We start from the raw sequence: 72,089 nt of genomic DNA, 5'->3' as shown, positions 1-72,089 counted from the left end.
AGCCTCACACTTTATTATCTTGGATTCTCCAGCATCTGCAGTTCCCATTATCACTGCCATCCTCACCTAGTCTGGCCTACATGTAACTCTAGACACACAGCAATGTGGTTGACATGTAACTGCTTTCTGGGCAATTCAGGATGGGCAATAAATACTAGGCTAGCTAGCAATGCCTCATCCTGTGAACAGGATCTTTCTATCGGAAAGATGTGTAAGCGCTGGAAAAGGTGCAGAGGAAATTTACCAGAATGTTGCCTGGAATGGAGGGAAGGTCTTACGAGGAAAGGTTGAGAGAGTTCGGGCTTTTCTCTTTAGACCGACAAAGGGTGAGGGGTGTCTTGATAGAGGTGTACAAAATGATCAGAGGTATAGATAGACAGCCAGACACTTTTTTCTCGGGTGGAGGTAGCTGTTACGAGGGGGCATAGTTTTAAAGTGAGTCGAGGTAGATGTAGGGGAGACGTTAAAGATAGGTTCTTTACTCAGACAGTGGTAGGGGCATGGAATGCATTGCTGGAGAGGGTAGTGGAGTCAGCCTCATTAGGGGCATTTAAGCAGCTATTAGATAGGCATATGACTCATAGTATAAGGTAAGGGTGGAGGTTGGATAGATCTTAGGTTTAGGGTTAAATTTCGGCACAACATCATGGGCCAAAGCGCCTGTAATGTGCTGCACTGTTGTATGTTCTATGTTCTAAATGGAAAAAATATAAAACTCAACTTTTTACCTCAGGGATTTGACAGTCAAAATCTTCAAGCAGTTGTCAGCCTGGTGATTGGACGCATATCGGCAAAACAGCTGCAGACTTTATCTGTAGAAAGTAGGTTTTGTCAATTGAAGTAAATCGTCTAGCAGTTTCCTTTTGTCCCGTAAGTAAATAAATAAATATAACTTTTTCTTCCTGCATAATGATAAATATGAGCTGAGTTCAACTAATCACGAACGGTTCTAATTTTGTACTTAAGTAATTATGCAACACTAAATTGGAAAATTAAAAATTGCAATCAGTGGTTCACTATTACATCCTTGGTACAAAATTCAGATGTACAGTATACATGTTAATGACACTGAGAGTGACACTAGATGCTGAAAATAATGTCTGGATACAAACACTAACTGCTGCTGTGCCTTCGCGTATTGGCGAGAGAGTCCGATTGAATAAGGCACTGTATAAAAAGTACACAAGGTAGGAGTTAACTGTTTTGGTGATAATATATGAGAATGGTTAGAGGATTAGCTAACTAAGATAAAAGCATCATTTTCAGGTCAGCAAATTATAACTAGTGAGTACTAAAGACATCAACACCATAGACTCAATTATTTTCTTGTAATGACTTGGATACAGGAATTGAATGTGTTGTAGCTAAATTTATGCTTGGTGCAAAGGCAGGTAGCAGAGCAATTTGTGAGGAAGATGTAAAGGATTGGATTTTTCGGATCTTGCTGGGGACAAATAGAAAAGATTGAATGGGAGGCTGGATGTGGTGCTCCATTTCGGCTCTCAGTCATTTTCTTTCGAGTGTAGGAGGGAACATGTCCCAGAGACAAGAGATAGTATCTGTACTCAATAATAGCCCACACCACGTAATATTTATCATAATCATGGAGGCAGCCAGACTTTGTAGTTATCCAGTTTTAAACTAGCAGCACTGTGTAACGGGTTAGAGATGGGAAGAGTTGAAAAAGCAAGTTAAAATTGTCTTGCCTCCTTTATAAAAACCAAAAGAACTGAAAATGCTAAAAATCAGAAACAAAAATTGAAACTGCTGGAAAAGCCCTGCAGTTCTAGCAACATTAGCGGAAAGAAATCAGAGTTAATGGTTTCAGACCAATGACCCTTCCGGGTGGTAATAGACATGCTGAGCCTTTCTATCAGTTTCTATGTTTGCCTCCCTTTTTGTTCATCATTAAATGCTGTAGCATGTGTTGCATTTACGTCTCAATGGGATGAGTGATGACAATGCTACGATTGGAAGATGTAACTTCCTTTTAAATGATGCATTAGGAAAATTCTTGCTCCTACCAACTGGCAAACTGTCAAACAAAAATAAACAACATTAGAAACGTTTAAAACTTTTCCAATGAGTTTAAAATGTTCATCGAAAGGATGGGGAGCTGGAGTACATTTCACACTATTGAAGAAGTGTCCTATTATGCAAATATGTGTAAATTTTAAATCTTTTCCCATGTACGTTATATTTGATTTGATTTATTACAGTCACATGTACCATGATGCATTGAAAAGTATTGTTTTGCTTGCTATCCAGACAAATTATGCCTCACATAAGCACATCAAGGTAAAAGAACAGAATGCATAATACAGCTACAGAGAAGAAACAGAGAAAGAACAACTCTAATGTATGTGAGGCCTGTTCATAAACCTGATAAAAGAGGGGAAGAAATTGTTCTTAAATCTGTTGGTACATATTTTCAAACTTTTGTATCTTCTGCCCGATGGAAGATGGCTGAAGAGATTATAACTGGGTGGGAGGGGTGTTTGATTATGTTGACTGCTTTCCCGGTACAGCAGAAAGTGTAGATAAAATATATTCAGTCTAGTGATCTATTGAGGCAGCAGTTCTGCTTGTTTATTTAATTGGAAAGCTTTATAAGCTCTTCTCTGCAATCCAATTGTCGAATCATGTTTGTTCCAAACATTTAATGAATGGTTGAAGAGTCTGTTGGTTCCCTCAGCAAGTTTCCAGGTTTTGGCAAATTCGAGAAATGTCTTCACACTTACTCTTCTTCCTGAGACCTACAAAGATCATTTTCCTTCCAGTAGTATGTTTCTTTGGGTTGTCCACATAAAAACTGAATGTGGTATTGAAAATCATTCCAGTGTTTTAATTGGATTTATAAGTTCTGGCCATTAAGTAGATTAAGAGTAAGACATTAAGAAGGTGTGGGTGAAAAATATGAGACGATAATATTGAAGGCATGAAGTAGAACACAAAACAATGAGAAAGCTCAACTGCAACTTGTTAAGTTATTGATTGCAAAGAAAACATCAAACTGAGGCTATTTTTGGGAACAGAGGTTGGCTTTTTAACCTGCCTGCTCTGGACTCAGCTCCCTCCTTCATTTCTGCCATGAGTAGCTGCCAGCAGGCCCACGTCGAGGCCAGTTAGGACCTAGACCACTTTCAGCATTCACAAAATGAAGTTGGAATTAGTGACAGTGAGATTAGACTTACTTCCATAGTCCCACCTGCAACGTGAAACTCTGTCCTACTGATTTTGGCAGGAACACAACAAGTGAGAAAAAATTTGGTTGAGTGGGAAAGTGTGATGTTGCCTACTTGTGGTAGGAAGAAGAGTAAATCAAAATATTATTTCAAAGGAGAGAGACTTCAGAATTCTGCAGTTCGAGTGGCTTTGTGCTATCTCCCACATAAACCACAAAATGTTAGCATGCTGGCACAGCAGATAATTCAAAAGGCCAAATGAATGTTGGTTTGTACTGGAAGAGGGTTGGAGTGTCAAAGTAGGATATTTACGCTACAACTACACAGGGCATCGATGAGATTGCATCTTAAGTTCTGTGCACATTTTTGGCGCCCTAATATAAGGAAAAATCTTATTTGGTGCCTTTATTTAAGTATCCACATTGGAGTTCTATTTAGAGAACTTGCACAAATAACATATAATCTCCACATTTAAGTTATTGAGAAAGACTGTAACAGATATTCAAACACACATCCTGCCATTCCAAAAAGGATCCATTTCATCTTACTCTATCATTGGCCTGTTAACCATGCCTCAATCCATGCCATTCTGTCATATTCAATCTACTTGCGCATTACTAAATGCATGATTAAGTCAAAATAGACCACATTCACTAATTCCTCTTTCTCAACATTGCAACTGAAACACTTATGGAAAAAACAGCCAGTTTTACAAACATGATTTCCCTATCATAAAACAACATTGACACTGTTGAATCATATTTGGATTTTCTAAGTATCCCCTTCTCACTTTGAAGCAATTGAGTACAGCTCTTTATGATCTCCTGTTTTAATTGTGGCTGCAAGTATTGTGCATTAGGCTAAATAAAACATTAAACCAGATGCAGTAATTTCTTGTTTTATGAACATGCAAATGATAAGCATATTGTACTGAGTCAGCTCTTTGGGTCCTCAACCTAAGTGTGAGAGTTTTTTGGCTCACATCAGGACAATTTTCCTTTCCCTGCCTTCTGTCACACACTGCCTGTTGCTACTGTTAGGCACATTACCCAACAGACACCCTCACTCCGGCATTAAGGGTTGCGACAACCATCCTTAATATAATTTACAAAATAAAAAAATTGTTCATGGGTCAGAGGAGGTGATAGGCTAACAGTATTATCACTGGACTGTTGATCCAAAGACACAGGTGATGTAAAGATCTGTGAGCTAACACTCTAATAGAGATATAGAGTCACAGAGTTGTAGGATAAAGGAGAAGAAAGGAAGGTAAACGTGAAGGACAAATGGCAATGAAAGGAATAAAGAAGAAGGGAGACAAAAGTGAGTGGGAAGGGGGCTGGAAACAATATGAGCCAATGTAGTTTAGCTTTAACTGGTGCTAGCCTCCAATCATTTAGGCAGCCTTCAGTTGAGAAAAATAGAAATCTTCTTGATTAATGGGCAGCAGAAACATAACATTTTTTCTGCCTAACACTGAAAGTTACAAGCTTGAGTTCACCCTTGTGCCTATTTGGGAATGATCAAATGTTTTCCCCTTAAGAAATCTGTCATCAGATTTCAAAACAAAATATTTTCTTTTGTTCTGTAGATTTTCTGTTCGACAATATTTATTTTACCAATGACTGCTAACGACATCTTCAAGAGGCTGACTCGCTGGAGTTGTTGAGTCTGGCAGTCTAATGATGATTATTCAAAGTGCTATTGAAATTGTAAAGATTGCTGAAGCACTGAGAGGGAATGATTGTATTTGTGATGTTATTAATTTCAATGACACAAATGGTTAGGGCTCAGTAACTTCTCTAAACCAACCATTCATTGATATCAACACACTTGCTGTGTAAGCAAAAATGCTCCTCTTATTTGTTTTAAAGGTGCTGCCCTCATGAGAATATGCTAATCAAAAATAACACTCGTCTAGCTGGAAAAATCAGGAAACTTTTTTTCAATCCATTTATTTATAGGAACAATTTGAAAGGGTGAATTTTAATCTGTAACATTTTCAGCACTTAGTTTTAGACACTGGTGCTCAGATCAGAAGTTTCGGTATTTCAAACTCCTCTTTCAAGCACCTCCACATTTCACATTCACTCATCTTGTCTGATGAAAACTCCACAGTCTGCCCCCCTGAGTTCCCCGATACACATTTAATTAGTGAAATTCTGCAGTGAAATTTGCTTTGTGACATTACCTTGTAATTTATGTCAATGTGATACATATAATGTGAAGAAAGATGAAAATATTCCTCTGGCCCAATTTTTAAATAGTCCATTGTTTTGTTGAACCATTCTTTACAACTTCCTGGCCCTCATGTCTATTTTTAATAAAGAAATTATTCAAAAGATTCCTCTTTGTTACTCTCTATTTCCATTCTTAGCAGAACAATTTCACTGCAATCTGCTTTTCAGCTATCCCCCTATCTTTGTGATCTCTCCCTATTCCTCAACCACGGTTGAGATGTCAGTCTCCCTCTCTCTGTCAATGTGTCTCTTACCGATGCTACTCTGAATTTCCTGCATTGATTTATTTTCCAATCTTCATCTTTTTCTGCCTTGCAGTCTACTTGTCCTTTCAATCTGCTGATATTCTTGTCAATCATACCCTTTGATCCTCTCTGAGAATTCCTCTGATGTCAATTTGACCACAGACAGCTAAGTTTGCTTCTGGTCATAGTCTGACTATTAGAATGCCAATCTGATGTCTAGAGTGACAATTAGACCACTGTCGTTCCAATCTGGCCAAGTTATGCCAAGCTGACTATGGCGTTGCAAATCTGACAATAGCAATGCTAATCTAATGCTGCTGTACCAACGTGACCACTGGCAGAGATGCCTGACCATTAGCAATGACGATCTGACCGCTATCGGTGATAATTTAACCCGTTGGCAGAGACAAGCTGGCCACCGGCAGGGACAATTTGATGACTGGCAGTGACAATCTGTCAACTTGCATTGATAATTTCTTCCCCACTCTGATCGGATTTTTGAATGGATCGCTCATATATTAGGGTTGATTTTTCTCTGCACCTTCTCTGTAGCTCTAACATCACATTATGCATCTGTTCTATTGCTCTGATGTACTTATGTTAGATATGATTTATCCACATAGCACATACTTTTCACTATTTCATAGTACATGACAATAATAAATCAAATTTTTTAAAATCCCAGCTATAACAATCTGATGACTGGCAGTGAAAATCTGACCATAGGCATTGATAATTTGATTGGTGCCTTGAAAAAGTTTCCTCTGATTGGTGTTGAATTTCTACTGCAGCTTCTGTGTTAATTTCCTAGGTCAGCGGTCAGCGTTCAACTTCTGAGTCCCAATTGGTACATAAATCCCATAGTGGCCCTGTGCCTCCATCTCAATCAAGTCTCCGTAGAAGCCTTCTGGTCTACTTGGAAATGTGATCCATTAGTTAAAATTATTTTCCAGAAATAAAATGAATATAGCCGTAAAAATAGATGAGACAACAGTTCAAGCAAAAGACAAAGGGAAAAGTAATAAACAATTAAAGTAAGTGGTGGGTAATGTTTTTTGAGATCATGTGATATGAGAGTACACAGCGGCCTTTCTATTCAAATGTTTCTGGTTCACTGCCCATGATTGTCCAATAAATCTACCATTGTACACAAGGACCCCTGGCTGGCCAAGTTCACAGAATGTTTAGCTGATTTAATTTATCAAAGCAAAGCTAAATTATCACTCTCAAAATATTCAGTCATGTTTGTCATGCAAAAAGCCAGCACAAAATTCTGATCTGATTCTGATAGTAAGCATATATAATTTGGCTAGAATTTGTGCATGACCTACTTCTGTTCCACTGCAGTTACAACATTGACATCGACCTGGCAATGTGGAAATATCTCCAGGTACGTCTTGTGAACAAAGAGCAAGACAAATCCAATTATTGGTCTATCAATCCACTCTCAATCAACAGCAAATGGGTGTCAATAATCATTTAAAGTGACACATGAAAAGGAATAATCTGCTCAGTTTTACTCCTGCCAGGCCCATTTGGCTCATGCCCTCTTTACAGCCTTGGATCAAACATGGCAAAGGCACTGATTTCCAGAGGTGAGGTGTAAGTGATTGCCCTTGACATCAAGGCTGCATTCAGCTGAGCTTGGCACTAAGGAACCCGAGGAAAATTGAAGCCAACAGTATTCAGGGCAAAATCTCTGCTGGTGGGAGTCATACCGAGCATAAAGAAAGATGATTGTGATTGTTGGTGGTCAGTTAGCTCCGCCTAAAGACATTGCCTCGGGAGTTCATCAACGTAGTGTCTTAGGGCCAGCCATCTTCAGCTACTTTTTGACAAATTCATTAATAGAATGTGGGCTAGGCCAGCATTTATTGCCCACACCCTTAATTGGGAGTCAACCACATTGCAGTGGGTAACAAAGTGTGGAGCTGGATGAACACAGCAGGTCAAGCAGCATCTCAGGAGCACAAAAACTGACGTTTCGGGCCTCGACCCTTCATCAGAGAGGGGGATGGGGAGAGGGTTCTGGAATAAATAGGGAGAAAGAGGGAGGCGGACCGAAGATGAAGAGAAAACAAGATAGATAGAGAGGAGAGTATGAGTGAGGAGGTAGGGAGGGGATAGGTCAGTCCAGGGAAGGTGGACAGGTCAAGGAGGAGGGATGAGATGGTAGGTAGGAAATGGAGACATTTTCACATTGCAGTGGGTCTTGGGTCACATGTAGGCCGGACCAGGTAAGGAAGGCAGTTTCCTTCCCTATAGGACGTTAGAAAGCTGAAAAGGTTTTTCCCAACTCTTAACTCCAGATTTTGTAAAATTGTATTCAAATTCCACTGTATGCAATGGCAGTATTCCAACTCAGGTCAACTGTGTCTCTGGACTAATAGGCTAGTAATAATAACACTAGGCCATCAATTGATCATCCTTCAATCATAAAATAAGAAGTGGGCATGGTTGCTGATGATGGCTCAATGTTCAGCACCATTTGAGACTCATTAGATACTGAATCAGGTAGTGTTCATATGCAACGCAACATAGACAGCACCCAGCCTTGGGCTGATATAGGGCAAGTAATAATTGTGCCACACAAGTACTGGGCAACGAATAACTCTAGCAAAGGAGAATCTAACCATCACACCTTTATATTCAATGTTGTTGCCATTGAATCCTGCACAATCAACATTCTGAGTTACCATTGACCAGCAACTGATTAGGATCAGCCATATAAACACTGTGACTACAAGAGCAGGACAGTGGCTAGGAATTATATGGCAAATATCTCACTTCCTTGTCTCTAAATTACTGTCCACCATTTACAAGGCACAAGTCAGGGGTAGGATGGAAAGCGCTCCACCAGCCTGGAAGGGTGAAGCTCCAACAACATTTATCAAACTTGACAACTGCAGATCAATAAAAAAAATTGATTGACATTCCACTAATCACCTTGAATTGCTATCCCCTTCACCACTAGCAAACAGTTGCAGTGTGTATAGTCTGCAAGCTGTACTGCACCAACTGAATACTCTGGATCTTTACCATCTAGGAAGAAAACAGCAGTAGATGCATAGGAATGCCACCGCTTGCAAGTTCCCTTTCAATTCGCAACCATTCTGACTTGGGCTATATAGCCATTACTTCATTGTCACTGAATTAAAATCCTGGAACTTTCTGATGCCTTTGAGGGTGTTCCTACATGCTAAAGACTATAACGGGTCTACAAATTAGCTCACCACTATTTTCCTCAGAGCAATTAAAGATGGGCAATAATGCTGGCCTTGCTAGTGATGGCCACATTTCTTGAATGAATAAAGAAAATAAAAGCAGATATAAGTGAGATTGTTAACTTTTCATGGAATGTGGGTTTTGATGAAGATTATGCAGACAATGTGGATGAGTTGTTGCGAACTAACAATGAAATATTAGCAAATGCAGGGCTAATGAAATTAGACAATAAATCAAAGTTGTAGGAGAAAATTGATGACGATGATGATAACAATAAAGAAACAGAAATAACTCACCAAATTACAATGAAAAATATAATTTGTTTAGTTTAGCTGCTGTGAAGCATTCTATCATTTCAGATACAGTAAATTGCAACTCTTATCATGCTGCAAAGTGACCTTCCAGGAAAAGCTAAAGTTTGTTAACCAAACAAGGATGAGTAAATATTTCCAGAAAAGTCACCTTCCAGCACCATTAATTCTTCATCATCTCTCCTAGCTTCAACTTCTCTTACTGCTACTGAATCAGATGCTGATGATCCTCCTGCAAATTCACTCAGTTCATCTTCAAATACCACTAAACATTAAAATGCTAGTTTTACAAGGGTGCTCCCGTTTTATAAGTGAGTTGCAAAATCATTTTCATAATGTTTTTGTTTCTATTCATCTGATCCTGTGCTTAATTAGTATATAAAATAGGATTCCAATCAAAAAAATTACTTGTCAGCAATGTAACCTAGATGATCTTTTATTCTTAGGAAATGTCCTTCAAGCACATATTCCTTTCACATGTTGCTTTACAGCAATACATTAGGCATGTTAAATGAACGATAGCTAAATGCTCATACGTAAGTTATATCACAGAATATGATTGTTTAGCATCATCATGACAAAATTAAATGTTCGCCATTGCATTGATTGCTGTTAAAAAGATAATTCTATTGTGGGAAGTGGGCAGATTGAACTATTACATGATTTTCAGAAGGTTTGAGGTTAAAAGGTAAAGAGGTGTCCCTCTTTTTTCTAAATTATTCATTAGGGGTATTGACTTTGCTGGCTGGGCAATCATTTATTGTCCGTCCTTAATTGCCCTCGAGAAGGTGATGATGAGCCACCTCCATGAACTGCTGTATTCCATTTGGTGGCTACACCCATAAAGTTGTTGTGGTGAAGTTCCTGTAACACTGAAGGAACAATGATACACTTGCAAGTGAAGATACTAACTAGCCTCAAAATGAACTTACAGGTTCTGGTGTTCCCACATAAGTGGCTCCCTTATCCTTCTGGATGCTGGTGGTCAGGGCTTGGAAGACACTGTCTAAAGTTCCTTGGTGTATTCCTACAGAGCATCTTGTAAATGGTATGCACACTACTGCTACACTGTAATGCACAAAGGCATATGTTGGGCCTCACAGCAATTTCTTCTCCAACAAATTAATTGGGTTAATGGGGCCCATGCCCTGGAGAATAGCAATAGCCTACTGCAGCAAAAAAAAACCCCGCTGTTGTCTTTCAGGAATGAAAGCATTTGAACTTCATCCCTGACACTCTCATCGCACGTTTTCCTTTCAGGCAGCCTGCATAAACTCCTTCCAGCGACACTGACGTGGCACAGTCTGTAGCTGAGCACTTCCAACCCAGAGCAATTCAATAGCTTCCTGCAAGGCCACCTGCAGTGTCCCTACAGAACATTAACATTTGACCATCAGCTATGTTGTGACCACTGGTGAAGTCTTGTGGAGGAGCACTTGGCCGGGCACAAGCATCTGAAAGATGGCTACCAAGTGAATGCACAAAACTGAGCACCTCAATTTTGAGTGTATTACTGGAAATACTTTTTGATGCAAAATTATTGCAGAATGGTTTACTTACTACTGGCTTTTATTTCACAACTGTGGCAAAGATGGATTACAGGGTAGGGATTTAGAAAATGATGATCAGGCCACATTTGGCAAATTCAGTGCAGTTCTGATCACCACAATATAAGAAGGATGTGATTGCATGAGAGAGGGTGCAGAGGAGATTTCCCAGGAAGTGACCTGAGCAGGAACATCTGAACTATGAGGTAAGATTAGAGCCAAGGCCCCTTTCCAAGCAGCAGCAAAATTTGAGAGGGTATCTGATAGAGGAATATAAGATTATGAAGGGCATAGACAGGATGGATAGGAAAGCCCTTTTGTTTTGCATTAGCAGGGAAATCAATAACCAGATGATGAATTGAAGGTAAGAGGTTAAAGGTAAAGAGGAGATTTGAGGCATTTTTTTCACTCGGTAGGTGGTGGGTATCTTGAATTTAGTACCTGAAAGGTTGGTTGAGTCAGAAACGCTTATAACATTTAAGCTGTATTCAGCTATTCACTTGCATTGCTAGACCTTCTATGAATATGCGTCAAAAGTTGTAAAATGAGTGAAATCAGACCTTGTTGACATAATGAGCTGAATGTACACCTTCTGTCCTGTAAATATCTACAAGTCCATGAGTGAGTTTCCCTTTTCTGCTGCTTATTATGCCGCATCAGCCCAGGAAGGACTGTTTCTGGAGGTCCCACCACTGAAACCATGAATCTCCTGTCTGGCATACCCAACTTCTCTAACGTTTTGCCAAAGTCTAGCAGTAGCCAACTGAAAATCCCAGAAGTTTTGCAAAACTTCTCCAAAAAGCACACAACACAGTACTTTCACTGACTGGACCAGCACCATTACAAGTAGGGGTCATAGTCTGAGAATTGCAACCAGACTTTGTATGTGGGAAATCGTGGCTCATAAATTTGAGTTAGTTTTTCTAAGGAATGACAAAGAAGATTGATGAAGGCAGAGCAATAAACATTGACAAAATGTACAATAGAGACAGGCAGAACTAGCCCTTTGGATACAAAATTGGATTGAAGGCAGAAGACGGAGGAAACTGGTGGAGGTTTGCTATTCAGACAGGAGGCCTGTGATCAATGGTGTGCCACAAGGATTGGTGCTGGGTCCAATGCTTTTTGTGCCATTTATGTAAATGATTTGGGTGTGAATACAGGAGGTATGGTTAGTAAGTTGCAAATGATGGTGCTGTGGGCCATGAAGAAGATTCCCTCAGAGTAGAGTGGGACTTTGATCTGGTGGGTCAATGAGCTGAGGAGTGACAGATGGAGTTTAATTTAGATAGACCTAAGGCCTGCATTTTGGAAAGGCAAATCAGGGCAGGACTTGTATACTTAATGGTAGGGCCCTGGGGAGTGTTGCCAAACAAAGAGACCTTGGGGTACAGCTTCATAATTCCTTGAATGTGGAGTCACAGTGACAAAGTAGTGAGGAAATCATTTGATACACTTATCTTTATTGGCCAGTGCATTGAGTATAGGAGTTGGGAGGTCATGTTGTGGCTTTCAGGGCATTGGTTAGGCCACATTTGGAATTCCATATGCAATCCTGGTCTCCCTGCTATTGAACTTGAAAGGATGCAGAAAAGATTTACAAGGATATTGCCAGAATTGGAGGGTTTGAGCTATAGGGAGAGGCTGAAGAGGCTGGGGTTACTTTCCTTTGGATATCAGAAGTTGAGGGGTGCCCTTATTGATGTTTATAAAATCATGAGGGGCTTGGATGGGGTGAATAACCTAGATCTTAACCACAGGGTATGGGAGTCAAAAACTAGAGGGGCATAGGTTTGAGGTGAGAGGGGAAAGATTTAAAAGGGACCTAAGGGGCAACATTTTCACACAGAGGGTGGTCCATATATTGAAAAAGTGGCTAAATGAATTAGTGGAGGTTGGTAAATTACAACATTTTATAGTCAACTAAATGGGTATATGGATAGGAAGGGTTTAAAGGACAATGGGCCAAATGCTGGCAAATGGGATGAGATTAATTTAGGATACCCGGTTGGCATGGACGAGTTGGACTGAAGGGTCTGTTTCCTTCCTGTATATCTCTATGACCCTGTCACCTTTAAGGAGACATTTTTAGAAACACTTCCAAATACAAGATTGACTGATGTTTGGAACTACCTTCCACAAATGGCAGCTGAGATCAGATCGGTCATTAATTTTAAATCTGAGATACATATTTTTAAAGCAAAGACCAAAGTCAGGTATACAGATTTCATCCACAGATCAGCCATGAGCTCATTGAATGGTGGAGCAGGCTCCAGGGGCTGAATGACCTAGTCATCTTCCTGTGCTTCTAAAAGTAAGTTGAAACCACCTCACCTGGAGGTAATACTATTGCTGTTGGGTGCAGGTGGGTCCCTTATGGAACAGAGTGCATTTGCTGAACCAACATAGCCTAAAAGGGCAGGTCTTGTCTAAAATCAGCTTTACAGGCTGTTAGATGGCAAAAGTTGCTCACATGCTTTCAGCGCATATGAGGAGATGCCAGCATTAGACTGGGGTGGACACCTACACACATACACACACACACACACACACACACACACACACACACACACACACACACACGCACACACGCACACACACACACACACACACACACACACACACACATTTCTCTCTCTCTTTCTCTGCCCCCCTCTGTCTCTCACACAGACACACATGCACACAAATCTATGGGGTCAATATATATTTGCAGACACATTCTATTTTGTTCAAAAAGCACACAATGTATAGACAGTCAGTCAATGCAGCATTTTATAAATTCCTACTTTAGAAATAAAGCCAGTCTCACTCCAAACCAAGACACAAACATTCTAAACAAGGCCTCATATCTAACATGTATTATCTGACGTAAAATGTCACCTCTTCCTTACACTGATAAAATCTTGATTTCTCTCGGGACAGTGACTTGAAATAAATTTGGATTTACATATGCATAGTAATCAATTAAAATATTAGCAGCACCTTGGGTTTCTTTAATACATCCTCATCAGTTGTGTGGCCCTCTGGTCATTTACTTATAAATTCTGTGTTCTGTGCATTTCTTTCTCACTTTGCCTGACAAAGGGGCTACGATCTGAAAGCTTGTGCTTTCAAATAAACCTGTTAGACTATAACCTGGTTAATAAAATGTGAGGCTGGATGAAGACAGCAGGCCAAGCAGCATCTCAGGAGCACAAAAGCTGACGTTTCGGGCCTAGACCCTTCATCAGAGAGGGGGATGGGGAGAGGGAACTGGAATAAATAGGGAGAGAGGGGGAGGCGGACCGAAGATGGAGAGAAAAGAAGATAGGTGGAGAGAGTATAGGTGGGGAGGTAGGGAGGGGATAGGTCAGTCCAGGGAAGACGGACAGGTCAAGGAGGTGGGATGAGGTTAGTAGGTAGATGGGGGTGCGGCTTGGGGTGGGAGGAAGGGATGGGTGAGAGGAAGAACCGGTTAGGGAGGCAGAGACAGGTTGGACTGGTTTTGGGATGCAGTGGGTGGGGGGGAAGAGCTGGGCTGGTTGCGTGGTGCAGTGGGGGGAGGGGACGAACTGGGCTGGTTTAGGGATGCAGTAGGGGAAGGGGAGATTTTGAAACTGGTGAAGTCCACATTGATACCATATGGCTGCAGGGTTCCCAGGCGGAATATGAGTTGCTGTTCCTGCAACCTTCGGGTGGCATCATTGTGGCAGTGCAGGAGGCCCATGATGGACATGTCATCTGGAGAATGGGAGGGGGAGTGGAAATGGTTTGCGTCTGGGAGGTGCAGTTGTTTGTTGCAAACTGAGCGGAGGTGTTCTGCAAAGCGGTCCCCAAGCCTCCGCTTGGTTTCCCCAATGTAGAGGACGCCGCACCGGGTACAGTGGATGCAGTATACCACATTGGCAGATGTGCAGGTGAACCTCTGCTAAATGTGGAATGTCATCTTGGGGCCTGGGATAGGGGTGAGGGAGGAGGTGTGGGGGCAAGTGTAGCATTTCCTGCGGTTGCAGGGGAAGGTGCCGGGTGTGGTGGGGTTGGAGGGCAGTGTGGAGCGAACAAGGGAGTCACGGAGAGAGTGGTCTCTCCGGAAAGCAGACAGGGGTGGGGATGGAAAAATGTCTTGGGTGGTGGGGTCGGATTGTAAATGGCGGAAGTGTCGGAGGATGATGCGTTGTATCCGGAGGTTGGTGGGGTGGTGTGTGAGAACGAGGGGGATCCTCTTAGGGCAGTTGTGGCGGGGGCGGGGTGTGAGGGATGTGTTGCGGGAAATTCGGGAGACGCGGTCAAGGGCGTTCTCGATCACTGTGGGGGGAAAGTTGCGGTCCTTAAAGAACTTGGACATCTGGGATGTGCGGGAGTGGAATGTCTTATCGTGGGAGCAGATGCGGTGGAGGCGGAGGAATTGGGAATAGGGGATGGAATTTTTGCAGGAGGGTGGGTGGGAGGAGGTGTATTCTAGGTAGCTGTGGGAGTCGGTGGGCTTGAAATGGACATCAGTTACAAGCTGGTTGTCTGAGATGGAGACTGAGAAGTCCAGGAAGTTGAGGGATGTGCTGGAGATGGCCCAGGTGAACTTGAGGTTGGGGTGGAAGGTGTTGGTGAAGTGGATGAACTGTTCGAGCTCCTCTGGGGAGCAAGAGGCGGCACCGATACAGTCATCAATGTACCGGAGGAAGAGGTGGGGTTTGGGGCCTGTGTAGGTGCGGAAGAGGGACTGTTCCACGTAACCTACAGAGAGGCAGGCATCGCTGGGGCCCATGCGGGTGCCCATGGCCACCCCCTTAGCCTGTAGGAAGTGGGAGGAGTCAAAAGAGAAGTTGTTGAGTGTGAGGACGAGTTCAGCTAGGCGGATGAGAGTGTCGGTGGAGGGGGACTGATCGGGCCTGCGGGACAGGAAGAAGCGGAGGGCCTTGAGGCCATCTGCATGCGGAATGCAGGTGTACAGGGACTGGACGTCCATGGTGAATATGAGGTGTTGGGGGCCAGGGAATTGGAAGTCCTGGAGGAGGTGGAGGGCGTGGGTGGTGTCACGGACCACTTCCACGTCCAGGTACAACACCCCACACACCACCCTCACCGCAGCTGCTGCCGCCCACCCCGATCCTCCAACGGCCGACGGAACCCCGCCCATGGCCGACGCCGGCGAAACCCCGCCCACGGCTGACGGAACCCGCCCATGGCCGACGACCTCATCGCTCCGCCCACAACCTCCACAGCCAGCAACCCTAGAGAAGACAGCCACACTGAGCCCTGCCGCATCTTCACCATCCCCCCAGACCTCCCACTGACTGAGGACGAACGGTCAGTCCTTAGTAAGGGGCTCACCTTTGTCCCCCTACAACCACACATCAACGAATACCAGTCACGGTTGGACATAGAGCAGTTTTTCTGCCGTCTTCGCCTCCATGCCTACTTCTTCAACCGGGAACCTAACCCTCCTTCCACTGACCCCTTCACCCGCTTCCAACACAAGTCCTCCTCCTGGACACCACCCCCAGGCCTCCTACCCTCCCTCAACCTCTTCATCTCCAACTGCCGTCGAGACATTAACCGCCTCAACCTCTCCAACCCTCTCACCCACTCCAACCTCTCCCCCGCAGAACGGGCAGCCCTCCGCTCCCTCCGCTCCAACCCCAACCTCACCATCAAACCCGCAGACAAGGGTGGCGCAGTGGTAGTATGGCACACTGACCTCTACATCGCCGAGGCCAGACGCCAACTCTCCGACACCACCTCCTACCTCCCCCTCGATCATGACCCCACACCCGAGCACCAAACCATCATCTCCAACACCATTCACGTCCTCATCACCTCAGGGGACCTCCCACCCACAGCCTCCAACCTCATTGTTCCCCAACCCCGCAGGGCCCGTTTCTATCTCCTTCCCAAAATCCACAAACCTGCCTGCCCTGGTCGACCCATCGTTTCAGCCTGCGCCTGCCCCACCGAACTCACCTCCACCTATCTGGACTCCATTTTCTCCCCTTTGGTCCAGGAACTCCCCACCTACGTCCGTGACACCACCCACGCCCTCCACCTCCTCCAGGACTTCCAATTCCCTGGCCCCCAACACCTCATATTCACCATGGACGTCCAGTCCCTGTACACCTGCATTCCGCATGGAGATGGCCTCAAGGCCCTCCGCTTCGTCCTGTCCCGCAGGCCCAACCAGTCCCCCTCCACCGACACTCTCATCCGCCTAGCTGAACTCGTCCTCACACTCAACAACTTCTCTTTTGACTCCTCCCACTTCCTACAGACTGAGGGGATGGCCATGGGCACCCGCATGGGCCCCAGCGATGCCTGCCTCTTTGTAGGTTACGTGGAACAGTCCCTCTTCCGCACCTACACAGGCACCAAACCCCACCTCTTCCTCCGGTACATTGATGACTGTATCGGCGCCGCCTCTTGCTCCCCAGAGGAGCTCCAACAGTTCATCCACTTCACCGACACCTTCCACCCCAACCTTCAGTTCACCTGGGCCATCTCCAGCACATCCCTCACATTCCTGGACCTCTCAGTCTCCATCTCAGGTAACCAGCTTGTAACTGATGTCCATTTCAAGCCCACCGACTCCCACAGCTTCCTAGAATACACCTCCTCCCACCCACCCTCCTGCAAAAATTCCATCCCCTATTCCCAATTCCTCCGCCTCCACCGCATCTGCTCCCACGATAAGACATTCCACTCCCGCACATTCCAGATGTCCAAGTTCTTTAAGGACCGCAACTTTCCCCCCACAGTGATCGAGAACGCCCTTGACCGCGTCTCCCGTATTTCCCGCAACACATCCCTCACACCCCGCCCCCGCCACAACCGCCCTAAGAGGATCCCCCTCGTTCTCACACACCACCCCACCAACCTTCGGATACAACGCATCATCCTCCGACACTTCCGCCATCTACAATCCGACCCCACCACCCAAGACATTTTTCCATCCCCACCCCTGTCTGCTTTCCGGAGAGACCACTCTCTCCGTGACTCCCTTGTTCGTTCCACACTGCCCTCCAACCCCACCACACATGGCACCTTCCCCTGCAACCGCAGGAAATGCTACACTTGCCCCCACACCTCCTCCCTCACCCCTACCCCAGGCCCCAAGATGACATTCCACATTAAGCAGAGGTTCACCTGCACATCTGCCAATGTGGTATACTGCATCCACTGTACCCGGTGCGGCTTCCTCTACATTGGGGAAACCAAGCGGAGGCTTGGGGACCGCTTTGCAGAACACCTCCGCTCAGTTCGCAACAAACAACTGCACCTCCCAGTCGCAAACCATTTCCACTCCCCCTCCCATTCTCTTGATGACATGTCCATCATGGGCCTCCTGCACTGCCACAATGATGCCACCCGAAGGTTGCAGGAACAGCAACTCATATTCCACCTGGGAACCCTGCAGCCATATGGTATCAATGTTGACTTCACCAGTTTCAAAATCTCCCCTTCCCCTACTGCATCCCTAAACCAGCCCAGTTCGTCCCCTCCCCCCACTGCACCACACAACCAGCCCAGATCTTCCCCCCCACCCACTGCATTCCAAAACCAGTCCAACCTGTCTCTGCCTCCCTAACCTGTTCTTCCTCTCACCCATCCCTTCCTCCCACCCCAAGCCGCACCCCCATCTACCTACTAACCTCATCCCACCTCCTTGACCTGTCCGTCTTCCCTGGACTGACCTATCCCCTCCCTACCTCCCCACCTATACTCTCTCCACCTATCTTCTTTACTCTCCATCTTCGGTCCGCCTCCCCCTCTCTCCCTATTTATTCCAGTTCCCTCTCCCAATCCCCCTCTCTGATGAAGGGTCTAGGCCCGAAACGCCAGCTTTTGTGCTCCTGAGATGCTGCTTGGGCTGCTGTGTTCATCCAGCCTCACATTTTATTATCTCAGGTTCCCCAGCATCTGCAGTTCCCATTATCTCTGAGACTATAACCTGGTGTTGTGTGATTTCAGACCTTGTTCAGCCCATATTCATGACATCAATTTTGGTACCCGGCCAGTGAGCCCTGGACGTACGCAAAAACCTTCTGCTCTTTGTTATTTCACTTCACAGCTTTTGTAGCGTCAGCACCAGCAATGCTATGGAGCCCAGTTTGATGGCCAAGAGAATGCAATGGCTTCTTTAAATCTAAGCCTCTCATGTTCCTACTCACATTTTGATATCCAATAGCAATTTAAATATTTTCAATATATTTTGTTACTCATCCTGATAAAATATTGCTAACATTTCTAAATTTGTCAGGAGAAAGAAACAATCTTCCTGATATCTCTTTTCAGTGTTTTTCTCTATCATATTCATTCCTCACCCTTGATCTCACTTTTCTAGTTGATTTTAGCCATACCATTTAATATTTATGTACTTTTGATGAGATTTCCACTTCATTCGAGTTTTCAAGATAAACTGTAGAGTCCTGAACATGTGAGGTTTTCTGCCAATACAGAGTCACGCTTGGAGTGAGTGTAGTTATTGAAATCAACCATGCAGGGTCATGGCTTGATCTGTAATCTGTTGCATTTTGCAGGAAAGAGAAATCCAAGGATTCTCCCAGCTGATCAGCAGAAACCTTGTTATATAAACAAATTTCATTTAAATGGATCTTGTACTGGATCTTGCAGCTTACCCAACCCTTTTCCGTTTATAGCGCTGCTCACCCAACGGAAACATTTACAGTAATGTATAGATGACCTCATCTCTACAAGTAGTACTTTTTAGGATGTCTATCATCTTTTAGCCTGCGGTTAAAAAAAAGTTTGCCTTTGTTTTGCTTACGATCCTAATAACCATTTTAGTTGACAATTTAAATCTGTCTTGCCATTATTTTTAGGACCTCCTGTCCAACTCAATTATTTCATTGTTTTTCTCTCTAAATGTCATTTCATCCATTGTGACTGGGCAGGAACTCCTTCAGGAGTTTTAATGAGGCTCCTGGGCTTGCAGGAAGAAGCAAAGTTCCTATAGGCTTTGAGAAAGACAGATACAGTTGTGTGATTCAATCTATGCAAATGCCCATCATTTCCCAAAGCAGCTATGTGCCACCCCATTCTTGAACATCTCAGAGCAGGCATATAACGTCCCTTCACCTTCACCATCTCTTGGAGATCTACAGGGACAGATTTTCTCATAAGTGTGAATGTCACTCTTTCAGTAACCTTTTGTACCATAGCCATGACTCGATCCTCTATTGGTAACGTGGAAAACCAGTCAGCTGACTTACAGTTGCATCAAGTAAGTGACAGAAACCTTCAGTGGTCAACCACATACTTCTAGCACAGGTCACATGTTGAGCAGGAAACCAGAGTTAGAGCCTGAATTTCTTTCAAATACAATCATAACTCCTCAGACTTGGAGCAGATCTGCTGTTCCCCTTTGTAACCTGTGCAATGTAGGACTGTAACTTTTATGGTACTGTGTCTCGAAAGATCACAATGCTTCGGGGAAGCAAAATGGGCTTTATGTGTTTGAGATAGTACAGGTGTACCAAAGTGTAACAAATTTGTGTGTTAGCATTCATGGAAAAATTGTTAACTTCTGCCCGTGCTCCTAAATTACTGCTGGGAGTAAGCAAATACAATGCATACACTGCACTAATAGTGTTTCTGTTTCCAAAGAAGCAATTAAAGCATTTCTCCCTGGATTCCTAAAGGCTTGGCTTCTAACAGAAAAAGACATATTGATGCCTGTTCAGAGTTGGCATTACACACTGAAAATGATTTGAACCTGACAGAGTCAGCATGTGGGACAGTGGGGAAGCTGAAGTAAAAGCATGGAGTGGCAAGCAGAGAGGTGAAAATCACAGACTGCTCTGAAGGGAAAGAGCCCACATGCTGCAAACACTCCATGTGGGTGTCTAGGGCATATGTTATCACTGAAGCAAATGTCATCAATTATGTTACAGCTGAGCACTGTTTGAGGAGCAGCGCTGAAGGTTTCTCTTGAAATGAGAACTTTGCACTGTGGATAACGATAACCATGAACGGGAACAGCTGGGTCAAGATCTTTGCTTCATCTGGCCCACTTTCCAAAGTATTCTTTTACTGCACTTCTAATAACCAAGAATGGAATTTTATCGATATGAACCTTTCTATTTTTTATCTTGAAATTCCTTGATGTTTTCTGTTGCACCATTCGTTCTGTTACTCTGTTGAACAAACTTTTCGGCACTTTAATGAAATGTTCCTCAATTTCCCATTTTCAAGTTGCTTTCTCTCTCACACTGTTTTCAAACACATTCTCAACAGTGCTTAATGTTTTAGACTTAAAATTCAATAGATCATCTGCTCCCTTTGCCTGATAGATAAAAGTTACATTTGTTGTTTTCCAATCGTATGAAGATCATCTGGGTCTGTTGAATTCTGAAATATGCCGGTAGGTAGAGTACTATGATTGAAGCCAGGTCTTTCACTGTCATGAGGTGTTATAGCCAAGCACCTCAATTACTTTTAGCTTCAACAAACTTCACCATGCCCTGCTTAGTGAGCATAACAATGTCAGCCAGCTGGACTTCAAACAATGAATTCCCTGATTGGGATGATTAAACCGATCCAATCAGGGAGCCTTGGCTGACATAAAAAGATGAATTTCAGGGATATTGAGGCCTGGGAATGACATCGTGAGAGGCAGTGCAATTGTCAAATACTACACATTTGTAAATAAAGGGGATTGCTGATGGGATACTCGTCTCCGAAGAGTTATTCCACCCTGGTGATTTTAGATTAGGACATGCAGGATTAGTAGCTTATTTTAGTAACATGCCTATGAACATTTAGAATATATGTAGTCATTTTATCTATTAGGCGTGCATGGTTAAATTTAGCTTTCACATAAAGTATTTTAAGGAGTGTTTCTTTTTTATTTTACCCATATTTGGATTGTGGACTAAAATTGGGAAAGGACTGCTTTAAACCAAGATATGTGGAAGGAATTGTTGGGTATTTAAAAAGAAGTTACTGTGGCTTATTGCGAGTGGTGTTTACATTGTTGCTTTGTTCCAATAGCGAAGGGAGAAGTTTAAGATGCCATAACAGCATTGGCATGTATTCTGAGCAAACTTTGCCCTGATAATAAAATGTGAGGCTGGATGAACACAGCAGCATCTCAGGAGCACAAAAGCTGACGTTTCGGGCCTAGACCCTTCATTAGAGAGGGGGATGGGGAGAGGGAACTGGAATAAATAGGGAGAGAGGGGGAGGCAGACCGAAGATGGAGAGAAAAGAAGATAGGTGGAGAGGAGAGTATAGGTGGGGAGGTAGGGAGGGGATAGGTCAGTCCAGGGGAGACACACATGTCAAGGAGGTGGGACGAGATTAGTAGGTAGGAGATGGGGGTGCGGCTTGGGGTGGGAGGAAGGGATGGGTGAGAGGAAGAACCGGTTAGGGAGGCAGAGACAGGTTGGACTGGTTTTGGGATGCAGTGGGTGGGGGGGAAGAGCTGGGCTGGTTGTGTGGTGCAGTGGGGGGAGGGGACGAACTGGGCTGGTTTAGGGATGCAGTAGGGGAAGGGGAGATTTTGAAACTGGTGAAGTCCACATTGATACCATTAGGCTGCAGGGTTCCCAGGCGGAATATATAGTTTACTGATTGGTTTTTGTAGATTGTAGATTGTAGAACATTACAGCACAGTACAGGCCCTTCGGCCCTCGATGTGGTGCCGACCTGTCATACCGAACTCAAGCCCATCTAACCTACACTATTCCATGTACGTCCATATGCTTATCCAATGACGACTTAAATGTACCTAAAGTTTGTGCAGTCAAGACTGGTAATGTAAGGCATCAGCATGACAACTGTTTTCTCTGCGGCCCCAGGCAGGTGGACAGTTTGTATATGAACAATACAGAGGCAGAAGCAAGAGATATCAGCCTCTCTCTCCCTGTCACATAGATGATAGTAAAATATAGGATACATGTGGTAGTTTGATCGTAGAGTAGGATAATAGGCCAGTACAACATCATGGGCCAAAGGGCCTGTACTGTGCTGTACTGTTCTATGTTCTATATCACTGAAAGATAGCCTCCTATTCTCTCCCAGCATTTGCTGTAAGCCATTGACTGTAAACAGTGGCTGAAAACTGAACACTTCTTATATCAACTGCCTTATGCCTTCAGCAAAGAACTGAGAGAATGGAGAAGTAAGAAGTCAAAGATTGGAAAGGCTTGGAGCATACTGGATTGTTAAGGGTCTTGGCAAGGCAAAGGCTGAGAGGATGTTTCCCCTCGTGGAAGAGTCCAGGATTTGAGATCATTGTCCCAGCATATAGGGTCACCAATTTAAGATTGAGATGAGGATGACTTTGTTCTCTCAGAGGATTGTGAGTCTGTGGAACTCCTTGCCACTGAGAGCTAAGGGGGCAGAGCCCTTGCGTATCTTTAAAGCTGAGATAGACAGATACTTGATCAGCCAGGGAATTAAAGGATGTGGGGGACAAGCAGGATTGCATACGTGAGGAATGTCAGATCAGCCGTGATCTTATTGAACGGCAGAGTAGGCTCAAGGGACCAAATGGCTTACTTTTGTTTGTATTTCCTCTATTGGAAGAAACAAACCTGAAAATTGGTGCTAATGAACCGTGTTTCCCTAGAACTTGTCACTCCATTTATAGAATTTTTGTTTATTTGTTTATCTGTGTCAGTCTGCATGTATGTATACACATTTACGAATGGGATAGAGCTTAGGCCAACAGAGATAGAAGATGATCATTCATATTCTGTTGTCCTGTTATTAGAAATGACTAATTTGCAATAAATTGTATTTTCTTGTTATGTACGAAAATCTGGTTAGACTTCTCTGTTAATCTGAGTCTGTCAAATAGGTATATTGGGGAGCTTTGAATAATTCAATTAAATCTTTAATTCTTGTGATGTACCTGGAAGTTGTGGGGCTTGAATATCTGTGCATATTCCTTCCCAAGTGGGCCACGACAGTATAAAGATTCAAATTGGCCATCCATACAGGGTTCTTGACGTTACAGGTTGAAATATCACCAAAATTGCTTCTGAACTAAGAACAGATTGCGGTTACCACTTCTGCTAGCTTAGATGTACTAAACTGTTTCACTATTTTTCTACTGATAGTAACAAACAGTACACCACTTACAAATTCCGTGTCAATGCATTCAGGTTTATAAGCTTTTGTGATACCAAACATTGTAAATGCACTAACGATCCCTCAATATTTGTTTAAAAAATTGAGTATTTATTGCACAGAAGGAAATCACTCTGCTCATTATATCTGTGTTTTTGTGAAACAAAAGACTAATCTCACTTTTCAGCTCACAGCCCTGTAGATTGCAGCACCACAAACGTATATTAAAGATTTTTCCCTTAAATGTGATGAGTGTTTCTGCCCTTTCAGACAGCAAATTCTGCATGCTGACTACCATCTGGGTGATAAGAATTCTCCTCAACTCTCCTCTGACAGTATTTATTTTTAGTGGGAGATTTGAACACCTGGGTGGCTCAAAGATCATGATATGAGGATTCTGTATTCTACTTGCATCAGACCTTTACAAACATGAAGGGAAATTAAGATTAAACTAGGAAACCAGAGTAATTACATGAAGTTAAGCTTGTACTTTACATCTGGTTGAGTAAATCCTTTTGTTTCCTAGGAGGTAACAAGAACTGCAGATACTGGAAGTCGGAGTCGATACAGTGTGGAGCTGGATGAACACAGCAGGTCAGGCAGCATCAGAGGAGCAAGAAAGTTGGCATCTCAGGTTCAAAACATCGACTTTCCTGTTCGTCTGATGCTGCCTGACCTACCGTTCTTCTGCATCCACAGACTATCGGCTCCTTACTTTTCTGTTGCTTCCATTCTTCTAAGACTTTTTCTGACCAAAAGAGACAAAGAAGGTCATCTCAACGACTTGAGTTTCCCTCCTTTGTGACTTTTCCTACTGTTTCCATCAGCTGTTGTAAACTCCATACTTTAAATCTATGCCCTCTGCTTACTAACCGCTCTACCAAGGGAAATGTACCCTTCCGATCTGCTCTATCTGGGTGACACATGATGTTATGCACTTTAATTAAATTTCTGTGTAGCACCCTATGTTCTAAAGAAAATACTTCCAGGCTATCCAATCTTTGTATATAGCCAATATGATCAGTTTCTGGAAAAATCTTCATAACTCACCTTTCTGTGCTTTCTTTAGTTTGAAGACATCCTTCTGATAATGCAAAGACGAAAACTGAATACAGTTCCGAAGCTGTGACCTAATGAGTATTTTATACATCTCATAGGATAACTGCACTGTTCCTTTATTCAATGCCCTGATCAGAATATAGCACATAAGTCTTCCTAACATTGTATCTGACATTAGCATGCAGATTTCTATAGATATATGCTCCAAGAGCCAGCTTCTCAGTTTCCCAGCATTTGTTGTGTAATGCCTTCCCTTGTTTATCTTCTCCAAAATGTGTTAGTTCACACTTCTTTGGATTTAATTCTATTTTCCACTTTCCTGATCAACAACCAAGATGATATCATCCTGTAGCCTCATCACAATTTCATGACCAATATTCGTATCATCTGAAAAAAAGATAAATTTTCTGCGTACCACTCTCCCAGACAGCATATTCCCAATTTCCAACATCTCCTAGGAGAAGAGAAAATTTCCACAAAGCCCCTGTAAACCTCCTGCCCTTCATCTTAAAAAAATGTCACCTTTGTTACCCACTGTTGATGACCTTTATCATCTCATACATTTCAATCAGGTCACACTTCAGCCTTCTGTGCTCTGAAAAAACAGCCCAAATCTGTCCTGCTCCACTTCATAGCTGAACAGCTCGATCCCAGGCAGCAACCCGATGAGTCTCCTTTGTTCCCTTCCAGTGCAATCACATGCTTCCAATAGCATGCTGGCTGGAACTGCACACAGTACTCCTGCTGGAGCCTAACCAAAATCCTGTAGAGTTCAAACAAAACCTTCCTGCTCATGTACCTTCTAGACTACCCTCTAAACCTATACTGCCAGCCTCAAGGATATGTGAACAAACACACCAAGATCTCTCTGCTCCTGTGATCTTCCTCATGTTCTATTCTTCATTGAGTACTCCCCTCGTTACTTCTTTCAAAGTGCATCACCTTGCATGATCAGGGTTAATTTCTATCTGCCACTGATCTGCTCATCCAACCAATCTGTTTAGGTTCTTCTGTAATCACTGAATTTAGCGAGTTTTGAGAATATTTGTATTATATTCTATTATAAATAGAAAGTGGGACATAACACCAGCGCTTCATCGGAGGCTCACTGATGATGTTACCTAGAATGGTGACGAAACGTCTGAAAACTAACCTTCCAGCTCAGCAAACAAACTCACATCCAGAATCACTGAATTTCTTATTCACCGTCAACCACTCCATTAATCTTTGTGCCTTCTGCAAACTTACTAATCATTTCCTCCACATTCTCATCTACATTGTTTGTGTATAGTCATGGACAATAAGTGACTCAGCACTGATCCTTGTGGTGCACCACTGTACACTGTAACACAATCATACAAATCGCCTTCCATCACCACTCTGCCAGTGTTCTACCACTAGGCCAATTGTGGATCTATCTTGGCAAGTTACCCTGGATCCCATGTGCTCTCTTATCAGTCTCCCACATGGGACCTTGTCAGAGGTTTTGCTGAAATCCAATTAAAGTACATCAACTGTGCTGCCCTCATTGACACATCTGATCATTGTTCCTGCAAAAGACAACAAGGAGCTGATAGATTTGGAGCAAAAGGACAACTTGACCAACATTTTGATAGGGTCCCATAGTTCCTTTCGTTCAGGGTTGGCCCTGTCAGGGTATACTGTCTCTGGTGCACTGTCAGTCGTGTTGGAGGGGTAGGGGATTGATGCAGTAAATGACAATGAGTTGGAAGGACATTGAAGGCAACAATGAGATGGTAAGTGAATGAGTCTTGGAGGAAGGTAGGTGTAGCAGCAGAGACAGAGTGAATGTGAAGGAGCAGAAAGAAGATGGTGGTCTGGTTTTATGGCTTTCTTTGGCAGAAAAAAAAGGTGGTCTTTCCCTGCACCAACCTCCAGGACCCCAAGGCTGAAAAACAGGACACTGATTTCCCTTTGCCTGCCATGTTTGGGGTAATTGTCAAAAAACCATGCAGGCTGGCTCTAGGCTGCCAACACTTTATCAGGAACTACCTGGGGACTTTTCCAGAAATCGAGAGTTAACAATGTTTTAAATAAAGTCAGTTCTGCTATAACGTGTGTTCTGGCAACACAAATTGTCTGTAACATGACTGACAAATAGGGGAACGCTATTTCTGAAACGCTAATTTGTGTTGGCTAGGACACAATTCCATGGACGAGTGTGCAATAACAGCTTTTAAAGATTGTTATTTAAGGTGGAAATTTAAGAGGCTGATTGCAGCCATGGAGGGGGATAAGGACAGTGTCCTTCAATTCTGGAAGAGCTTTAACGTCAAGAATGCAATTGATATCATTGTTGGGGCCTACAGTAACATCAGTAAGGTCTGCTTTACACAGTTTGGCAGAAGCTTATCACAGAATGTTTCCAAGACTTTAAAGGCTTCGATCTTTCGGAGGAGCTCCCAAGAATCAAAGAACATAGTGTTGATCTTGCAAAGAAAGTTCAATTTGAAGATGTGGAGAGTGATGATGTTGAAGAGCTGCTTGAGCCCCACTGTGAAAACCTCTCTAACCGCTGATCTACAAGAACTTGTTACTGAGGGAGAAGTAGAAGCTGGAGGTGAAGAAGATGAAGTTCAGAATGCAGGACCATAATAGCCTTCCATTTCTGTTTTGTCTTCTATCTAGAGGGAAATTGCAGTATCAGCTCTTAGAGGACAATGATTACAATGCAAAACGCAGCAGGTTATCAGTTTGAGGGATAAGATCTTATTTGGCACCCTATGAACGACTTCTTCATAATAGACGAAAAAATGGTAAATAAGCAAAAGCTGGATGTCATTTTTAAGCCAACTCCCAAGAAGCAGTCAGAAGACAATGATCCACAGCCATCCATTTCTGGATGAACTATTTTTCACCCTGACCCTGCAACCACAACTGCACCTGAAAGTAATGATGATGATGATGACCCTCAGCCCCTCCAATAACAGCAGAGCAACCTCAAAACCTCCTCCCTCATCAAGTCATCTCAACGTTTTCTCAAGGTAAAGTGTTAAATTTACTTTTAATATTAGATGCGAGTTAAACATTTATTCAATCTGTGTGATCATTTGTGTTCAACTTTTGAGTGATTTTTGAGCGATTTTGTGTGATATCTTTTGGTGGCCTGCTGCAACCCCAATATTCCCACAGGCTCTGTTATTTCTCCGGCACGATTTTCTATAATGAGATGTTGCATAGGAACACAACTGTTGCATTATAACAGAACTGACTGTATGGGGCTGGCACTGGGGCAGGAGGGGATCTCAGGAGATTCTGACAGTGGTGAGCACTCTGCTTGCAGCAAGTGAGAGAATCAGGCTAGTATCAGATGTGCAAGGCATCATGAGACGTAGCACATAGTTAATGAGGTGAGCTTGGGATAATATCCTTTGTGAAAGTAGCTGAAAATGACAATTCATTGACATCAGGTAAGGTTCAGCCCAATGTCCTGATTCGATCAAACCAGTGACATCTTTGTGAACAACCTCCAGTGAAGTGAACGGCGAACATCACTCCTTGCTGCTGATTGCAAAATGTGCATCTTTACATCAGTGGCAGGGATATAAACAGGTTCCTATTGGGAGCCCATTCACAAGTTGGAACACAATGCAGGGCAATGTAAAAGAGCTGTTCATTAGTGCAGGAAACATTTGCTTGTTGGACCTTCAAAATTATACCCCTGTACAAGATCACACTCATTTCTACAAACATTTGTAAGTCAAACGTTCATAAATGGGGGACCTCCTGCAGATTGGGAACCAACATATTTTTGATTGATTTCACTGCAGAAAATGTGCGCCAATGATTAAAGGTAAGTAGCTGTTGAAGACTGTAATTTCCTTTGTGTCTTTGATACATTGCTTCAGTAAAGTATTCACTTCCTGCTCCACAGAAATGAGGTTTATGCCTGAGTTGAGCTTTGTAGCCACCTTTTCGCAAAATGGACTCATCATCAAGGTGAAGTCATAGTCCAGCCGGACCTCTCATGAGAGACAAACAAACCGGGTGTTGGTTTAACCTGAGGGACACCATGCCACAGGCAAGTGGAGAGGTTGAGAAGGGCAGTCCTTCATGGTAACTTCAGCCAGTGTGGGAGTTGAACCTACAATGTTGGCATCACTCTGTGTCTCAAACCAGCTCTCTAAGCTAACCAGCCCACAGTCACTAACAATGGGAAAGAGAATCGTCTCTAGTTATTAAATTGTTTAATGTACTTTATTATCTCCCTTTTGATTGGGTGACTTATCTTACAGTAAGCGACAAATTCTCATGAGAAAATTCAGAAAGTCATTTAGTTTGTTTGGTTAAAAGCTATATTTAATGCAATACATTTACTACACAAGTAGACATAATAACAGGCTGACATGATGTTGTTCACGATATCAATTTTTCAGGTTTTTAAAGTTTTTTTATATCAATGAAAGCATTGTTTCATTTGTATTATGTACGTGTATATTTCAGATATCACTACAGTTCAGATCACAGGGTTGTTGCCAGATAAGTTTAGGTTCTAGGCTGGTTATGATGCTTCGTATGGTAGAATAACTTAGTTGGCACTCGCTGTGTTGGTTAACATGAAGAAAAGTGTTGTCTATGGATGTTGTTAGAAGATGGTGGCATCCAGACAGCCATTCATGGGGAGCAGTTGTATTCTCATCTTTGCCATGAAAGGCGTGGGTTCAAGTTCCACCGGAAGATACAGGAGCAGAATGAGCCAATCAGCCCACTGGTTCCCCTGCAGTAACTTGTGCACAAAATCTAGGTTAATAACCCAGTGCAGCACAAGTTCCAGAGGTTGGAGATGTTGACTTTTTGTTAAGGTGTTAAGACTAGGTTCTGCTCATTCAAGTAGATAAAAGCTGATGTGCGTATCGCCTCCAGCGGGGTATCTGTACCTGATGCGGCAATGCTTATTTTATCTCCTGCAACATAAGGAGTAGATGTAGTTAGTTTTGAAGAATCCAACCAAGTGATTTTGCAGGTCAATGTTGTATACAAACATTGTATTCAGTTAGGTTGCATTAGGTTACAAAGAGCAATAAAGGCAGTTGCCAATTTATGAACGTTCAACACATGAATGCTTTTGGATTTGATTTATTGTTGTCACTTTTACCTAAGTAGAATGAAAAGTTTTGTTTTGAAAGCAGTACTGGCAGATTATAGCATACAGATCAAAAGATGATTGAACAGAAGGAGGCATACAAGGTTACAGCTGCACAGAAGGTGCACAAAAGCATGACCAACATGAAATTTGACTTAGGTTTTAAAATGTGGAACAGTTGTAAGAAATGTGAGAGTAAGATCTGCTTCAGAGAGCTCACAAAGAGTTATCCAGTATCAGCGCCATCTTGAATCTTACTTAACATTCATAATCTCATAACGGGGGTGGGGGGTAATTTTAAAGACCTGACATATGAACATTTCTTATTGTTATGAAGGCTCCTTTACATCATCTTACATCATGCTCCAACTTGTACACAAATCGATTTGCAACCAGAATCCACAACAGAACTAGTTAACAGCTCGGCAGCTGCCTGTGAGGTGCTGAATAATTGCTTGATAGTGGCAGGATCATTGTGCAAAGTAAATTAATGGGTCACATGTATTTCCAAAGAGAGAAATAATGTTACGTTTGTGTTGTCAATAATAAAGGTTCCCTGGTCCTGTACTGCACCCCACATCCACAACTCCCCCTCTTTCCTAGATAACAAAGTGTGGGGCTGGATGAACACAGCAGGCCAAGCAGCATCTTAGGAGCACAAAAGCTGACGTTTTAGGCCTAGACCCTTCATCTGAAAAGAAGGGTCAAGGCCCAAAACGTCAGCTTTTGTGCTCCTCTGATGCTGCTTGGCCTGCTGAGTTCATCCAGCTCTACACTTTGTTATCTCAGATTGTCCAGCATCTGCAGTTCCCATTATCTCTGGCAATGTGTTGCGTCTTCTTTTAGCAGCCTCAGCTTTCTTCGGTCTCAGGCAAAACGTATTGGTGTTTTGTTTCGTCTTACCTGGACACTGATTTTGCCCCATTCCCCTAACTCCATCCCAGCTCTCACAACCAAGCAGAGCAGCTGGAGCTCAGCACTGGAAGGTCAGTGCTGTTCTTTGGAAAATTATGTGTTGCATTTGCAATTTCTTGCTACATGCTCCTGGTGTACAGTAAAAGCACTGAAATGGAAAATCTCTGTCCGTAGCTGGACACAATGTTGGATGGATTGCCAAGTTAGGTTTAATAATTTTAAAAGGGTTAAGTTGCAGTTGAATGTCTTATCCATTTTCAAATTGGTTTGGTTCATAAGTTTGAAAATTCCTTGCTCCTGTGATATTGGTGCTCAAACATAGCTTACTCTAGGTGACGTGTAATGTGCAGAATTGAAATCATTCCGCTGAGTGTCATGCGTTCTCATTTTATAACAATATTCATAACTACTTCATGCAAATTTCTGGTTTCACTTTTTTTTTGGATTTTATCCATTCATGAGATGTGAATGTTGCTTTATTGCAATCCCCAGTTGCCTAGGCGATGGTGAGCTGTCCTGTTGAACTGCTGCAGTCCATGTGATGTAAGTAGACCCACAATGCCATCAAGGGAGGGAATTCCAGCATTTTAGCCCAGTGACACTGAAGGGGCAGCGATATATTTCCAACTCAGGATGGGTGAGTGGCTTGGAGGGAAATTGCAGGGGGTGGTGTTCCCATACATCTGCTGCCCTTGTCCTTCTAGACTTTGGATATTCTACCTGACAGCTTTAGTAAGACTTTCAGTATGATACAAGCTTTTTTAGTATGTTTTCAATGTTGTTTTGATATCCTGCTCTGGTTCAGCAGCCTCTTTAATTGCTTCCTGCTGCTCTTACTATAACTGACTAGTTCTGTGTGCTTTAATTAGCTGAATATTTCAAGATACACTCACAATTCTCTGACTAGGTTTTATCATTCTTCTCTTTGGATGACAGTGGATTTTGTAGAACTGATATTTTTTCCTCAGTGGATGATCATTGCTGACATATTATGAAACACAATTGCTCATCTCCAACAACCATGGTAATTTTGATGAAATCCAGACTCGCAGCATGGTATATTTTGTGCTTATGTCCAGCAGGGACATTTGAGATGCTTTGGGTAGGTTCACTGCTGCCAATCCTTCTTATTGGCATCAATCTAAGTCACTGAGAGCAACTGGAGAAGGATGCCTGCATAAAGTCTTCGACAGAAGGTAACTTTAGCTTTACTACACAGAATGAGTCTACTCCATGCAGGTACTTCCCAGGGTTACAAACTCATTCTGTACAAGAGTCCATTCACAAATTGACTTGTATGCAAGTTGGAACAAAATGCAGGACAATGCAGAGCAGTCATTTTTAAGTGCAGGAGCTGTTAGTACGTCGGATCTTTAAAACTACATCACTTATGGGATCATGATCGTATGCATGAAGTTCATGCGTCAGACAATTGTAAATGCTGTATTACCTAACTAGTTACAATACATCTGAGTTAAACAAAAATCACTACACAGATATATTAAGTTGGACTTGGGAGTAGGTACACATTACTGTTAGCTACATCAAAATTAGCACAAGAACAACAATTGTTATTACACAATTCTGACAAAACGTTAACTCTGATTTAGCTCCACAGGTGCTGCCAGATCTGCTGAGCTTCTTCAGCAGCTTCTGTTTTTTTTCTGATTTCCAGCATCCTCACTTATTTCAGTTTTTAACTGGTAATGCACAAACTGGTTAACTCTACCCACAGATAACAAAGTGTGGGGCTGGATGAGGTCAAGCAGCATCTCAGGAGCACAAAAGCTGAAGTTTTGGGCCTAGACCCCTCATCAGAGAGGGGGATGGGGAGAGGATTTTACCCACAAACAGTTCTTTATAATCAGATGGGTGGAGTTTATCTCATGATACCATTTAACCCTTTAAGATACAGCACCTTAAAGGGCCAGATGCACCCCAAAGACTGATCGAGTATTGCAGTAGTGACAATGCTATCACTTTATAAAAAGTTATTTTCTCCCTTTTTTTGAAGACAGGTTGGAAGGCAGAGATGAAAAATTTGCTATTTAAAAATCGCTTGATAAATGGTTTGGAAGGTCTTGTTTTTTTCTTAATCATCTAAATGGGTGTGGCTAGCTCTCACAGATTCAAATTTCTGGGTTTTGGTCTTGTTTTCAGGAACGTCAGAACATATTAGAATCTCAAAAGAATTGGAAGCTTCAGTAAATTTCTCTTGGCTGCTAGTGTCTCTGAACTTTCTCTTGATGTATTTCCTCCTAGATTAGAGAACTCCATGTGAGAGTCGTTTTGCCAAGGGGTGTGTTTATGGGATGTTACTATCTTGGAATAGCTAATTATTAATAATTACTTTATCTATTATTCCATTAAGTTTCCAATCTGTTGTTATTCTAAATTCCACCTTCTTTGGTTGTATTTTAACTGCAGTGTTTAAGTAAATTGTGCCTTGCTTAACATCGAGCATTGTGACTCTATATTACATCTGAAACACATTGCAATTGCTTTTAAAATAAGAAAAAGTTAGGGTCTAGTTTACCTTCTCAAAATAATTTTGAGGAGATCTGATTTGTTCCAAGACGTGGTAAAGGGCTCTTCAAGACAAGTCTTTCGCAGGTCACTGCATGGGATTAAGTCAATGTTTAGATCGTTATACTAAGGAGCATAGGAACAGAAGAAGGTCATTCAGCCCATCAAGCCAGATTGCTATAGTGAGATCATGTTTTATCTATGTCCAGGCTCTAAACGCCTGAATTTAACCCATATCCTTTAAGACCTTTACTTATCAAAAGTTCATCTATCTTAGATTTAAAATTATCAACTGATCCAGCTTCCACTGTCATTTGAGAAAGAGAGTTCCAAACATCTACAACCCGTTGTGTGTAGAAGTGTCCCCTAACGTCTCTCCTGGATGGTCTGGCATTAATTCTCAGACTATGACGCCTAGTTCTAGATTCCCCAACCAATGGGAATAGTTTATCTTTATCTACCCTGTCTTTTCCTGCTAATATCTTGAGTACTTTAATCAGGCCATCTCTCAACCTTCTAAATTCTCAAGAAAACAGGCCTAAATTTGTGTAACCTCTCCTCATAAATTGACCTCTAGTGCCTGGGTATCGTTAAGACTACATTGTACTCCCTTCAAGGCCAACGGATTGGCCACACTAAATTGCCCAGTGTTCAGGGCTGTGTAGACTAGACAGGTTATGGGGGATGGGTCTGGGTGGGATGCTGTGAGAGTTGGTGTTGACTTGCTGGGCCAAAGGTCCTGTTTTCACACTGTAGGAAGCCTAGGCCTAAGAGTCTAAGTCTAAGGTAAAGTCACCATCATTCTAATCTCTCACTAGAGCGACAGAGAGAGATAAATGGTGATGTCTTAACCTGAGGGTCACCACACCTCAGTGAGGGAGAGGTTGAGAAGGCGTGTCCTCATGGTAACCTCAGTTGGTGTGTGAATTGAACTAGCCGTACAAGTTAACCAAACCCCTGGCATAAGGCCAGCATATCCTTCCTACTAAAACATTTTCCCTTCATGAGATTTCCTAGGTCTCTGTTCTCTCCTATCGGGGCCTATTATCATCTTGCATGCAGCAGCTCAAGGAAATAGTCATAAACAAGATGGACCTCAGAAGCCTAGGCATTATTCCCTGCAGCCATCCTCATACGCTCAGTCGATTGGAGTGACCAGAGAAAACATGGCAAGGACATTGATACAAAGGAAATCCTCTCTGCTGAACTCTCCCTTGTTCTCAATCTTGAATATCACCTGATTCTATATAGAATGGCACAGCAATTTACCTCAACAAGTTAGATGCATCTTACTTCAAATAGTTTTTGAATGCTCCAGATATCAAAAAGCCATTTACAATTTTCTAACATTGCAGAGACAAACAACATAATTTAATTTTGCTTCCTACAGATGATGAAACAATGAAATTAGTGATGCAGCCCAACAAAAGGCACAAAGACATGGAAAATCACCAAATGACAATATATTAGAAATTGTTCCAAATTCCCACATTGAACAGTAGCAAACCTGAAATTGTCCAAACTGGCGCATTTCGAATTAAAGCCTCTTGTCATTTATTTCCAGTTTTTAGCCCCTTCCTTACAATCATATTTTCTTGATGGAAGTTATAGAACATAGAACAATACAAGACAGGAACTGGTCCTTTGGCCCACAATGTTATTCCGACCATGATGCCAAATTAAACTAATCCCAGCTTGCTGCCCTTGGTCCATATCCCTCCATTCCTTGCATATTCATGTGCTTGTCTAAAAGCCCCTCAAAAGCCTCTGCTGTACCTGCCTGCACCACTAGTCAGTGGTGCATTTCAGACTCCTACCACTCTCTGTATATAAAAACAAATTGCCCGATCAGGTTAATTCCATTTCACTTCACAGAGACTGTTCTATCAGCTAATATTCACATCAGCTGTCAGCATTTCATGCCCCTATACTGTATTTAAGCTCTGTGCTCAGCTTTAAACCTTTATCTATAGCTTAGACTCTCTCCAGTAGCTCCCAATAAAAACAGGGCAATATTTCAACATCAGAGTACCCCAGGAAATTTGTATTATTCCCGATGATTTCTTGGGAATAAATGCAACTTTGTAAATCTCTAGTTGTGCCTCCATTAAATAAGACAAAGGTAACTTTAAATGTTCAAGTGCTCTCACATTCCTTGTATATTCACCAGTGTAAGAGGTGACAAATTAAACTATAAACTACTGGATTTTTTTTAAATGGTGACATTTTTAATTGGATAGCCGGGCCAGCAGGTTTCACAATTGTCCCTTTCCCTCAGGAGGTGGTGGTAGAAGCGGGCTGGTTTAAAAAACTGTGGACTGACTTGATTGCTGGAGTTACAAGCCAGACCCCCCCCCCCCCCCCCCAACCCCCACGTCCCCCCAGCCTCGGGCTCTGCGGGAGAGCGAGGAAGAGCCTGGCCCAGACTTTTCAGGCTAGGCCGAGTCTCCAGGTTCTCAGTTAGTCCCGGGCACCTGAAGGAGGAGAAAGGCAGACTTAGCCTGGTGGTCTGCTTCAGTGCCCAGGTTTTCCAGCAGCCCAGCAGGCAGTGTCATCCAAGATTGACAGCCTCAAACTGGCATGACAGTCTTCTTCAGCAGAGGCTTCCAGCCCTGTATTTTAGCAGCCTGGAGTGATGGCTTCATCCTGGCTGCATCACATCCCTGGATCCTACGGGCAATTTAGTATGAGCAATCCACCTCATCTGCGCATCTTTGGACTGTGGGAGGAAGCCAGAGCATCTGAGGAAACTCACGGAGGCACATGGAAGTGTCCAACTGCATATAAACAGTCGCCTGAGGGTGGAACCACACCCAGGTCTCTGGCATTTGGGGCAGAAGTGCTAACCACTGAGTCACCATCCTGCCCCAGGGCAATGCATTCGACTCCTTGGGTATCAGTAAGGCTTTTGATCAGGTCCCTCACAGGAGACTGATAATGAAGGTGAGAGTGCAAAGGATTGAAGGAAAGATGGCAAATTGGATCTGGATAACAAAGAGTTGTATGTGTGGAAGGAAGCAGAGGTTGAAGTTATTTTGTGACTGGAAGTCTGTGTCAATGTGGTGAAGTGGTTGAATTCAACATTGAGTTCAACAATTTCACAGCATGATACCCCTCGACTTTTGTTATATCCCACTTTACCCCCCCACCCCCGCCCCACCATCTACTGTGTCTTCTTAACATTACTCTCAACAGAGTGGGTCCATTGTCTCCTCTTCACTCCAATCACTTACACCTACATTATATCTCTTTTGCTCCTTTACTACAATTAGCACGCCTACTGCCTTTTGCCCTGGGCACCCTTATGACCTATTCCACACCCTCTTTCTCCCTCACTGACAACAGCTTAGAAAACTCTACTGTCCATCCCTCTCTGTTCTGAAGAGATTCATGTCGGACTCAAAATGTTAAACCTGTTTCTCTCTAATCAAACTAGGTTGCCACATGACACCAGGGTATAGTCCAGCAGGTTTATTTGAAAATGCAAGCTTTCAGAGCTCTGTTCCTTCATCAAGCGTTGTGTCACTTCTGAGTTTGTCAACCCAGTCCGAAACCTACATCTTCACAAAGTAAGTTGCAACTCAGAAGAAAAATGGGCAGACACTAAGGATGGCTATGTGACTCTCACTGTGTCGAGTCAAAAATGCAGTGAAATGTAATTAATGGTATGGGTGCTTCAACTTGGAACACCCTCTCTCTCCTAATTTTAAAATTTAAATTAACATCATAACTTTTGCAACAAGGCTGTACTGAAGGGAGGCATGACTTCTGCTCTACTTAGGTAAACTGGGTGGTTCACTCAGCCAACCTAAAGTACTCACACACTCTGATCTGCCACCAGGAGGCCATTGTCGAACAGTAAAGCCAGACCCAACTGGCTGTAGGCTGGAGGCCCAATGTTAATCCCCTTTTATTTTCCTTTATTTGGCATTACAATTCTCTTAATGACCTGGATCTAATACCCATTACAAGTGAGTACCAATTTCCTGAACCACCTCTACCCAAATGTAACAGTGTTACACTGTTGGATATTGTAGCCTCTCTATGAAATGTTAAATGAGGGCTCTTTTTGTTTATTTCACGGGTCAGCTGATTACTTCAGTTTCCACCTTGAAGGAAGGGATGGAAATTATCCTGGTGCACTCTTATTACTTCCTCAATAAACATATTAAAAGCAGAATAAACACATATCATGTGTTTAGTTGTTAATGGTAGGACCATCCTATTCACAAAAAGAATTTTGACAAGGGCATTGAACGTATAACCTGTTGAAATTAGTTACATAACTGCCGCTTAAGTTTTCGTCATTTGTGGGACATGGGTATCTGTGGCCAGTATTCATTGCTCATCCCTCATTACATTTGAGAAGCTGGTAGTGCCTTGAACTGCTGTGGCCCAAGTGCTGTAGGTTGGCCCTCAATGCCCTTAGGGAAGGTATTCCAGGATTTTGACCCAGCAACTCACTGCAGCCAAAGTAATTTTGTGTATTGGAAATATTTGGAAAGACGTAACACAGTAATATATAAATGCATTTTTCTTTTTCCCTTATTTGTTTCTCATAGAAGGTATATTTGTGTGTCGTTTGACTGAAGACTGGCTTTGGGTGATTAAAGTTATTACAGATAGCTGTGTGGAAATATCAATCAGTATTAAAAGTATATGTTAACCCCTGGAATAAAACAATAGACCATGGAATTTCACGTGAACATATTAAACATTGATCCATCATTGATACCATCGCCAGTCATTTCTAGTCTCCGATGTTTAGATTGTGGTGAAAAGTTAGCTCTTGCACTCCATGACCATGATGATGTTTGGAAGGCAAGTTAGCATCTGGGCACTCAGTGAAGGTAACAGACATTCATGCCACTCTGCAGACAGGCTTTTGTCTAGCTCTCTTGGAGGAATAACAGAAGAACATGTCAAAATATGATTTTAAAATGAAACACTTGTGAACTGACAGAAAGTAGAAACTACTGATACTTTTTAACAATATATATTAGCTTTCAGTAGCGGTAGCAATTGTAATGAGGCTAGCCAGGTGGACCTCATAGAATAGGAGTTCCGTGATTGGGGCTGTTAATCTGGCACAATCAGGGAGATCTGGCTGACAGATAGAAATAGGAGTGTCAGAGGTTCTGTTCACTCTGAGAGCTGGCCTTGAGGTAGATGGATCAGTGTCAAGCACTGTGCACATGTAGGCAAAGGATGCCTTGATGATGGGGTATTGGCTTCTGTGGAGTTATTTCAGTAACAATCTCTACCAAACATGGAAAATAATTTCTTTACAAAAAGTTTCAATTTTTATGGCATTGGAAGCATTGAACTTTATATTATTTTAGAAAGTTATTACCTTATAGTTAGCTGAATGCATGCAATCAGCTGCCTAAGATAAGCATTATCTGTGGCTGTTTCCTACAGGTATTTTATCATAAAAGCCAATGACAGTGGATAAATGTGGTGGCAATTTGTGGAATTGAATTCCATTCTTCTGGTGATCTGTGTACTGTGTGTTAAGTAAAAGCAAGAAAAAGACTTTAGCCATAAAACCTCTGGGGTCTCAAACAGAAGACCAAAGCCAGGTCCATACTTTTAAAATGAATCATATTTCTTATTCATGCAGTGAACATTTCCTAATGAACATGTCCAGGTTCAAAACCTACTGAACTGAGCCCACTGGAATTTACAGAAGGTTGAAGATGGACAATCAAACTGCCAGAAGCCAGTAGATGTATCCACTACAGGGACATCTCTGAGGTTCCATTCAATTGGAAGGGGCACTGCTTCACCAATGTTAAAGAGAGAGGAACGTTGTAGATTTTCCTACATTGAAAGATGATGGCCGAGTTGTGGTATTGCTAATTTAGTAGTCCAGAGAGGCAGATAATCCTCTGGAGATTTGAGTCCAAGTCCTGCATGGGCAGGTGGTAGAATTTGAATTCAGTTAAGAAAATGCCTAGAATTAACAGTCTAATGATGACCACACATCATTTTCCACTGGAAACTCTACAAGCTTCTGGGCTCAATTTTAGAGGTTGAGGCACCTTCTCCCATGTCCTTACCCCAACACCCACACATCAGGCCTTGTGATCACGTGGTCCATTATTACACACAATCCATTGTTAGCCACTAATATACCCATCAGTAGCTATTCATTCTCCTAGGCTGACCATTACCCATTAATTCATATGTCCAACTGTTCTTTCTCTTTGAGTTCTATCTCCATCTATTATTAACTCCTGACCCCCTCCTCCCACCCTATCTTCTGCATAAAAAACCAACATTTTCCTAGGTACCATCAGTTCTGAGTATTGGCCACTGGACTTGAAACATTAACTCTGATTTCGCTCCACAAATGCTGCCAGATCTGCTGAGATTTTCTGACGATTTCTGTTTCTGTGTATATTATTCTTATCCCCTCTCAATTACAACTAGACAATTTGCTAGTCCACATTGACCAGGAGTTGTAATCAAATTTGGTCAGATGAGAACAAGATGACAGGTTTTTTCCCTTCCAGGATATCAGTAAACTTGTCACTTTTGTCGTTGTGGTTTCAGAATATCAATCATCTCATCCCCATGGCACCTCTGCAGGAGATACTAAGCAAGGCCCAGCTGTTGTCGGCTGCTTCATCAATGGCTTTCTTTCCCTCACATGGTCAGAAGTAGGGATGTTTGCTGATGATTGGAGTAATTAGTTCCATTTGCAACTCTTCTTCTCTCTGTGTCTGCAGCTAGCAAGTCTCAGGCAGCATTCAGACTTGGAGTGAAAACTGACTCCCACCATCCATGCCACACATTGTTAATAATGATCTTGTACAACAAAAGAGGAATGAGCCATCTCTTCTTTACTTTCAGTTATATTATTATCACAGAATCCCTCACCATCAGTTTACAGGCGATTGCCAATGTTTAGAAGATTTATTTACAAAACCAGATCAGGTATTCATAGAATCCCTACAGTATGGAAGCAGACCACACTGACCCTCCAAAGAGCATCCCTTACAGACCATCTTACCCCAACCCTATAACCCTACATTTCCCATGGCTAACCTACCTAAGCTACACATCCCTGGACACTTTGGGAAATTTAACATGGCCAATCCACCCAATCTGCACATCTTTGGACTGTGGGAGGAAATCAGAGCACCCAGAGGAAACCAATGCAGGCAGAGTGGAAAATGTGCAAACTCCACACAGACAGCCACCCAAGGCTGAAATCGAACCTCAGACCTTGGCACTGTGAAGCAGCAGTGCTAATCTCAATGACCCTCTGGTAACCTCTGTAGCAAATGTTTCCCCAGCTCTTCTCCAACAACTTCAAATCACAAGTGAGGAACGTGATTGAATGTTGCTACATGCCTGAATTAATTGCTACATGCCTCTATTAACACTCAAGAAGATTCACACAATCCAGGAGAAAGCTAAAAGCTTATTTGACACACACTGCATTACCTTAAATTTCACTTCCTTCACCAGAGGCACATCATGGTACAGAGGTAGCAAGAACAGCCAATGCTGGAGTCAGAGATAATACAGTGTGGGAGTGTGGAGCTGGAGGAGCACAGCAGGCCAGGCAGCATCAGGGTAGCAGGAAAGCTGCCATTTCAGGCCAGGGCCCTTCTTCAGAAATTGTGGGGAGAAGGGGGCTCTGAAATAAGTAGAAAGAAGAGGGGTAGGGCTGGGGAAGGTAGGTGGGATGGTGATGGGTGAGTGAAAGTAGGCAGTGGTGGGGATTGGTCAGTGAGGTGGGAGGGGCTGATAAGGGGGAGAGAAGATGGACAAGTTGTATCAGATCTAGGAGGTGGAAATGAAAGGGAGGTTTGGTCATGCGATGAGTCGGAGGGGAGGGAGGGCGGTATATTTTAAAACTGGTGAATCCCATGTTTAGGCCATTGGGCTGTAGGCTCCTGAGAGAGAATATGAGGTGTTGCTCCTCTAGTTTCCGGGTGGCGTCAATGTGGCACTGGAGGAGGCCCAGGATGGACATGTCACTCAGGGAGTGGGAGGGGGAGTTGAAATGGTTCACAACTGGGAGGTGATGTCATTTGTCATGAACAGAGAGCAGATGCTTAGCAGAACTGCCTCTGAGACTCTGTGTGGTCTCACCGATGTAGAGTAGGCCACAACAGGAGCAGCGGATGCAGTAGACCATGTTGATGGGTGTGCTGGTGAACATCTGTCAGATATGGAAAGTTGTTTTGTTCATTGAATGGAGGCGAGGGGGGAGGTGAGGGGGGAGATGTAGGGGCAGGTGTAGCACTTCCTGTGGTTGCAGGGAAAGGTTTGGGATAGTGGTGTTGGTGGGGAGTGTTGAGCTGATGAGGGATTCATGGAAAGAGTGGTCCCAAGAAAGGCAAATAGGGGTGAGGATGGAAATACCTCATTGGTTGTGGGGTCAAATTGTAGGTGGCAGAAGTGGTAGAGAATGATACTTTGGATTTCCCCCCCCCGCCAACCCCCAGCCTGATCCTATGCTCAACCCTCCCTCTCATCCCCACCTCCTTGAACTGACACAACCTGTCCATCTTCTCTCCCACCTATCTGCCTCTCCCACCTCACTGACCAATCCCCACTACTGCTTACTTGCACTCACCTATCACCAACCCACCTGCCTTCCCCAGACCACCCATCCTCTTGCTATTTATTTCCCCCTCCCCCATTTCTGAAGAAGTCCTGACCCGAAGCGTCAACATTCTTGCTGCTCTGAGCTTCCTGGCCTGCTGTGTTCCTCCAAGCCCACACTGTGTTGTCTCATGCTGGAGCATGCCCCATTTGCAATGAGGCTTTGCAGACACTTACCAGCCATCCAACTGCACCTCGCAAATCTATGACCTGCACTGCCCAGAAAATTATGGCAATAGGCACCATCATCATCAGCAAGTTCCACGTCACCTAGACTTGGAAATAGTTTTCTGTTCTTTTATTGTTTCCATATTTAGGCTACATGCCAGTGGCAATGGTGAGAGCTCGGCATTAGCTTCTGATGATGAATGAGAGAACAATATCAAATCCTTGCTCTGCTGGTCATGCTGCCATCCCATGAAAGGAAGCAACATTTGCACTTCTGCTTATACTAGTTCTTTCTAATTTTGATATTTTTAACAAGTCCTGATGGGACTTTTTCAATGATTAATCCTGTTTTCTTGCCAGCCCAATAACATAACAGTCACACCAACAATCCGAAGTTACCATTGTCTCTGGCTTCCTTCACTCAGTGTGGCCAGATAAAAACTGAAAGAACTGCGGATACTGTAAATCAGGCACAAGAACAGAAGTTGCAGGAAAAGCTCAGCAGGTCTGACAGCATCTGTGAAGAAATAATTCAAGTTAACGTTTTGGGCCCAGAGCTCTGAGGAAGGGTCACTGGACCCAAGCACGTTAATTCTGATGTTTTTCTTCACAGATGCTGGGAGACCTGCTCAGCTTTTCCAGCAACTTCTGTTTTTGCACTTTGGTCAGATTGTCAGCCTGCCTTTTGTTTCAACCATACACTTTCTCTGTAAACAAAAGCAGAGCCTTTCATTTCTTGATTCCAAATTTCCTACTTACACAAAGACTTAAAAAGAAGTTTGATATTGTGGGTGAATGTCCTTCCATTCTTATGAAGATACTAGAATGACATTACTGTTACAGTGAGAGCTGTTTGTGGCCAACATACAATGAAAAGGCTTTGTCCTAGTTTTCTTGCAAATCTAGGGTCACGTAGTGAGCCGGTCATCAAGTTACTACTTAATCACAGTAGCGTATGCTGAACTGAGCAACAGTGGCAAAAAACACCCTGAGTTCCTGGATTTTATGAGCTGCACTTAGGACAAATTACACTTCGTTAAATGGAACACAGCTACTGACAAGATGCTTTTAGCAAAGAAGATTAGGATTTTTGAACACTGACTCTGTGAGTAGGAGGCAAATTTTGAGCAGTTTTTAGGTTAAATGAAATTTACGAGACCCTGCATTTCCTTCTGACTGTGAGTCAAAGGTATGGAGGGTTTTCAAACGCTTCTCAAGCTCCTCAGAGAAATATCTTACCTGCTGATGTTAAGGAACAGGAGTGGGCACTTATTTTCGTCATTTTTGGAACCAGTTGAGGTTGGAAGAGGGAGTTGGTTTTTCACGTCATTTACCTCATTACACTTATGGTGAGAACATAGTGTTGCAGCATAAGGGAGACTGTTGATTCATAAAATAGTAAATCAAGACAAAGCTGTAATCCAATATCTCAGAATCACACCCAACAACTACCCGTACCACCAGGCCATAGAACTGGTAAAATAAAGAGCATGAGTTTGATCCTTTCTTCTGTCATCCACAGCATCTTTACGTGGTGTCTAACATTGGCAATGATTTTGGAATTTGTTTCCAGTATTTGAGGAGAATGTGGAACAGCTCTTTGCTATTGATTCATTGTCTAGACTTTGAGTGCATTGGGATTGCATCAGTATAGCTATTAGATCCATTAGTGTTTGACAAGGCCTATGAAGTAAGCCCACAGACAGTGTGATTATGAACAGTGTATGCTAGGCTAAATACAGAAATAAAACTTGGATTTTGTAAGCCTATGGTCACATTATAAAGTTTATACACCGGCAAGCATGGGCAATGAAGTTGCAAGCTGTCAATGACAATTGTGAATGACAGAAACACACCAAAGTTATTTAAATTAATGGAAAACAAAGAAATGTGGGTGCTGGAGATTTGAAACTAAACCCCTTCAAAGGCCACTGGATTCAAAACATTAACTCTCGACATTTTTTTCTCTCCACAGACCGGTTGAGTTTCTCCAGAAACTTGTATTTTTACTTAAATTAATCCTTTGCAGAACTTAATGGCTGTTAGATAATTCTTCATAAAAAATTGTCTCCTTATCAATAGCACTGTCCCTTCACCCATAACAAGTCTCACACAGTAATAATATTGTTCACATAATGTACAGTGCAAGACAGCATTATTCACACACCGTTAGCACTGCTTGGACACTTCTATCACTCTTCACTCATCAATAGCACTATACAGTCACCAAAGATACAGCTCATCCACAAATATCACTTCTCCCTCATGAATAGCACTGCATTGCTGCATCACCAAAGCAGTGTTTAAACACCTCTATCATAGGTCCATTACAGATAGCCTCCAATACTTATAGCACTGCTTCGTCATCAGCAGACATTCTCATTCATGAGTGACTCGACTCACTCACCAACAGTACAGCTCAACCATACGCAACTGTATGTGGATGATCTAACATTTTGTCTTCAACTATCTGTCAACACAAGGATGACATTACTCAGGATCAGGAGTTATTGCCAGAACTTTGGTTCATAATTCCCATCGCTGGGACTCGGACTGATACTGTACTACAGTTTGATGGACAAATCATCATTCTGGGTGATTGGTGATAGGCTTCCTCCAATGACTAAGATCAATATTGCTGCATTTCGAGCAGAACCTCAGAGTGCCTTTGTAGTGTGTTCTTTGTTGTCTCTAGGACACCAGGCTTTTGAAAGTTGAGAGCCCGGGATCTGGCAGGGATACAATTTGCAGCCATCCAGAAAGTGTTAAGTTCTTTTCAGTTGATTTTAAGAGAGTTTTGTCTGGGTATTTGTAGACACCAATTCAAAAAGTGATAATTTGGCCCTTCTGGCTTGAATCAGGTGAAAGTATGTAATGGACCAAACCAATTGTCCTTAAAACATATCAAGAAGACAGCCTAAATACTAACTTTTTCCTTATTTAAAGGAAAATGTAACATGCTGGATTCCAGATGTGATTCGATTGGACAGACTATTAGACTTTGAGCAAAATACACTTTATTCTTATGGCACAGCTTAAATACAAACAGATAAAGAAGAATTGGTGTAACTCTAACTCTATGAAATAATCAACAAAATTTCAACTGTTCCAATATAGCTGTATCCCATAAGCACACACTTGGCAAAGGCAAATTCAGCAAAACCTGTTTGCTATCTCCTTCAGTTCAAGAGAAAGGAATAGTGACAATCCTAATACGTGCAGGTTAGGTGGATCGACCGAGTTAAATTGCCCCATAGTGTCCAGGAATGTTCAGGCTAGGTGGGTTAGCCATGGGAAATGCAGGGTTACAGAGATAGGGTAGGAAGGTGGTTCTGGAAGGGATGTTATTTCAGAGGGTCAATGTGGACCCAATGGGCTGAATAGCCTGCTTCCACAATGTAGGGGTTCCATGATTCTATGAATGAATTGAACAGCATAGAGAGTTCCCATGCTTTTAGCAACCACAGAGAGACTGCTGTACCTAGCAGCTTTAACTGCAAAAAACCCAACTTAACAACAGAAAGCAAAAACTAAAACCATCTGTCTGTGTGAACCTGATGCCATCCACTCATGCATCTTTTGTCGACTTTAAAAAAGCCCAAATTTACTCTGTTTTCCATAGAGTAGATACATCTTCACCAAGTTAACAATATCCTCTTCAAGAGAAACAGGACAGAACAAATCCCTCTTAAAGGCACATAGCGTCATGCAGCAATGGCACTATTGATGGAATTTCTCTCAGTTTTTTATATGGCGCTGACCCAAGTTCCAGGGTTTCACTGCAGTAAAGGAATGCGGTGACAACAACCATTTCATACACTGGGACTTTGGTTGACTTGCAAATTGTCAGATTGTTGTTTATGGAATATTGGATTGCCACAGTTGATCTCGTCTTACATCTCCTCATTCATGGTAGCCTTTTGAGAGAAGTGGTGATCGTGATATTGGAGGTGCTGAGCATATTCCTGAGTTTCTCTTGAAACACATATCAGGGGGGATGGGTGGAGTGGGGTTTGCGTGTGGTGCTGTTTGGGGTGAATATTTAGCTGACTAGATATGAATTACTGTTGGATGCTGGAACCCAAAACAAAACAGAAATTGCGGGAGAAACTCAGCAGGTCTGGCAGCAACTTTGGAGAGAAAGCAGAGTTAATGTTTCAAGTACAGTGGTCTTTCATCACTCATCACTAGGAAAAGGTGGAATATCTGCTGAATGGGGTGGGGGGACAGGAGTGATTGGATAGGTGGAGATAGCATCAAAATGGCACTAGATTGCGGTAACTGTTGAAGCTTTTCACAATATTTTACCTATTAAATGCAAGTGACAATAAATCATTCAAATAAATCATTCAGATAAAGAAAAGAGACAGAGAAAGACAGGCAGAGAAAGGAGCGGATAATGGTATGCCAGGGAAAGAGAAAAGCTGTTAATGGGGAACATGACTAAGTGAAAATGGTCTGTCTGTGCTGAAAGCAGTCCGTGTGATGACATGGTGTGGGGATGGCTAAAGATCATGGAAAAAAGTGTTCAGGCTCTAAAATGATTGAATGTTTGTGTCTGGAAGGCTGCAGGGTCCCCAAGTGGAAAGTGAGATGTTGTCCTTTCGGCTTGCACTGAGATTCACCGAAACACCAGCAGAACCGAGACAGAGATGTTGGCCATGGAACACAGTGAGGTGTTGCAGGCAATTGGAAGCACAGGGTCATTTTGACAGACAGAACATAAGTGTTCTGCAAAACAGTAGCCCAGTCTGCGTTTTATCTCCCCAATGTAGAGGAGACCATATTTTGAGTAGCAATTGTTTCGTTTATACACAGAATTGAAGAGATCAATAAATGAATTGCAAATCTAGTGCAGATTGGACACTGACACTGCAGTCAGCTTGAAACTACGTGTGTGTGTATCTATGGTGATCAATTTAGTTTGGCACAGGGGAACTGAGTCTCACAGTTTCCATTTAAAAATGATAATACAGGGCAATTGATCTGAATGAGGTGATTAGCCACTTCAGGAGAATTGCAAATAATGTTGGAAGTTCTCACATAGCTTTCTTGCCCCTAATCCAGATTTTGAAGGCATTTGTTTGAGATCTCCCGTTCAAGGTAGACGTGGTAATATCAGCCATTATGTAAAATTCATTCCCTGGATATGGGCATCACAGGTTAGGCTAGCATTTATTGCCCATCCCTAAGTGCCCAAAGGGTCCGGAGTCACATGTAGGCCAGACCAAATAAAGATGACAGTTTACTCCACTTAGGGACAGCAGTGAGCCTGGTGGGCTTTCCTTCGCAATGGACAATGGATCTGTAGCCATCATCACAGTCTTAATTTGATCTTTTTCATTGGATTCAAACTCCACAATTTGCCATGGTAGTATTTGAACCCAGGTGCCCAGATCCATTCCTGGTCTCTGGATTAACAGTCCAACAATAATACTGCTAGGTTGTGTCACTGCCTGAAGCAATTGCAAGATTGTGATGAAGTTTCTCAATCATCTAAATCTTTAAACACACAATCCACAGAGCCTTGTGATTCACTGAATGAAATTTGATTAGGTTGATGATTACAATAAAGAGTTTTGGGTGGTATTCTTGACATTTGTGTTGAATTGGTCTGATAATAAAGGCTACTTTCAAGGCCCTCTGTTGTGTAGTATCTCCGAGTCGTACAGAAATAACACTAGTTTCTTTATGTGTGTAACAGATTTCATATAAAATACTTTAAAGTGATGACTCCATGCCACTTCTACGGTTTATTTATGTTTCTTTTAGTCCAGTCCCAGGAATAACAGAGTATAGAACAGTACAGCACAAGGAACAGGTCCTTTGGCCACATCTATGTTGACCATGATGCCATCCTAGACTAATCCCATCTGTCTGCATGTACTCTGTATCCCTCTACTCTTTGCCTGATCAATTAATCAACCTAGTGCAGTGAGAATACATAGTATACTGACTTCCACAACCAACTCGGAACAATGGAATACTGCACTCTGAAAGCCAAAACCACCTGTGTGCCACCTCAGCTCCAGGAAGGAAGTGATTCAGAAGAATACATTTAAGTATTTTCCTTGCTATGAAACGAGGCAAATTCTACGACATTTTCCACAAGAAAAAAAACTCCCTCTCTTTCTTACTGAGGTGGATGATACACTGTTCATTGTTATAGTTTACTTTGGATAATTTCTTCCTGAAAACTTTGATTAGATATTGCATTTGGCTGGAAACTATTCCTCCAAACCCATCCATCAACTTGCACTGCTCTGTCAGACCATTTTCCACATCATCATGTTGGCCAAGGTGTGTATAAACTTTTCACATGTGTTGAGAATTGTTCAGAAACTTTCAATCTTTGCTACAACATTTTGCCATACCCCCGTACACTTCAGCATTTTTAACCAGCATGGAATAGCACCAAACAGTTTAAGAAAAGCCAACAGAAATCGGTCAGCTACGAATCTGCTAGGAGAAAGTCTCTTTTTAATGAAATGGATTCCTGATACTGGAAACATGTTCTGCATTTTAGGACTTTAGTTAGCAAATTGAGCTGCAGAATTGCAGCATAGTCAACAAATCAGTATTATGTATTCATACAGTCTGCCTACTCCCCATGCTTTGGGCGTTGCTCTCTGTTCATGCCCTAACTACTTCACTAAGTAGTTGGTGATACAGCCAGCATGCAAAGTGCACACTGCAGATTCTGTTTGAGGCAAAATAGATCCATAGCACTGAAAAGAAAGGCACTATGTATCCAAATCTTGCTGCCAGTTTATTGCCAATGAAGTTCACCTAATTCTTATGTTTTTGGAAATACTTGGAGAGAGGTCTCACAGGTGTAAAACTGGCATAATATTGAGGATCAATGAAGGAAAACTGAGAAATATGTATGGTCCTTGTGGCTAAAGGGAGAATGCCTAAAATTGCGTGATCAGCCATAATCCTATTGAATGGTGGTGCAGGCTCGAAGGGTCGAATGGCCTACTCCTGCACCTTTTTTTTATATGTTTCTATGTAGTTGTGAAAGGGGCTTTTTTTTCAGCTTTGGCCACCGAAACCATGTGTTAAGCCCATGATGAAAGAAAAACAAAGTACAGCAGATGATGGGGATTTGAAATGCAAAAAAAAAATGTGCCAGAAAACCCAACAGACCTAGCACAAAATGTGGATGAGAGGCATGAAGGTGAGAGAAGCCACTGTCATTGGATCATCATATGCAACTGGAATAGTGCTGTGTTATCCATTAACATTCTTTCATCTAAGGACTGCATCTACACTTCTCGTTACCGCAGAAAGGCTGCCAACATCATCAAAGACCCTATCATCCCTGGTAATGCTCTCCTACAACATCTTCCATCAGGTACAAGATACAGAAGTTTGAACATATGCACCAACAGGTTCAAGAACAGCTTCTTCCCTACCATTATTACACTGATGAACTGACTGTCTAACTTCAAATAATGTTGACCTTTTTAATCTTGTTCTTGCCTCACACACCTCCTGTGTAGTGTAATCTGTATGTCTCACTCTGTCTAAGCACCCTATGCTCTGTATGTCCTTGCTTACTATGATCTGCCAGTGCTGCTCACAAACAAAGCTTTTCACTGTACTTAGGTACTATGTGACTGTAATAAATCAAATCAAATCAAAACAAAACTCTTTTCATGTTATGTGAGTATTTCTAGGTTGATAGCACTTACTCTTTCTGATATCTCCTACTAAACTATATTTTGTGGGCATCAAGCTCTCGGTTATCAGTAGCCTTCTTTCTAGCCCTTAATTTAACTACTAACATATTCAATGACATGCCCAAGAGCCCATTATTCTGATGAACCATCTTGCTACCACAGTAACTCCTTCAATTTCACATGGTCTGTTGTTTTCTCGGTCATTGTAGATCCCATGCCTTCAACAAAGCAGGCTTTTTTTAAAAATTGAGAGCATCTGCTGATACCATCCATACAATGATAAATTGTGACAGCAGATGCTCAGTTTTGACTTAAATGTATGCATACACAATTTTTAAAACTTTAAAGAATTTCCACTTTATCAGTTCTTTTTTCTCTTCACCAGAAAGTAACATCGAGTCACAGGATCATAGAGCACAGAAGCAGACCGTTCGGTCCAATTCATCTGCATGAACCAAACATTTCAATCTGATCTTATCCCATTTGCTAGCATTTGAACTATATTCCTCTAAACCTTTTCTATTCTTTGTACCCATCCTGATGCCTCTTAAATGTTGTAATTGTTCCAAAACCACCTCTTCCACTGGCAGCTCTTTCTATACATGTGTCACCCTCTGTGAGAAAAAACTTATCACTTCAGGTCCATTATATATCTTTCCCCTCTCACCTTAAACTTATGCCCTCTAGTTTTGGATTCTTCTACCCCAGGAAAAAGATCTTGACTATTCACCCTATCCATGCCCCTCATGATTTTATAAACCTCTATAAGGTCACCCCTCAGCCTCTGATGCTCCAGAGAAAATAGCCCCAGCCTTATTCAGCCTCTTCCAATAGCTCAAACTCTCCAGACCTGGCAACATCCTTATATATCCTTTTTGTACCCTCCCACACTTAATAATATCCAACCTGCAGAAGGGTGGCCAGAATTGTATGCAGTATTTTGAAAGTCGTCTCACCAATGTCTGTACGGCCAAAACATAACACCCCATATCCTCTACTCAATGTACTCACTGATGAAGGCAAGCATGCCAAGCCTTTGTTTTATTTTAGTAGATAAGGGCTTGTTAGGCAAAGCAGTAGGAAGTTATCTGGGGTAGTCAAGAATGTGCATTCAAGATTACAATCAGATCAGCCATAATCTCAATGAATGGCAGGGAAGGCTTGAGGGGCTGAATGGCCTATTCTTGCTCTTAATTCATGTGTTTGTAGATAGATTCACGAGTAGTGCAACTGTTGTAACAACCACAGTTTTTATTTGCTCCTTTGTTTTGCCTCTAAGTAATGTTTAAATATTTGGATTAGTTGTTTCAGTGTCAACTATATATCATGACACGGAGGTACTTTCTGACTCAGGAACAGATAACGATCTGCATTAGGGAATCCAGAAGGATCTTGTGGAGAGAAATCAAAGGCTTAACGTTTTGGGTCCGGTGATGATGTTACATATATAATTAAAGATCACTCCACCCAAATCGCTAACTCTGATATCTCTTGAAAGATGTTGCCAGGCCTGCTAAGATTTTCCAGTGACTTCTGTTTTTGTTTCAAAAAGATATAATTTTATGGAACATGTCATATATGCCAGAAGGTAGGAAAACCCCAACATGTTATTGTACTTTTGATATGCTCACCAGTTTCTGAAAAATCGCTCAGGTGAGTGGGTAGGGCCATTGCCAAAAATAAAAACAGTTCATCAATCTATCCTCACAACAACCCAATTCCCAGAAGCTATTTCTTTAGAACAATAATTAGAGTTGAAAAGAAGTTAGTACAATTTTCTATTCCTTATTGACTTACTACCAATTGAGGCTTAGTGAGTAGGGTTGCAGTTTTATGCCTAAAGGTTTCCAGGAAATCATTAGCAGTTAGGGTATAAAGTATTTGACATGAACTGTGTATCATTCACAAACACAGGAAGCTTTGGAAAGGTGCCATCAGACTCTAAAAACCATGATTAAGACATACTGTCACAACACACAGAATTGGAACAAAGGATTAGATTTCTTATGATTGTCTCCAGAGGTTCCCCAAATTAATCTACTGGATTTAACCCATTTGAATTGTTCACAAGATTAGAGGTCCCTTGAAATTGGCTGGGGAGAAGTTCTTTAACCTTTTTTTGTCCTTTTATGTTTTCATTTTTGAGGGTTTGTTTGGTTTTTCTCATTCTTTATTTCAACTTATTTCGGAAATTTTGCAGCCACTACACATGATTCTGGCAAACACAGCCTTTTTAGCTATCTGAACTTCATAAGCTAAAAAGAACTGTTTATTTCCCTTTCTTTCCATTATGACAACCAATGGAGAGTGAGATTATCTTCCATAACCATTATTGCATATGTAAATAAATTCTCTGCAAATTAAACCATTGTAGTTATGTGGGAAGACTTAAGTTTTATCTGTCCCCAATCTGCCCATCTGAAGAAAATCCAGGACCATTTCTCAGATGACCTACTTGCTGACCATTAATTCTTGACTTGAACAAACTCTATATCATCTGAAATTCAGCTATACACATCTCATTTTACAAAAGGATTTGTTATGTAATTTTGTTCTTGTTGCCCTACAAAGGGTCTCCTTCCTCAGCGCATCAAAATTCAGAGACCTCATTCTTGCTTTTTCATCCTGTCATGAATCATCCTGCTCCTTTCTTGTGAAAATGTCTTTCACTCTTCCATCCTCTTACTCTGGGAATTGGTGTCTCAGTGCCTAAATTTAGCATGCATTAATGTCTGCTTCCAATTTTCCCACCTTTCTCTTTGCAACTCCTTTCGTACTTGCATTTTTTGAAAAATCATTCATGAGACAAGGGCATCGCTGACTAGGCCAGCATTTATTGCCCATCTCTAATTGCTCAGAGGGCAGTTAAGAGTCAATGACATTGCTATGGGTATGGAGTAGCATGTAGGCCAGGCCAGGTGCGAATGATAGATTTCTTCTCCAGAGGCATATTAGTGAACCAGGTGGCTTTTTTCAACAATCAACAGAGGTTTTATGGTCATCAGTAGATTCTTAATTTTCTTTCCTTTATTGCATTCAAATTCCACCGTCTGACTTGGCAGGATTTGAACCCAGGTCCTCAGACCATTAGTTGAGTGTCTGGATTAATAGTCTGGCAATAAAACCACTAGGCTATCTCCACTTATCCCTCCACAGTCACAAATAACCTCAAGCCAGCACTTGTGACTGCCATCAGAGATAATGGGAACTGCAGATGCTGGAGTATCCAAGATAACCAAGTGTGAAGCTGGATGAACACAGCAGGTCAAGCAGCATCTCAGGAGCACAAAAGCTGATGCTTCGGGCCTAGACCCTTCATCAGAGAGGGGGATGGGGAGAGGGTTCTGAAATAAATAGATCACTGTGAAGCCTCTTCCAGGGATGCCTAACCTGAAGAAGTTATCCTCCTCCTTCCGGACCAACATCAGGGAATCTCTCTCCCACTGCTACTCTCTTGTTCTCCTCTATCCATCTTCGGTCCGCGCCCCCCCCTCACTATTTATTTCAGAACCCTCTCCCCATCCCCCCTCTCTGACGAAGAGTCTAGGCCTGAAGCATTAGCTTTTGTGCTCCTTAGATGCTGCTTGGCTTGCTGTGTTCATCAGCTTCACACTTTGTAATCTTGCGACTGTCACCATGGTTTAATATCCTCTGTCCCTTGAACATACTTCCCTTTCACCTCTGTAAAAGACACCTTGCTTTCGACATTGAAACTCATAACTATAGAAATGCAAATGAAAAAAATCCTATCCTTCTACCTCTCACTCAAACATCACGACTACTGCCTTCTCCTTGGGTGTGCAGTTGGTGAAATTTAATATTTCTTTTGGTACTTTAGTCAAGTGTTAGTGCTATTTTAAATAATGTATGTAGGATTATCACAGAAAAGTTGAGTTTGTCCAGAAATCTCATGCAACAGCAGTTTCTAAGCTCATCATCACGGATCATTTCTTCTGATAAATATTTGGCTGAATGAAGCGTGCAGGAACGTAGCTATCAAAATGCAAGGGAAATTGCTGACTTTAAAAATATGCATAACATTTTGACTGTAGAGTAGGATATTTTCTTCTACGTTTTCATTTTAATAAACAGTTGGGTATCTCTAAAGAAATAGCATTGAGTTCTATATCCAGTAATTCAAAACAATGCATGTACACTACCCTCCAAACAAGCAAAAGAAAACTGTGGTTTAATAACATTTGTGAACGTTCTATTTATATGAGCGTTACTAATGAAAGTGCACCTCTTACAATGGGTTAATATATCCATTAAAGTGGGACATAGTGGAACGTACAACCAGCTCAATGAACATTTATTACCTAACACTGACAACAGTAAATTTCAGCCTTTTCTCAAATACATTCCAATCAGGCCTGAACAATAAGCCGATCCTCAGCTATAGTTTCAAATAACATAAAGAAATTATTGCTCCTTTTATTAAAACAGTCATAATTCTTCATTGCAACATCTTACTTTCCAAGTGGCACTGTGGGTGAAATTGAAAACTGTTTATATTCTATTGAACATTTTAACAAGGTGACCTTGATTTTTCACTAGCCCTGACAATGCAGTACCTTTTTATCCAAACACACCCAAGGGATGATGCATAAATAAGTCATTAAGAAGTGTTTAATTGCACCATCATTTTATATCGATTCCTTTCAACCTGCTTTTTTAAAGCTAGCAGGAGAGTCTCATTAGAAATAAGCCTTGGTTTTAAGCTGGAGATGATGCTTCATAGTGCAACTTGTTGAAAAATCTCCACAGGCAGCAAATAATTTGTTTCCTTGCATAATTAATAGATTTGTCAGAAAGTACTTAGATTGTGAAATACAACGAGTGGATCTCTTTACAGATATATTAAGATGAATGGATTGTGCTGCATGTTGGAAAATCTCATTGCTCAGCATTTGGAAATTTACAGCTTTTGGATTTGCTTGTGGGTTCGCTTGTATTTTTCAAGGGAAGTGAGAGGGCAAGGGAAGATTCATTGCCTCTTTTATTTCTTTGGGCCAAACAAAGTCTATATGAGAATTAAATGTGAGGCTGGATGAACACAGCAGGCCAAGCAGCATCTCAGGAGCACAAAAGCTGAAGTTTCCGGCCTAGACCCTTCATCAGAGAGGGGGATGGGGAGAGGGAACTGGAATAAATAGGGAGAGAGGGGGAGGCGGACCGAAGATGGAGAGTAAAGAAGATAGGTGGAGAGAGTGTAGGTGGGGAGGTAGGGAGGGGATAGGTCGGTCCAGGGAAGACGGACAGGTCAAGGAGGTGGGATGAGGTTAGTAGGTAGATGGGGGTGCGGCTTGGGGTGGGAGGAAGGGATGGGTGAGAGGAAGAACCGGTTAGGGAATCAGAGACAGGTTGGACTGGTTTTGGGATGCAGTGGGTGGGGGGGAAGAGCTGGGCTGGTTGTGTGGTGCAGTGGGGGGAGGGGACGAACTGGGCTGGTTTAGGGATGCAGTAGGGGAAGGGGAGATTTTGAAACTGGTGAAGTCCACATTGATACCATATGGCTGCAGGGTTCCCAGGCGGAATATGAGTTGCTGTTCCTGCAACCTTCGGGTGGCATCATTGTGGCACTGCAGGAGGCCCATGATGGACATGTCATCTAGAGAATGGGAGGGGGAGTGGAAATGGTTTGCGACTGGGAGGTGCAGTTGTTTGTTGCGAACTGAGCGGAGGTGTTCTGCAAAGCGGTCCCCAAACCTCCGCTTGGTTTCCCCAATGTAGAGGAAGCCGCACCGGGTACAGTGGATGCAGTATACCACATTGGCAGATGTGCAGGTGAACCTCTGCTTAATGTGGAATGTCATCTTGGGGCCTGGGATGGGGGTGAGGGAGGAGGTGTGGGGACAAGTGTAGCATTTCCTGCGGTTGCAGGGGAAGGTGCCGGGTGTGGTGGGGTTGGAGGGCAGTGTGGAGCGAACAAGGGAGTCACGGAGAGAGTGGTCTCTCCGGAAAGCTGACAGGGGAGGGGATGGAAAAATGTCTTGGGTGGTGGGGTCGGATTGTAAATGGCGGAAGTGTCGGAGGATAATGCGTTGTATCCGGAGGTTGGTAGGGTGGTGTGTGAGAACGAGGGGGATCCTCTTGGGGCGGTTGTGGCGGGGGCGGGGTGTGAGGGATGTGTTGCGGGAAATACGGGAGACGCGGTCAAGGGCGTTCTCGATCACTGTGGGGGGAAAGTTGCGGTCCTTAAAGAACTTGGACATCTGGGATGTGCGGGAGTGGAATGTCTTATCGTGGGAGCAGATGCGGCGGAGGCGCCACACCTCCTCCCTCACCCCCATCCCAGACCCCAAGATGACATTGCACATTAAGCAGAGGTTCACCTGCACATCTGCCAATGTGGTATACTGCATCCACTGTACCCGGTGCGGCTTCCTCTACATTGGGCAAACCAAGCGGAGGCTTGGGGACCGCTTTGCAGAACACCTCCGCTCAGTTCGCAACAAACAACTGCACCTCCCAGTCGCAAACCATTTCCACTCCCCCTCCCATTCTCTTGATGACATGTCCATCATGGGCCTCCTGCACTGCCACAATGATGCCACCCGAAGGTTGCAGGAACAGCAACTCATATTCCGCCTGGGAACCCTGCAGCCATATGGTATCAATGTGGACTTCACCAGTTTCAAAATCTCCCCTTCCCCCACTGCATCCCTAAACCAGCCCAGTTCATCCCCTCCCCCCACTGCACCACACAACCAGCCCAGCTCTTCCCCCCCACCCACTGCATCCCAAAGCCAGTCCAACCTGTCTCTGCCTCCCTAACCGGTTCTTCCTCTCACCCATCCCTTCCTCCCACCCCAAGCCACACCCCCAGCTACCTACTAACCTCATCCCACCTCCTTGACCTGTCCGTCTTCCCTGGACTGACCTATCCCCTCCCTACCTCCCCACCTACACTCTCTCCACCTATCTTCTTTACTCTCCATCTTCGGTCCGCCTCCCCCTCTCTCCCTATTTATTCCAGTTCCCTCTCCCCATCCCCCTCTCTGATGAAAGGTCTAGGCCCGAAACGTCAGCTTTTGTGCTCCTGAGATGCTGCTTGGCCTGCTGTGTTCATCCAGCCTCACATTTTATTATCTTGGAATCTCCAGCATCTGCAGTTCCCATTATCTCTAAAACTTTTGCACAATCTGTTTAATGAATTTGCAGTATTGTTACTCCCAAATTCTAACAGCATAGATTGTAAATATTAGAGTTCAGGGATTGTATCAGCACTGCCAAGCCTCTCTCACTGTTTCGATTCTTTTTGCACTCTTGATTTAGGAGATTGTGTTCATACTGCTCGAAATTCAAACCAACGCCAAAATCTAATGAGGCAATTTTTCTGGTCCCAGTACAAAAGTGTCTGCACCCAAGAACAGTATTTCATTCATTGAAATGGAATGGGGCCAATTCTGCACACTTTCCAGAATTGACGTCATTAAATTTTCATTCGAAACTCTTCCTGCTGAGTGAGAGCTCACTGACAGTTTAAAGCAGGAATCAGCCTGCCATTGAAGCTCTTAAAGTTGGCAGATCGACCCGAAGAGGAACAAACATGACTTTGCTGTGCACATCAGATGTTGTGATGGGCCAAGGAGCATATTTAATCAATTTTCTAATATTTATTTGCAAATTCTTAGGCAGGAAAAAAGGACATCACTAACATGGTTGCACTAAAAAGTATAGAAGGCTAACAGAAGCTTTTTTGCAATATTCTGTTTTCCCTACTCCCTATTCAGTTTTCTAGTAATGGGTTCATGTGCTGACTCTTTAACTTTGCAAGAGCATACATTAACACAACGATTGTAAAATTGTTGTTTTAGCAGTAGTACAATCAGGCTAGGAGAATGAATAGCTACTGATGGGGCCTGGTGTTCCATGATGGGGTCATGGTTCAGGGCAGGATAAGAGGAAGTCGAAGGAGATTATTAGCAATTCATTCTCCTAGCCTATTGTTATCCACTCTTTTGCCTGTCCAACTGTCCTTCTCTCTATTTGGGCTCTATCCCACCTATCGTTTACTCTTTACCCCTCACTCCCACCCCATCTTCTGTACATAAACTGACATTTTCCTGGCTACTATCAATTCTGAGGATGGGCCACTGGACCCAAAATGTTAATTATAGTTTTTCTGTACAGCTGCTGCCAGACTTGCTGATACTTTTGGGCAATTTACGGTCTTGTTAAAGAAACAGCCTATAGCTTTACCTGATGCCAAGCTGTCCCAGTTCCTGTGATAATAGGAACTGCAGATGCTGGAGAACCCAAGATAACATAGTGTGGAGCTGGATGAACACAGCAGGCCAAGCAGCATCTCAGGAGCACAAAAGCTGACGTTTCGGGCCTAGACCCTTCATCAGAGAGGGGGATGGGGAGAGGGAACTGGAATAAATAGGGAGAGGGAGGAGGCGGACCGAAGATGGAGAGAAAACAAGATAGGTAGAGAGGAGAATATAGGTGAGGAGGTAGGGAGGGAATAGGTCAGTCCAGGGAAGACGGACAGGTCAAGGAGACGGGGTGAGGTGGTAGGTAGGAAATGGAGGTGCGGCTTGAGGTGGGAGGAAGGGATGGGTGAGAGGAAGAACAGGTTAGGGAAGTAGAGACAGGCTGGGCTGGTTTTGGGATGCAGTGGGGGGAGGGGACGAGCTGGGCTGGTTTTGTGATGCAGTGGGGGAAGGGGAGATTTTGAAGCTTGTGAAGTCCACATTGATACCATTGGGCTGCAGGGTTCCCAAGCGGAATATGAGTTACTGTTCCTGCAACCTTCGGGTGGCAACATTGTGGCACTGCAGGAGGCCCACGATGGACATGTCGTCTGAGGATTGGGAGGAGGAGTTGAAATGCTTCGCGACTGGGAGGTGCAGTTGTTTGTTGCGAACCGAGCGGAGGTGTTCTGCAAAGTGGTCCCCAAACCTCCGCCTGGTTTCCCCAATGTAGAGGAAGCCACACCGGGTGCAATGGATACAATATACCACATTGGCAGATGTGCAGGTGAACATCTGCTTGATACGGAAGGTCGTCTTGGCGCCTGGGATGTGGGTGAGGGAGGAGGTGTGGGGGCAAGTGTAGCACTTCCTGAGGTTGCAGGGGAAGGTGCCGGGTGTCGTGGGGTTGGAGGAGAGTGTGGAGCGGACAAGGGTGTCACGGAGAGAGTGGTCTCTCCGGAAGGCAGACAAGGGTGGGGATGGAAAAATGTCTTGGGTGGGGGGGTCGGATTGTAGATGGCGGAAGTGTCGGAGGATGATGCGTTGTATCCGGAGGTTGGTGGGGTGGTGTGTGAGAACGAGGGGGATCCTCTTGGGGTGGTTGTGGCAGGGGCGGGGTGTGAGGGATGTGTTGCGGGAAATACGGGAGATGCAGTCAAGGGCGTTCTCAACCACTGTGGGGGGAAAGTTGCGGTCCTTGAAGAACTTGGACATCTGGGATGTGCGGGAGTGGAATGCCTCATCGTAGGAGCAGATGCAGCGGAGGCGGAGGAATTGGGAATAGGGGATGGAATTTTTGCATGAGGGTGGGTGGGAGGAGGATACGTCCAGCAGAGTTACGAATGAAGAGAGGGCTCCACGCCAGGTTAAATCTGATTTGAAAGAGCGTAAGGAACATCAATGCCGGTCATAAGACTCCTCTAAAGGAGGGGGGCGGTTTACAACTGGGGACGAAGTTTGCTATAGAAACCATGGGAATGACCCTGCATGGGTAAGAGTTGTGGTCAATGCAATGTCAGGTCCAATGTGAAATAGATAACATGCCAGGATCCAGTATGCACAGGGCTCAGGATGGCGCAACAGTTCTGAACACGTGGACATACAAAGGCAGTTGCAGATATTAATAGTCACAGAGGCATACATGAAGTTCTTAGACTTCAAGAGTTTGTAAAGAACAAAGTTGATCTGCCATAGGTTTGAGTTTGACCACAAGGATGCTTTATGAACCCTCTAACATCATTAATTGAGTTACCTCTATGAAATCCAGAACAACATTACATCTCAAATAAAACAAAGAACTACAGATGTCAGAAATCTGAAACCTTAACAGAAATTTCGGGAGAAACTCAGCAGGTCCAGTAGAGACTGTGGAGAGAAAGCACAGCGACAGTTTTGAATCCAATTTTCTGAAGAGGTCTCAATGGATGTGAAACATCAACTCTGTTTTCTCTCTCCACAGAAGCTGCTCGACCTGCTGAGCTTCTCCAGCAATTTCTGTTTTTGTTAACTTGAAACTGGCTGGGAATTCTCAGACAAGTTCATTCTCACGTTACAGGGTAGCTTCCTCTTCCAAGAATTGCTGCTGCGTGAGGACATCAAAGGAAGAAAAAATGGAGGGAACACTGCTGTGGGAATGCAAGCATGATGTTAGAATCACTATCTCCAGTTCAAATCCTTCTACAAATAGCTGCAAAGGACACTTTCAGTTCCCTGCTGAAAACCTCTTTGATTTGATTGAGTTAACCCGAAGTCACCACTGCTTGTTCACATCTTATTAAAATATAGGCATAGTGCTATTATAGAGTCATAGAGCCATACAGCAGGAAACAGACCCTTCGGTCCAGCTCATCCATTCCAACCATATTCCCAAAGCAAATTAGTCCCACTTGTTTGCATTTGGCCCATGTCCCTCCAAATCCTTCCTATATATGTACTAATCCAAATGCATTTTAAATGCTCTTCCGTTACGAACCCTTACACAAAAACCTCAGACCAATATCAGAATGTTTTGGCTGAAAAACTTACAATCCACAATACAGTTGGTTCATCTGGCATTGCCTGTAGATCTGAACCAAGCTGACTAGCCCTGACCCTGCTTCCAACTGTGATGAACTCCTTTTGGCTTTGTCCTGTTTAAATGATGCATATTGCAATGTTGGAGCAATGATGCCTGCCACCATTCTGCTGAATCACCCTACATTTTGTACCATTTTCTCTTTTGTTTATATAATGCCCTAATCTACACAGGACAGCAGATATACTCAATTCGCCTGTTATTTCCGTAGTGGAGAACAATGTGCCAATAAGCGTATAGTGAGGGAATCCTGCTCTCAAAGTTTGTGGGAATGTAAATACTTTTCTCTTTCCTTGACAGAGTGAGTGGTGCTCTGGAATGACTATTTCCTTTGGCTATTTGTTTACCATAATCGTGTTTTTGATTTTGTTCCTTCTCACCCACCCACATCATTCTGCACGCAACGTTACCTTGTGCTCACCTTTGGGTCTTGCCGCTGTCGGGATCTTCTGGGTTTTCCATCATCAGTGCCATGTTTAAATTCTAGCTGTGTGCTGGGGCCCCCTCACAAGCAGCACTGTGGGCCTACCCACAGCAAATGGACTGCAATGGTTCAAGGAGGCACTTCATCATTCCTTTCAAGGGCTTCTAGGAAGGGCAATAAATGATGGCTCAGCTAGTCATGCCCACGTCTCCTGAATGAATGCAGGGAACTTTTTTTTTAAATTGTGAAGAATGGTGCGGAAACCCTGGCCCTGAAAGCCCTAAGCAGCCAATAGACCTTGTTAAATCAATAAACAGAGACCAGATGAAACACGTGACTGACTGTGATGACATGCCCCGACTGACAACGCTCTTCTATTTACCCAAGGACATTCATAGTGCTTGTCCCGTAAGCTGCTGGCATGGAGTGTAGCTGTGATATTGACATAGTGTGATGCCATGCAGCAACATGTCCATTCCCTTGCCTCATTACTCCAGGCAATCATGTCAAACTGCTTGGATTTGAGTCTGCATTAAACAGCCAGGTGAAACAACTGCAGTGTAAGCGTGTAGGTTCTGATGCAGCAATGCTCAAAAGGCAAGGCAAAGCAGAGATACATCCAAATAGGCACAAAATGAATGAGTGCTATCGCTGCAAGCATGCTGCAATGCAATGGATAGGTCCATATCCTTGTGTACAAAGCAACCTAGCGACAATATAGCACTGAAAGGTATCACTGCAAAGTGCAAAGTCAAATTGGCGAACTCTACCTGGCCTCCTGCACTGCCACAATGATGCCACCCGAAGGTTGCAGGAACAGCAACTCATATTCCGCCTGGGAACCCTGCAGCCATATGGTATCAATGTGGACTTCACCAGTTTCAAAATCTCCCCTTCCCCCACTGCATCCCTAAACCAGCCCAGTTCATCCCCTCCCCCCACTGCACCACACAACCAGCCCAGCTCTTCCCCCCCACCCACTGCATCCCAAAACCAGTCCAACCTGTCTCTGCCTCCCTAACCGGTTCTTCCTCTCACCCATCCCTTCCTCCCACCCCAAGCCGCACCCCCATCTACCTACTAACCTCATCCCACCTCCTTGACCTGTCCGTCTTCCCTGGACTGACCTATCCCCTCCCTACCTCCCCACCCACACCTTCTCCACCTATCTTCTTTTCTCTCCATCTTCGGTCCGCCTCCCCCTCTCTCCCTATTTATTCCAGTTCCCTCCCCCCATCCCCCTCTCTGATGAAGGGTCTAGGCCCGAAACGTCAGCTTTTGTGCTCCTGAGATGCTGCTTGGCCTGCTGTGTTCATCCAGCCTCACATTTTATTATCTTGGAATCTCCAGCATCTGCAGTTCCCATTATCTCCGAACTCTACTACAGATGTGTCCGAAATATGCCAGGCCAATAGAATAAAGCATTAAACAGGTATTTTGTGTTGACATTCACAGTGAAAGAAATAAATAACATGCCAGTAATTAATGTAAAGGAGGCTATGGCAGGTGAGGACCTGGAAATGATCATTATCACTAAAGAGGTGGTGTAGGGTTAGCTAATGGGGCTAAACATAGACAAATCTCCTGGTCCTGATAGAATGCATCTCAGGGTACTGAAAGAGATGCAGGGAATAGCAAATGCCCTTGCGGTAATTTACCAAAACTTGCTGGATCCGGGGACTGTTACAGCAAACTGGAAAGCAGAAAATGTGATACCACTGTCTAAAAAAAGAGGTAGGCAAAAGGCAGGTAACTATAGGCCCATTAGCTTAACTTCTATAGTAGGGAAATTGCTTGAATCTATAATCTAGGAAGAAATAGCAAGACACCCGAATGGAAATTGTCCCATCGGGCAGACAGAGCATGGATTCATGAAAGTTAGGTCATGCTTAACTAATTTGCTGGAATTCTTTAAGGGCATTACGAGGTTGGTGGACAATGGGGAGCCAGTGGATGTGGTGTATTTGAGTTTCCAGACGGCATTCAACAAGGTGCCACAGAAAAGGCTGTGGGAAAAGATTAAGGTATACTGCATTATCGGTAATGTATGAGCATGGATAGAAGATTGGATAACTTACATTCAGCAAAAAGTGGGGATAAATGGGTGTTTTTCTGGTTGGTGATCAGTGGGTAATTGTTGTGCCTCAGGGATTAGTGTTGGGACCACAATTATTTACCATTCATATAGATGGTTTAGAGTTGGGGACCAAGCATAGTGTGTCGAAGTTCACAGATGACACTAAAATAAGTCATATAGTAAAGTGTGCAGAGAGCACTGAAAGTCTGCAGAGGGACATAAATATGTTAAGTCAGTGGCCAATAGAGTATAGTATTGTTAAACCTGAAGTCATCCATTTTGGTAGGAATAACAACAAAAAGAACAGTAAAAAAACTTACAGCATGCTACTCTGTGCAGAGGGACCTGGGTGTCCTTGTGTATGAATTGCAGAAGGCGGGTTTACAGGTGCAAATGGTAATTCAGAAGGCAAATGGAACATTGTTCTTCATTACAAAAGGGATTGAGTTTAAAAGCAGGGAGGTTATGTTACAGCTGTATAGGGTGCTGGTGAGGCCACACCTGGAGTACTGTGTACAGTTTGGTTTTCTTACTTGATAAAAGATGTTCTGGCACTGGAGGGAGTGCAGAGGAGATTCACTAGGTTGATTTCAGAGTTGAGAGAGTTGGTTTATGAATAGAAATTGCATAGGCTGGGATTATGGTCACTGGAATTTAGAAGAATGAGGGGGGAATCTACAGGAACATGTAAAATTATGAAGGAATTAGATAAGATAGATGCACGGAGGTTGTTTCCCCTAGCAGGTACAACTAGAACTAGCAGTCATAATCTCAAAATAAAGAGAAGCAGATTTAGGATTGAATTGAGGAGGAGCTTCTTCACCCAAAGGGTTGTGAATCTATGGAATTCCCTGCCCAGTGAAGCAGCTGTGGCTAAGTTGTTGAATGTTTTTAAGGCAAAGGTAGATAGATTTTTGAATAGCAAAGGAATTAAGAGTTATGGTAAGCAGGCGGTTAAATGGAATTGAGTCCACAAAACAGATCAGCCATGATCTTATTGAATGGGAGCAGGCTCAATGGGCCAGATGGCCGACTCCTGCTCCTGGCTCTTATGGTCTTATGTTCTTTTATTTTTCAAATATATCATTTATGGCATACTGTATCAAATATTTTTTGAGAATTTCCATATACATTCACTGTACTATGTCATCAGCCCTTTGTGTTGTTTCACAAAAGATTTGTAGTAGCCTATTCAGAATTGGTTTGTCTTCAAGTGAAACATCTTGGCTGTCTCTTATTAGCCCATATTTGCCCAAGTGAGAATTTTAACATTGTAAAAAGTCTTTAGTAGCTTCTGGTGATGATTAATGTGTCACTTCTTTCCTTTTGTAATCGGATGTGTAGTATTTGTAGCTCTCTTGTTCACCCGCATCATTCCAAGATCTGAGAAATGAAAGATTATGGCCAGGGCTGTGGTTAGTTCCCTTGTCAAGTTAAGATGCATGCTATCTGGATCTCTTGATAACTCAGTGATGCTACCTTATTTAGCAAATTACATTTCCCGCCCTCTGAGTGGTGTAAATATGCCGGCATAAACAGGTTGGTTGGAATAACCTTTCATCCAATATCTCAGCCCAATGCCACGCCTACTCTAATATTAACTTTATCCACTATTTGCAGAGACTGACACAAAATAAACAATGCCTTATTCAAAACTTTGGTTTCTCGCCAATTATTTTTCTTCTGCCTTGCTTTGCTTGCCTTTTGTTTGTTAATAAAATTTTGGTGTTTGTTTTTATGTGACCTGCTAAACATTTGCGCATTCTCTGTTTTTCCATTCCCACTTGAGACTCAGCAAGCCTGGGTCACTGTGTATGTCAAGCTCATTAAGCAACTTAACTGGTCCTCTGGTGAATTATTTGCTTGCCTGCTTTTCAGTGTATCTAATGAATTTGTACAGTTGTGTACAGTTGTGTACATCTCCAGCCATTGGAGACGAAAGTCAATTCAACTTAATATGCTCTGCACAATAAGGAATTTGCTTTCTTGTTTGTCCATCTGGCATGGGGATCTGTTGACTTGATCAACGCAGCTCTTGATATTAGTGACGGAAAAACCAAAAGTGGTGGCTAAGCTCATTAGCAAAAAATATCAATTTGTATACTGGGAAGAAAATGGGACAACACTGTGCATGCATTGTTTTCATGGTCTCACCAGATAGTTGCTTGTTTTGATTGACAGTTCAGTAATTTGTTCAGCCTGTTAAAAATATTCCGATGTGCCTTTATGAACTATTGGCTAAACTCCAGGTCAGTTAATGGATTCAATTCTGTAGGGGGTTGAACTGTGAAGGGTGCTGATAGTTTTTAACAGTTTGTGACTTTATAATAGCTTTGTCTCTCTTTTGAAATGTTTCTTCAATGTCTGTTTATTTGGACAAGATTAGCAGGCATTAATAAAAGGATGAAAGCTTTTGCCATTAGATACATGTAGTTCGTGAGCTCCTAAAAGAGACATTACTTTTTCAAGGCAATTTTGAATGTATGTTTATGTTGAACCATCTTCACATTTGACAAGAAATAGAACTAGGCCATTCAGCTCCTTGATCCTGCTTCATCATTCAACAAGATCATGGTTGATACATTTGTGTTTCATATTCTACATTTCCATCAAGCCTTGTAACTTTTGATTCCCTTGACTAATGAGAATGTATCTATTAACCAAAAAAAAAACTGCAGATGCTGGAAATGAGAAATGAAAACAGAAATCTTCCGAAGAAGCGTCACTGGGCTTAAAAAATTAATTTTGCTTCCTTTCCAAAAGGTACTGCAAGACCAACTGAGTTTTCCCAGCAATTTCTGTCTAAGAATCTATGTCTGCTTTAAGAATATTCAACAATCCTGTCTCTACGACCTTCTGAAGCAGAGTTTCAAAGTCATACATGCAGCTGAGAGAAATATTTTTTTCTGTCTTAAAAGGACAGCCTCTAAATTTAAAACAATACTCCCTGCCTGTGCACACGTCCACAAGAGGAAATGGTTTACTCCATGCCCATCTTGTTAAGGCCTTTCAAGATTTTTATTGAAAGATGCACTGCCAAGGAAAACCGGGTTTTAATGTTAATTGACAGTTAACATCAAAGCTATGTTTACATTTTTAACCAGTCACGTTTACTCAAATTAATCAGAGTGTTGCCCTGACATACTAATCAGTGAACAGCTATCACCTTTTATGTTGAATGAAATAGGCATAAAACATGTCAGTTTTCTTTCTATCTGCAAAGAACAAGGTTTAGTGACTACAAGTCTGACTATCAATATTAAATTGGTTTGACAGATTGGTGGTAATTCCTTGCACATTCACTATTATTCACCAAATACTATTCAAGTTCAGGATCCTACCTCATGTTGGACACCGTGTTGCATGTTTTGCAAACACAGGCAACTTGGGCAGTTAATACCCTGCTCACTGTGAACAACTGAAGACATGTTGTTCACGTCAGGAGTGAGGAGAGAAAGGGAGAGGTAATGGCATCAAGTGAATAACTTTTGTAGAGAACAGGCTCGGACGGATGGTCAAATGGTCTACTTTAATGATTCTACATGCTTTCATTCGAAGAGTAGTCGAGATTGAGAAAAAAGCTTAGAGAGCAGATAGACTCAATGATATGTTATGTTCAATAGATTAACTTCACCTAACTGTTCTTCCTTGTTGTTAAAAGCTCTGGCCCGGATTTTGTCACTGTCCAGTTGCTCGTTATTCCACCCTGAATGGGAGTTGGGAATTTTGTGCATTCCCCAATATAGTAGACTCAAAAGTAGGAAACTGAAGGCACTCTAATCAATGTCTCTATACCTGCAACCCTGAGAAAGTCTCCGTTTCAAAATCAGAGAATTCGGAACTTTTCAAGTAAATTAAGTCAGTAGTTACTAAGGAAAAGTCAGTCTATGAAATACAAAGTCTAACTCCTGAATAACTGTTCAACAGACCCCATACTCCTCGTACTCCCAACTACAACTCTCCCAGACCACTTACACCGCTCCCCCCAGCTCCATGTCAGACCCAGACAATCCTAGACCTGAATCTGCGTGAACCCAAACCTCTTTACCATCCTCAGGTACTGAGAACTCCCATGAAGTTATTACATTGGCCTTCCGAGGGTCTTCGGAAAAACATGCAGTCCCTGATTACCTAGACACCGGAGTATCGGGATCATTGTGTTCACAGTAGACTACCCTTTCAATACAGTGAAATGTACTTTACCTTTTTATTTATGAGATGAACGTTTTTTTTCCCATGAAGAACTGTCTGCATTTACAATATTGATCTTTTATCTGAACATTTGTCATTTGACATAAATAACAACTTGGCAAACACATTGTTCAAGGCACTATCGTGTCTCACCTGATGGAATTCTTGCCGCAACATTAAACTGGGAAAGAAGCAAAACCATTTTGCTTGTCTTTTAAACTCTTCCCACCTCCAATTCATGGCTCATTCCTCCAATCACCTGGGAAAATCTAACAGTTGCAAGAGTCCAGACAACTCTGTACATATTAAGAGAATAGATAAGATAGAAGCAGGGATGTTGTTTCCCCTGGTGGATGAAACTAGAACCAGGGGGCATAAACTCCAGAAAGCAGGAGCTGATTTAGGACTGAATGGAGAAGGAACCTCTTCACCCAAAGGGTTATGAATTTGAGGTATTCCCTGCCAGTGAAGCAGTTAAGGCTACTCCGTTGAATGTTCTTAAGGCAAAGATAGATAGCATTTTGTACAGTAAAGGAATTTAGGGTTATAATGAAAGAGTGAGCAAATGGAGCTGAGCCCACAAAAAGATCAGCCATGATCTTAATGAATGGAGGAACAGGCTCAACAGGCCAGTTGGCCAACTCCTGCTCCTATTTCTTATGTTCTTACGTTATGTTCTTATGCAACTTAATAAAAATGTGATAGGGATGGGCTCTCTGTTAGAGAAATAATAACTAATAACTAATAAATAATGCCCATTGGAGTAGTTCACTTCAGTGGCATATTGCATCTCCTGCCTTTGTGAAAACAATCACGAATGAGAATGGAGGTGGGAATTCTGGTTTACATACTTGATGGTCATTTATTATCCAGTCCTTCCTCTATTTGATATCAATGGGGATCATGGAAATCCAGTCATGTCCCTGCTACAGAGAAAGTTAGGCTCAAGTCCCATTCCTGATAGAAAGGATTGTCACATCTCACTGGCATAGTGTGCTGAAAATGAAGCCCCACTATGACCAGAACCATCAGGAAAGTTAAAGGTTTTATGAAACTATGCAAATTTCCTGAAATTCCCTCTTCTTTTATACCCAGGTTGACAGAAAGCACAGAGGATCTTCTTATTTCACAAGAATTACTCTTTATTGCAAATAAATACATTCTAGCTACCGATAAACAGTGATGAACACCTAGCTTCTTATTCTACTAGCTTAAACCCTAACCCACTGACTAAACTTCACATGCGTACGGTCAGATACACAAAGAAGCCATGAATATTATGAGCAAAAGGAACAACTAACAAGGCAGATCAATGGACTCGTAGAATCCCTCAAAGAGTCCATTTGGCCCATCAAGTCAACAACAACCGTACAAGAAAACCATCTCATTCGGAGACCTTGTCCCCTTCCCCAGAAATCCCACATTTACCACAGCTAATCCGTCTGGGTTGTAACTGGAGCACCAGCAAAAACCCACACAGACACAAACAGATCATGTAGACTCCACACAGACAGTCGCCTGAGGGTGGAATCAGACCTGGGTCCCTGGTGCTGTGAGGCAGCATTGCTAACCGCTGAGCCACTGTGCTGCCCACAGATGAGATGATCCTCTGCCTTGTTGGGCCCTGCTGCTCATCATTCCCCCTTTCCCAAGTACTTCCACTCAATATCATTCTTTTAAAGCCTTTGATTTGTTTGTTAAAAGCCCCAGCTTGCAGCAATTAATGAGAAGAAATAAATGGGTTGCTTTGGGCTTGAGACAAAAGCCTTTCTGGCTGTCCAATGGCTTCTGCCCAGACATTCACCCCCACTTGTTCCCACTCCCTGGGAACAATCGCACTGTAGCCAGCAGCCTTTCCCATTAACAGTTGGTCACCACTCCCCTGTCTAATCAGCAACTTGTTTCCAGCTGAATCTCCCTCCATATATACCCCTTGGCTAAGGCTCAACTCCAATTAGAAACTACCCCACAGCCCCCACCATACCACACCCATTGCATAAACAAACAGCAGTGGAAATGGCACTGCAATGAATACCAGATAACTTGCTTTAAAAGTGTGCAGTAATTCTTTCCATAATCCTTTGTATTTGAGACGGCCGTTTTTCCCCATTTTAGTCCACAATCAAAATTATGTAAAAATAATTCTTTAAAAGAATTCTGACTGGATTTCATTAATTAAAAATTTTTCAGCATTAACTCCAGAGCTTTCTTTGTTTGTCAGAAGCTTGTTTCTTTTTTCACATCTGGATGTCCCCTGAGGTTTACCCGCACAGGATAGTGGGTAAGTGGTTATGGAAGGTGATGGGAAATATGACAGAGCCTAGAGGTGGTTCCTGTGTTGATGCAAGGGCCAGAAAGCCTAACAGGAGTTTATACCACTGGGCCAAAGTCTCAAACAGCCAAACCGGGCCTTCTAATTAAATTACCTCAGCACTCACCCATCACCCTGGTGGCCTCCAAACTACCTTCAGTGGTGGAGGGACTAAACCATCCCACTTGTGCCTCTCTATAATGACAGGAGTTTTTTTTAAAAAAGAAAATGGCATACTTCTCTGTTCAAGCTTCCCTACTCTTTGGTGAAAATCCAGCAAAAACTGTTATACTGATAATACAAATGGATACTAAACATCCCATGGTATAAGTTAAAGGAAAGCAACTCTCTAGCTCTCTGGCTAACCTTTCTTTCAGAAATATCACCAAAACAGAATGAGATTGTTCATCTTCCTGCTATGCTCCATGGAAATTTGTGGAAAGGATAATGTCAGACCACACGGAGGCCCCCTGGACTGGTCTGCTGCAGAGAGCTGTTGGAAAGAGATTGTGATGTTTGTCTTTCTGACTTTGTTTCTTGTTTTTCTGATCTATGGTCACACTGTCTATAGCTGTAATGTAGCTTTATTTTTCTTCATTTATCTATACTATACCTATGGATTGTACCTAGGTGCTCCGTAGCTAAGATGGCACCAGCTTTGGTGCCATTGTTATACTGTAAGTAACCTGGCAAATGAAGAACCTGCATCTAGGTACCTTTCTACCTGAGATGGCACTTTAAGTGGTGGCTTATAAACTTTTCACTGTACTCATTCGATTATATGCGACAATAAAGCTAATTCAATTCAGTTCAAGTTCAATTCAGATGCGCTAACGTAACTTCTAAACTAAAGTGAGATGCTTTCATTAACTCGTAAAGGAGACTTTCAGGAGAGTTTTAATACAGTCTGTTCATGACTTTTCCAATAATTGAACCTGCTCACAGATAAATTACCACAAAAGATGGGCGAAACTAAATTGAAGACTTTTTTTTTAAAAGTGATGTGGAAGTCTCAGTCTCAGGTGGTTTACATATTCGCACATCAAAGATTCTCCGTTATATTTTGCCAGATGTTGCTGATTTGTATATCCATCCTTGGAATTTGATTATTTTGCCAACTTCTGAAAATCATACAACACGTACAACCCACAATAACTTCAGCACTAAAAATGCAGTCCTTTCTACGCAGTGACATAAAAATTGAAAAGGAAAAGAAAGAAGTACCTGACAACATAGTAACTGGAAAGCAATTCCAGAGAGAGTGCTTTCTACCCAAAAGCTTCTGAGATCGAGATCCATTGCGGAAGATTGAAGTTTGACAGATTATTATTATTATTGCCTTCCTACACACAGTAATAGTAAACTTTGTCTGTTGTCAACAATTTCAAGGTGACAAGCATAATCTCTTTGAGCAACATGTAATTTTTTTCACACTAAAGTAAGGCACAGCAATTGTCTCCTTGATAAAATATGCATCAAGCATTGTTTGCATTCTCAGACATCAAGGATTAGATTTTAAAATGCTGAAGTATGAAGTTATTTGTTCTTGCTTTTCTTTAATATGATGCTTAGTTTGTTGAAATGCATTTTTCAAGAAAAACAAGCAACCTGATAATCTTATATGTAAATAACCAATGATGAGCTTGCATTTCAACTATCTAGCAATATTTGGGGGAGAGACATGAATGTGTTTCACTGATTTTAGGGATCTGAAATGCACCGAAAGGAAGCTAATTTTGCAGAAGGTTGTCCTTTGCAAAAGACTGTTGGAAGTGTATTCGGTCAACTGAGACAAACATTAACTTCATTTGAAATATGTTAGGGCGGGTCCAGCAGCAGAATTAGGGCCATTTTTTGTAAAATAGATGTCTGGCTCTACCTGATTTATTCATTGCTCACCACATTAAGGCAAAATGCAAGGCACTAACAATTGATTAGAAGGTTTCTGCAATCATTTTTAAATCGATCCTCAGATTTAGTAAGGTCACTTGTTTTTAGTTTTGCTTAGATTTCCAGTGCTTCTGTGAAATCATTCTAAGTACTATAATTTGATCAGCATTCTCTCCAGATAAAATATATTGGCATGCTGATGTCATTTGGAATATCTTTTGAGGTTGCTTAATGAAGAGGATACAGTAGATAACACAGAGCAGGAATGGCTACTGGATAAATAAGGCAAAAGCATAGGTGACATATGTTCCATAAAACCTCAACCTGACATAAACGGCTATTCTTCGGCAGTAAGCCAGTGACTAAGTTCAGTCACAACATTTCTGTCTCTCTGGCAATCATTGGGCTCCAGTGCCGTTGCAGGAAAAAATGACAGTGAAGCTAACTGTAGCTACACATGTTTATCCACCTGGATCACTCCAAAATCCTTCAGGAGACAGCAGCATGATTACTGAGTTTG

This window comes from Stegostoma tigrinum, chromosome 3 (genome assembly GCF_030684315.1).
Source record: "Stegostoma tigrinum isolate sSteTig4 chromosome 3, sSteTig4.hap1, whole genome shotgun sequence".
Lineage (NCBI taxonomy): Eukaryota > Metazoa > Chordata > Chondrichthyes > Orectolobiformes > Stegostomatidae > Stegostoma > Stegostoma tigrinum.
The sequence above is the reverse complement of the archived record's forward strand: the minus strand, read 5'-3'. Positions refer to the sequence as shown.